Genomic DNA, 55,663 nt, shown 5'->3' with positions numbered 1-55,663 from the left:
TCTAGCTTGCCTTGAAGCTTGGTTCGTGAAATTTCATATATATATATATATATATATATATGTATGTATGTATGTATGTACGTACGTACGTACGTACGTGTGTGTGTGTGTAGGTACGTATGTATGCATGTATGTATGCATGTACGTATGTACGTACATGTATGTATGTATGTATGCATGTATGAATGTGTGTGTATGTGTGTGTGTGTGTGTGTGTGTGTGTGTGTGTGTGTGTGTGTGTGTGTGTGTGTGTGTGTAAACAAATAATTTTTCTTTTGAAAAAAGCCTATGCGCATGCATGCACATGCACATACATGTTGAGATGAGCTATAGGGATTTCTATATTTAGTACTTATAAGTATTTTATGTGTTTTTGGATTGTACTGATATAAATGTATAGAGTTATTTGATGAATGGTACAATTTGTAGATTGTGGCATCTTCGACTCATTAGTATATGTACAAGAGATTGCAAAGAAATTCCTATACTTCCATACATAAATAAAAGTGATAAGTACATATGAGTATCAAGTACGGAGACTTTCCCATGGGACTAATGGGGCTGACTAAGGTATAGGTCACACCAAAGATAGCCATAGAAAAAGGATCTGGGTGTATGGGGTAATGAGGTTGCAAATAGAGGCCACCTAAAATATGGATAGATGGCATACTAATGTTGGTACTGGTCTTAAAGAAAGTTGACCATCTTGTGGCTTTATAAGGAAGGGGTGATGGCCCTTCCTTCATCTGCTATGACTCCTTCTAAAGCAATGCTTTACCTCCTTGCCTAGCAACCACCTCTGGCCACCTCATTGAAAGACACGTAGGTTGACATTTGCAAATGTTGTATGCAATAGTGTTTGAGATTCAACACTCCTATGCTCTTGCTCCTTGAGGCATCTTTTGGCAATATGTCGTCTTACTTGCCATAAAAATAGTTTCCTTGTGGTTTGCATAAGCTTGCAATCATTAACAGTTGTTGAAGTGTTCTTTTCTTGTCTGTTACATGCTTGGGCATGGAGATACTCAACAACCTGTCTCCCTTGACATTACCAAGATGGTAGCCACCTATGTGGGAAATATTCTATACAATCACCAGTTTTGCAAGCACTAGTTTGATGCATTGCACTTGCTGGATGAGTCTCCTTCCTTGACAAGATATGGATGGAATGTTGATTCCTTGGTTTGCTTTTATGCTAAAGGTAGCTTCTTTTGTAGCTCAAAACATGGTGTGTTTTGTAGTCATAACACACTACTGCCACCCAAGAAGGTTCTTGACATCTGGAATTACACAAGACCTTACTAAAAATGCAATTGTGCATCTGTTGGCACTTCCTATTCTAATAAAGTAATATAGTTTTATCATGTTGTATGGTACATCCTTAACCATGCTAATAGCTTTATTTAGGGCAATACATTAGCAGTTAAGATATATTTGTTTTTGCAATGGGGCTCTTCCTTTTTAAACTATTCCATCATGCAGGCTATGACCTTTCATGCTATAGGGAGATGTTCATAGGGGGTCTATGGTTAACAGTTCAAGATCTTAAGGTTGACTTATTTCCTAGCCTTAGTGGTGGGCAAGGGGTAAACTTTATGATAGAAGCGATCAACCCCTTGAAATGCTAGACCCATAGAGGAAAGAGCACATAAGAGTCCCCTAAGAGTCCTAGGCCTAGTAATGCCCCCACCACATGTGGTGGTAGATGAAATAACACTCCCAAGAACCCCTACTAGCCGGGGATGGTGGATTCACAAGCAATCAATACTTACAAAGACATTGTCAATGGGTCTTCCCCCTCCCACTTATTGGTTCAAAGGGACGTAAGATATGAAGACACATGTGGATCCTGGCATGGGGACTCACAAAATACTTGACATGATACAAACAAGTCTTTGCTTGTTACTGTCATAGGGGACGATGATCACATCAGAATGTGATTTTTAATCTTTCAACTTCGTAGAACCATCACTTGTTAGGATCATGGGTAGTTTTTCATTAAGAAAAGCTTCAAAGGATCTACCAAGGTAGTGGGTGAATACCATATACATGAATCTTTGAAATGTTGCCAAAGATTTCATGAGGACGAATGACGTGACTTTGAAAGAAAAAGTGCCATAGGAAGTTGTAAATGTCATCTTCATTAAGAATCCTTATTTAATAGAGGATAACATAGCCATCATAGAATGTCTACACATTGAATTTCTCAAGAATGGTGTTTTGGAATGGGTAAGAGGAAATGGTCCCTCTTGGTGGTAACATTGAACCTCTTAGAGTGGATGTAGATCTTCCACTTCTGTTCCTTGGATGATCATCTACAGGGGGCACCTACTCTGAGTTGTGCATATAAGCTATCTTCAACGAAGTTCTTCACCTCAGCGTGCTAAACCATTTATGTTGGACCAAGCCATCAATAGCATTATATACTAGCTTGGCTTCCACCTTGACATCCATGCTTGATTACAATCACTCTGATAGCTAGTGGCAAATAAACTTGGAAATTCTTTGCTCAATCCTTGAAATTCAAGTTTTTTATTATAGAGATATTTTTAGAGAGCATAGTCTTTAATAATTTAGGAGTAGCATGTATCATCTCCTTTTAGCCTACTCTTTGTGATACCTCCCCGATGTATATTCCTTTTCCAATACTTCCCCCTCATTTGTATCTTTGAAACTTTCTAAAAAGGAGGAGTTGGCCATTGCAATCCTTTTGGCTACATGGGGATCTTTTCTTTTAAGGCTATGAAGGAGATGTGCTTTGTCCTCCAAACTTTTTCTAAGATATGGGTGACCTAACTTACACTAGGTAGCACCTTCTTGTGTCTTGAATTTGGTGACTATAAACTTTTATTATAAATCTTAGACATAAAGCTAATCATTTTGACAATCTATGGGCCAATAGATCTCGTCTTGCATTGTTTCATAGACCAAAGAAGAACTGCATGTTGACTCTAGCTGCCTTCTCCACTACAAACTTGTATAGTGTCTCTATTATGGCCCTCTACCTCTTGAATAGCTCCTACATCTCATATTTGCCTCTATGTTTCCTTTGCTACTCAAGTCAGTCCACCTTTTAGAAGGGCATTAAGGAATCGTAGGTGTGTGTGTGTGTGTGTGTGTGTGTGCGTGTCTCTCTCTCTCTCTCTCTCTCTCTCTCTCTTTTCTCTTATGGAATTACATGATAATCTTAAACACTATAAATGGGGTTTAGAAAAAACATATATGGGGCCATTTATGGTCATCCACTTTTCGGGCCACTTGTAAATCTTATGCCAAGTCTGAGTTTGTAGATTGAAGTGTTAAAGAATTATCATGAAGGGAGTTGTATGACTCTATACTTGTACATTTGATAATTTTAACTAAAGACCACATAAGGATAAGTTATATCACCAAGGATGAAATGGAATAGGCTACCCTACTAGGATATTCTTGCGATAGGAAACGCTCGCGGAACCTGCAAATCCTTGAAAAACACAGCAACACTCTTCGAAAATACGCACAAACTCTCAAAACTCACAAATGGAAGAGACAAAACAAGCGTGCTGGGTACCATCTCCCCCCATAGGAGTGGCTTTCCTTCCACCTCCTATGTATTTATGTATATTTCCCAAAAAGCTTCCGAGCAAAAATCATGCAAAAGCCTCTGTGCTTTCCTCCATGCACCCTTTTACAAAAAGCCCATCCACCTTCTAGAATAGCTTGCTTTTTCTAAAAATAAAGCTTTTTCTAACTTTAGTTTATACACTTAGCCAAGCCACTAATATTCTAAAATTCAAATATATACATAAGCTTTTGTAATATAAAAAATTAGGCATAAGACTTATTCATCCCCGCATCACTGGAGTTGCACCTACGCGCCCAAAATATGGCGGATCATGCTCGCCAGATTCCATCGCCCGATCAATTACTCTTCCCGTGGATTTATACGATAAATAGTAATGAAATATTTCAAGCATAAGATAACCTTCGAATTAATCACCACAATCAATCAACCTTTCAGTATTATAGCAATGCGAAATCAATAATAAATCACAGATGAATGGTGCACACATGCAACACATACCATCTGATGCTACACATGAATAAAATCGTATGGATGGTGCTTACATGCTACACATACTGTCATCGCGTAAGTGGTGCACACAATCCTACACACTCATACAGCCGCAGTCGTATATCCAACCATGTAGGAGCACACATGCATCACTACGAAACAGCGAGCACACATGCATCAGCTGTGCGATAAAAATGTTAGATTTCACTAAACTAAATACTGAAGGATTAAATTAATGGGATAATTCCAATTATGCTTGAAATCGCAATTGCCCTCAATTGCGGGACAAAAAAGTAGCTAATAAATCAGGGTACCGGCGAAAATATCGCTCGGGCATCCACTTAGCATCCTCAATGGGGTGGTTCTTAAATGTAAGAAGATAAATAGGATACGAGTTTCCATGTCTTGTTTGAGTGATTTGTTGATCAATGATCTGGTCTGGCTCTAAGAACTGGGTCTCTCCTTGAAGCAACGGTGCATCATCTAAACTAGGTCGAACTGGTGGGTCTCCATGGAAAGGTTTCAGGAGGTGCACATGGAAAGAATTATGAATTTTCCAATCGGGTGGTAATTTGAGCTGATAGGCATTGTCATTAATGTGCTCCAAAACTTTAAAGGGACCATAGGATTTAGGAGCAAACTTAACTACAGGATGTGTCTCAATACTCTTAAGTTTGCGCTTCTCAATACGTAACATGACTAAGTCACCTTCAGCAAATACAACTTTCTTTCTACCCTTGTTTGCACGGGCAGTATACACAGCTTGAGCATACTCGATATTCTTTTTGACAGTAGTCAAAATGCTAGAGAAATCTTCAGTAAATCGATCGGCAACCTCTACTTGATGCTTAAGGCGGGTCAATGGAGTAGGAATGGCCTTTCCATAATGGAGATTTGCTTGTAGCAGAGTGCTTAGTGTTGTTGTAGGCAAATTGTAATATGTGTATAAATTTGTCCCATTTTCCTGGCTGACCAGACATGTAAGCACGTAACATGTCACAAATAGTATTTTGTGTGACCTTGGTTTGGCCATTAGACTCGGGATGAAAAGCAGTGGAAAAATCTAACTTCGTACCAAGATTGTCAAAGAGTGCGGTCCAGAAGTTACTACAAAATTTACTATCCCGGTCTGACACGATTACTTTTGGAAGGCCATGGTGTATAAAGATGTGCTTCGTGAACAAATGAGCAGCCTGAACTGTTGTCAAGGTCTTCTTACAAGGAATAAAGTAAGCTTGCTTGCTAAATCTATCAATGATAGTCCAAATCATATCAAAACCTGAGCTAGTTGTAGGAAATCCAGTAATAAAGTCCATAGAAATCTGCTCCCATGGGCCAATAGGAAGTGGTAAAGGCATAAGTAAACCTTGATATTTGCCCTTGTAGCTCTTGACTTTTTGACAAATAAGACATTGTACAACAAAAGTTGCAACATCAACTTTAAGCTTAGGCTAGAAAAAATCTTGAATTACAATCTGATACGTAGCAACAACACCTCTATGTCCCATGTAGGGTGGCTAATGTACCTCTTCTAGCACCAAGTGTCGAAATGGTGCAGTGACACACAAGCGCTTTTCGTAGAATAGATAGTCATTATGAATGGAATACGAGGCCATAGGGGTGCTATTAGCTTGCTTAATCTTATGCCAAATTTTTGAAAAGTCTTGATCAGTAGGATAGTCCGCCTTCATAGGCTCGAAAGGGTCTCCCTTGATGACTGAGATATTATTTATGCTAGGTCGATGGCTCAGTGCATCGACAACTACATTGTCTTTGCCTAGTTGATATTGGATCATCGGTTTAAAGCTATCAATAAAGGCTGCCCATTTAATGTGCCAATCCGAGATCACCAGCTGAGTAAGGAGATGTCTAAGACTCTGGTGATCAATCTTAATGAGTAACTCGGAACCCATAAGATAGTGTTTCCAGAGTTTAAGGGCATGCACCACAGCGGCAAATTCTTTATCATACGTGGAATACTTTAGCTCTACTGGTTTGAATTTACGTGACTCGAATGCAATTGGATGGTTATCTTGCATGAGCACAGCCTCAAAACCCTGTCCACTAGCATCAGTAACCATGACAAAGAAGGGTCTTGTAAAGTTCGGCATGGTCGAAATTGGTGTGTGCATCATTGCACCCTTAAGTCATTGAAAAGCTAAAGTGTGCTGCTCACCCCAAGCGAAAGCATGAGTCTTACTTCAATCAATGGATGTGCCTTGTGTGCAAAATTTCTAACAAATGTGTGATAGAAACTACACAGACCTAGAAAAGATCGTAACTCATGGAAATCTTTAGGCTGTGGCCAGTTTATTATCACTTCTACCTTCTTGGGATCTACTCGAATGCCTTCAACTGAAACAATGTGTCAAAGATATTCAATTTCAGGCTGGAAAAAATAACTTTTCTCCGGGTTGGCATACAGTTGGTTTTCACGTAAGAGAGAGAAAACAAGATCCAAGTGTTTCTCATGTTCCTCTCGACTCTTGCTATAAATCATGATATCATCAAAGAAAACTACCACAAAGTCTTGAGAGGGTAGGAAGATACGATTCATCATCCGACTAAATGTGGCAGGTGCATTGGTCAATCCAAAAGGCATAATAAGAAATTCATAGTGACCAGTTTGGGTTCTAAAAGCAGTCTTGAAAATATCGGGCTCGATCATTCTCACATGATGATATCCTGACTTAAGATCGATCTTGCCAAAGATTATGGATCCTTTCAACTTGTCGAGTAGATCATCAACTCTCGGAATGGGGTATCTGTTTTTCACAATGATTTTATTTAAGGCATGATAATCGATGCACATTCAAAAAGTTCCATTTTTCTTCTTGATAAGAAGAACAGGTTCCCCAAATGGTGAGCTACTAGGTCGAATTAGGCCTCTAGCCAAAAGATCTTCTATTTGGGATTGAATCTCTTGCTGCTCAGTAGGATTGTGTCTATATGGTGATTTACACAGTGGTGCGCTACCTGGAATAAGGTCAATCTTATGATCCTCAGGTCTAGATTGAGGTATTCCAGGGGGTAAGTCTTCCATAAAGCAGTCATCATAGGTAGCTAGAAAAGGATCCAAAGGCTCTTGCTTAGTTTTCTTAGTCTCAGGACTCTAGCTTCAATCGTATTGACCATAACCAGATATGTCCTCACGTTTGCGCAAAGCTCTTTTAGCTTGGGTATGTGACAATATAGGCCAAGAGGGAAGATTCTTGTCGCATTCTAGAGTCATAGTCTCAGTGCCTTGAGTCAGAGTAATGGTGCATTCAAGATAATCAGGTTTGGCATTATGATCGACGTGCCAGGGCATCCCTAGAATGAGATCTTGCTCATGCAAAGGAGCAACTAAGAAATCACGGCACTCAACTAATGGCCCTAAAGTCACCTCAAGATCCTTAACCATTTGCAAACAGTTATAATTCGATCCTTGAAAAGATAATTTGACTTTATAATTTGTTTTGATGGTTGCGAGCCCTAACTTTTCAATTAAATGTTGCGAAATGAAATCATGGGTGCTTCCATCATCAAATAAGACACGATGTTCTTTTTCGTGCAATAGTGCAGTCATATGTAACAAAGAAGTACGAAAATAAGATGCACTTTTACTTGAATAACACTCACCTGAAGGGGTGTAGTCGGCATCTTCAGTGTCGTTGTCCTCATCCTTGCCCTCTTGCTTGAAAGATTTATCATGGGATCCATCATCAATGTAGTTGATCCATGTAGAGTTCTTGCGCTGACTATTACCGTTGGTACGTCCATTGGTTCTCCCTCCATTGCCTCCGTTGTTGTTGGTAGCATTCTTTGCTTGGGTACCTGTCTTGTGTGTAGCAAGTGGATTATTTGGACATTCATAAGAGTAGTGTCCCTTCGCTTTCCATTCGTAACATGTGACAAGTTCTTTGGTTCTTCGATTAATACGTGACTTCTAGCAGGTTTCCAATTAGACTTACCATTATATCTACCAACTTTACAACTTACACCCTCCTACTTGAAGTATGAAGTATGCTTCTTTGCTCGAGGGGTGCGAGTAGCAAAGCTTCTTCCCTACTTTCTTTCTAACTCTAATGCCAAATCCATAGCATCAGAAGCTGTAGATGGTCGAAGCATACGTACATCAGCACGAATAGTAGGGTGTAAACCCTCAACAAAGGTATGACATTGCTCCTTTCAGAACACTTTCTCAATAGTTTACAATTGAAGTAGAGAGCAAAGATATTTCTCGGTGTATGTGTCCACACTCTCATTATCCAACTGCCTCAATCTTCGCCATTGCCTGCAAGTATCCTCTTCAAACTGTGTAGGTAGGAAGCGCTTCTTGATTTTATCTTTGAATGCTTCCCATGTCTTTGGAACATGAGTGCTTTCAGCAACCACACTCCACGATAATTGTGCACTGCTTGTCATGTGACTCGCAGCAAGTTTTACCTTCTCGATCTCTTCGTACCGTTCTCCCAAAAAGTATTGATTGAAAGAACTAATCCACGCAAGTAAAGCTTGTCCATCTCTTTTACCATCATATTTTGGAAAAGAAAAAGTTTTTCGATTAATCTTACCAAACTTCTTCTTATCACGAAGCTTGACTGCTTTCAAGATGGCCTTACCCACATTGTCATCATTGCTGGACTCATGCGAAGGAGTAGTGTCATGATGTCGTTGTAGTGAAGTCTTCACATGTCGCTTCTTCTTCCTTTGATGTCTCGTCTTGCTTCTTCCACGCTCACTATCACTAGTGTTTGATGATTTGCTGCTTTCACTTTTTTCATCATCTTTGTCCTTCATACGCTTCTTTGTGACTTCAGTCATCTCTTTTAACACTCGATTTGTGCGTTCTTAGGATCGCGAGATAGACTCGGGAGATAGGAGCAGTCCAAGGATCATGAGGAGTGGCAGTACTATATAGATCACCCCTTACTGCTAGGATGACCTTCATCAAGAGGTGAGACACACATGCAAGGTTTTTGTGGGTTGGCATACAATGCCCTTCTCAAGAGGACGTTTTCATTATAGTATGTTACTCTTGAGACATCACACTTTGCTTGAGACCTGCAAGAAGAGGCTAAGACTTCTCCATACGCAACCACCTACCCACACATCAAGGATTTCTCAAGCCGCAGGGAAGTTCTCCTTATTGGGGACTTCAGTGCGAGGATAGGTACATGCTAGGCTGAGACTTCTCCACACGCAATCATCTTCCCCAACATCAAGCTGTGGGGAAGTTCTTCTTATTGGGAAATTTAACATGAGGACATGTACATCCTATGAATCAATTCTGGATTTGCGTGAGCATTCTATCTTAGATGTTGATTTAGATAAGGTTGGGAGGTCCCAAATCTCCATAGACAGACGATCCCCATCCATATCCAATGCACTATTGGACACGCATAGGATACATGATCTTATCATTTATAATGGCTTGGATCACTAGCCCTCCTTAGGTTGTTTCACTTGTTTCCCAACATAGTTGACTATCTCATGGGACTCCTTGCTCCACTTCACGTATCATAGATTTCTTCATCCCACCACCCCCAAGAGCGGACCACACCTATGTCTGTTTTAGTATATCTACCCCATGCTTACAATGCACATCACGACACCACTCACATAGACTAATTATCACGGAATACATTTTGATCACAACCTAAAACCCGAGTACTCTACCCCTCCACTCTACTCACATACATCAACCACACATCGCTTCTAAAGGATCGAGCCACCCTGATCACGTGCTCTCTCCATGAGGCTGCCCCTGCATATTTTTACACACACTACCTGTTCCATGTACCCACTTCCCCTTGGCTCAGTATCATGTAACAACTCATAGTATGATGAGTATAAGGCTTTACCCTCACAACTCAAATTTGAGGCTAGGCATCATCTTTCAAGCGAGGCAGATACGATATGCAAGTATCATCATCTGCTGCATTGAAAGAAGTAGGCTTTTAGTAGAAGTTCCTTGTATGGCAAGCCCCATCTCCTCTCATGGACACCATACTCTAGCACTCCTATGCACGCACACTATATGATGTCTCTAACCGGCCAGCACCTAACTCTCACATGCACCACGCCTCACATCATGCATACTTTTCACAACCAATGGTGTCAAACCTCTATCAAACATGTAGCCCTGAAGCTTCACAACAACCACACAAAAGACCGTGAGGGGCGATTTATTGCATAGGGAATAAATACTTTTGGCCCCAATCTTAGCAAATATTTTTAACAAAGAAGTTTGCACTAGTTTTCCTCACATTTAGACCCTCAATACCATCCCTCCTATTCGCAACATAAGGGATTCCATGATTGGAATTGTCGTGTCCAAGATCTATGCACTAGTGCTCAGCACTGAGGTACTCAAAGGGAGACAAAGGGTTTATCGTTGCTTTATGGACTTTTGCAAAGCTTTTGATACAATGTTGGGAGCTTGGCTCATCAGACATCTGCAAGAGTTGGGTTATGATTAGGAGACTCATCCTAGGTAGCCATGCATATATGGGTTACCAATGGATGTGGTTGCATCGTATACCTCTGGCTCGATCTTCACGATGTGACTAGCATTGCAAGCCCAACTAAGCAGGGGATACTCTGCACTGGCTAAGCTCAAGCAACAGTGCTTTCACTACCATTTCCAAGCTCCCATGACCAAGACTCTTCTATTTCACTCTTTGGTATGCCCATTGAGTATGTATGATAGCCCATATTGGGGGCCAAATCTATCAAAGACAGATGAGAGACTTCATGTTCTCATGCTTTCAGGGATGATCACCACTAAGCCTTTAGTCACACATCAGTAGCTTGAAACATCCTCGCTATAGATCGATGCAACGTTCTAGGTGATCACATATCTCTATCACGTTAGGGAGTCTAGATACTATACTATGGGGTGACACAGGCAACCGTGGTGGCCCTATCCACATCCATGGCTTTGGGAGCTAAGGGTAACTAGTGGTCACTGGTGCTGGTATGCATGTACATCAAGGTGGTTTGAGAGCCTAGGGCTCTAGATTACCCCCTTCAAGTATAACATTGAGGCTCCCTCTATTGCATTCACATATCACGAGGTGAACCACATTATCTGAGAGGATCCCTTACGACTACATACATTCATGAGATTCATGTGTAGCTGAACTTTAATAGAGATCATTGCTTGCGGATTTTAGCAAAGGGCTTCATTGATCCACCGGGATACACATGATCCATCTTGCCCACTCCTTGAGCATATTGATTAGGTAGTTTTGTGTTTCATCACACTGACTTTGCATTGAGAGTGGACGAGTGGAGGGCATACTTAGAGACGTCGCACCTCCACTTTATGTGACCATCAAGAGCTTGAGTCATAGGAGTATTTTGCTTTTAGATTCCAACTATACTATGAGTCAGAGGAGCATTTCACTTTCAGATGCCAAGTATATGATAGATCAGACATCACTATCAATGTCTCTTCAGGGAGGGTTTGGGCCCCAATCTAGCATCTTGTCCCACCTAAATGAGAGATGCATGGCTACCTTCTTCCATGAGGCCATCCAACATAGGGAGCATTTGCTCAAGACACATAGGCGAGATCAGGGTGTATAGCCAGATTCCACTCAAAGCATGATCACCGAGTTCTTTGGGGTAGACAACATTGACTAGAAGGGCTTAGGAAGTCAACGGATCCAAGGACTTAAGCAAGAGACATGGCAGACTCGCCAACAGGTTGAAGCGCAGATGAGACTTGAGGACCTTCCCTCATTGGTTATTACATTGAGGATATGGTCGATGGCAATGACAGTGACACTTGTTTGTTGTACGGCCATAGCTAGGGGACCATAGTAGACCACACATAGCGATAGCCATTAACGCTCCAATCGGCTTTATGCCACTGCAGCCTCATACATTGCCAATTTCCCCCTGAGGACATGGTCGATGGTAGTGACAGTGACACGTGTTCATTGTACAGCCATAGGTAGGAGACCATTGTTGACCATACGTAATGATAGCCATTAACGCTCCATCATAGGCTTTATGCCACTGCAGCCTCATACATCGCCAATTGCCCCCTTAGGCTTAACATCTCCACCAATTTTTGAATTACCGTCATAGTGTTGCCAACTCCCATCCTCTCTATGACTCCAGGGGCCTCTCTTTATGTATCGGTATCATTATGGATTATGGCTCTTTTTTTAAATCATCATGGTGTTGATGACCACTCAGAGGCTCCACCCTTCAGCATGGTGTATCAAGTTCTTTCATTGCCATAGACCGTTTGGTCTTTCAAAGACTTCTAATAAACTTGCTCTCTCTCTCTCTCTCTCTCTCTCTCTCTCTCTCTCTCTCTCTCTCTCTCTCTCTCTCTCTCTCTCTCTCTCTCTCTTGCTCTCTCTCTCCCTCCCTCCCCCCTCTCTCTCTCTCTCTCTCTCTACACACACACATGCATGCACACATGCATAGATGCGTGCACACCCACACACACACACACACATTTTTGTGGTGAACACACACACACACACACACATACATTCATATCTCGTGCAGTTTTCGCTCACAAGCAATCAATGGGCTTATACTATTCACCGAAGCTCTTATAGCCAATTGTTTACCTATCTATAAGAGCATCAATGTCATCACATTAGTCCTTTGAAAGTTTCTAAAGTTTTGGTCAATTTTCATATAGTATTTATATAAATTTACCTCTACATTGCCTTCCATGTCTGAGGTAAAGGATTATGATAGATCACAGGCTTGCTTTAAATGCATAATATGCAAATTTGGAGATGTTTGATAAGCTCTAGACAATAGTAATTAGAAACTTCAATTAGTACGATGCTTTCTCTATTTATAATGACTCTAGAATAGTAGCATTAAAGTCCTTTTTATAGTGATAAATCTTTTGGACGAGATACATATTGATTGATTACTTCTAATTATGGCATTTCTATCATTTCTTTTAAGGTAATACATGTGTGTCTTGTTTTCCAATTGAAACGCACATCATACGTTTTCTTTAAACTTTCCAAAATAGTTTACCTTTTGTAAATGTCCAAAAGATCTTCTTGATGATGGATCTCCATATTTTCATCATGTTCCTCATACTTTGATACATATATTTCATATTGAATTTAGCCCGACTTTGTTCCTTTTAAATCTCCATATAGGTGGGTTACCTAACTTTTCCAATCTCTTTATTTTCCTTTTACTTTAATCTAGACCTCGATAACATCAAAGAGAAGTGGGGGATAACAAAACTTCCATAATTGACATAGAAGAATGGATGGAGGAAAAGGCCACAAAGGTTATAAACAGTGTAAGCATTTTCATGAACTTGCTTAAGAGCTTTGAGGTCCATGTCTAAGAGATTGAACCTTAACATGGAGACTATTTTGCAATCCATCCTCGTGCAAATTCAAGTACACCATGTCACCTTCAGCAACTTTGAGGCTACCTCTGCTTGTCAGCTTCGTGTTTGTATTGTGGTTGAGTTTGCTCCAAAGTATGGTGGACTAGCTGTTGGAGATCCTAGGGGTGTTTGGAGAAAGTTTCTACCCTAGAAATATCTCTGGATGCCTTGGAAGAAGAGGCTTTGAATTTAGAAGCTTGCAAAGCAAAATCCATGGGGAGAGTAGAAACCATGGCATAGTTCAAAGGGGCTCTTCATTGTGGAAGAATGAGGACTCTTTTATGAGCATATTGCTTGGAGACAAGATAGGAGTCCCAACTCTTGAGATTATGTTGATAATAGAGTCTAGTAAAATGAACCAATACCCTTCAATTTGGCCATCGATATGTGCTCTTAAATTCGTAATTTACCAAAACCATAGAAACCAAGAACAAGGAAACAAGTGGGGGAGAGAAGAGAAAGAGAGAGCGACACTACATGGGGTCCAATCTGCCCCATCTAGATGGTGGCTCTTGCTTCCCATCTAGAGTGTTTATAATTGTAATTCCAAAAAATCAAAGAGCCAATAATAGTACATCCAAAAGCATCCCTTGTCCACAATTAGAGGGATTTCTCAATAGAGCTCCATGAGCTTAAAATATCACAATGCTTAATATCCTCATCCACAATTAATAAAATAAATTAGCCCACGGCTTAATATTCATTTCTTTACAATATGGCCCATGGACTTTGGCAACCATTTGACACTTGATCAATCCAAATCACCTTCACCATCTCCGTCCCTCGTTATCCAATTCATCATCTACACTCAAGCTACCAATTGTGTTACTTGTTACAATCAATTGATGAATCATTACACCAACTAATCCCAATACAATTGTATGCTTGATATACAAATCACACAATCATAATATTGTTATCTACAAGTAAGCTAGGATTGCACACCATCTACTCAACCAAGCTATGAGGATACAAGCCCTCTAAGTATGTGTATTTCGTATTTCATACTTACCACATGATATACATCTTCTCATCCTTATCAGCATGCTTATTGAATCATTAAAAAAATTTCTTAGCTCACCTAGATTAGATCCTATATAAGCTATCATATTTTTTCGCCTTTTCATGACATTATAATATGACCTATCACTCTTCTTCATATTCAATTATTCCCTTCTGTTGCCATATCATTCTTCTTGTCTCTATATGGGTACTTATATGAGAGTAAGAAAAATGAAAATATGGGAATAGATACGTATCTCCTTTTTCCTTCCAAATCTTTGCTTGCTTGGTTGATCCCCAATCAACTTTCTTTTTCTTCCCATTCAATCGTCAGTCTGATAACTTTGTGGTTCAAAAGAGATTCCTCGTAGAGCCTCTCTTTCATAGTGATCTCACCATATGCAACTTAAGAAAAGAAATTAAGTAAAAAGAGGATGCGTCAATTTTACGAGCAAAAACCTATGAGCAGGTTTATCCGAGTGTGTTTTTCAAGAGATTTAAAAAATCATATTTCTTTAGGAAACATGGTTTTTACATGTTTATTTTCACTAGAACTAGATTCCTTTATCATAAAAATATACAGACTAGTCACTCATTCATTTTTACATAACATAAATTTTCTTATTCAAAGACATCCCTTTGTACCCCTGTTATTACCTTAAAAAAGTGTTGAAAAATAATTCCTTTAAGAAACATCCCTCATAATCACTCTCAATGTAATAATATTATACATATGTAATTACTTATTAAACACATTTATATCATATGGCAATATCTTTCTAGTGTTTTTTTAGCATAAATAACAAGATATTTATGGACATGTTTCTAAAGAAGTTTAAATTACTATAAATAAGTATTAAATTGGGCTTATATATCACTCATAAAATACACTTAATATTTAATACTATATATGCAAGATTTTCCAAAATATAACCCCTTAGATGTGCTCAAATGGGGTTTTCCAATCAATTTGAGTGGTCAAATGACTATATTTGGATATTGGATGTGAAAGTTATGTCACTTTTAAAAGTGTTGTCCAAGGTAGTTTCGCCAGCGAAACTACCTCGGAAGACCTACTTTAAAGGGGTTTTGCTGGCGAAACTATCTTGATGGCTTGCTTCAATGAGTTTTCCTTGGAGAAACCCTTTCATGAAAATAGGTTGAGAGAGTTTTTCAATGTCACCCCCTATTAAGTTAAAGTTGTAAGAAGGATCATAAGGGCATTTTCATAGAGAAGTCTACTCTACATGTGGGTTTCTTCAAAAGCCATCCCATTATGTTCTCACCATCCCCAAAGATTCACGTTAAGATTTTTGTATACAATAGGCATTGCTATAATACTTTGCGTATTTCTAAGTAAAACTATGTTTTCTTCCGATCCATTTTTGCCATATTTTTGTATAGTTAGAAGGTTTTTTTTCCTTTCGCTCAGACGCTTGGAAGATTTCGCTCAGAAAATGCTCGTCCCCATAAAAAGAAAGAAGAAGGATAAAAGATATATGTAGAGATGCCTTGGTTGTCTCGTCACAACGCTTGCATGCTTGATTGTGTCTACTAAGCTGACAAGATAAATGGTCGATTGTTGTCGAAGCAATAACATGCATATAGTGCATCTATTTGTCCTTGTTTCATCTCTAGCTCTTGATTCTTGATTTAGTCCTATTGCTTTCTTCCAAATTAAATAGCCATGGTCTTTTACTTAGGAGAGCAGCATCTCAGTTGCAATTTTTTATACAACTCCCATCTTGAAATCACATGATGCTACTATTACTTCAAATATCATTCGTTCTATAAGAATATGAATCTATTCTGTCCTCATGCCCTAAGATTAAGTCATCTCTGGTTGTAGCTGTTCATCTTCCTATCCAATGATTGCTTCTACCAATTTGTTGACAATAGGTAGTGAAAATAAACAACCATAAATTTCTTACCTCAAGTCAGAATATAGTGATTCAGCCACTCAAAAGAACCGGCACATACCCTTTGAACAAGCCACTGCGGGCTGTTTTCATCAATCGCAATTGTGATGTTGATTTTCAAAGCATCTTTGATAGCTTTTGCATACGAACTCAAAACCTATTGATCAAGTAATTGAAACAATTAGGAATAACATTATGACTGTGGAAAATCATGTCGTTTGCTCCCACTGTCGGGCTAGAACATAGCCAGGCTTTGATAGGAAAATTAAAATTAAACATGCTCACAAATTCATGATTTACCAAAACCATAGAAACCAAAAACAAGGAAACAAGTGGGGGAGAGAAGAGAAAGAGAGAGCGACACTACATGGGGTCCAATGTGCCCCGCCTAGATGGTGGCTCTTGCTTCCCATCTAAAGTATTTATAATTGTAATTCCAAAAAAGGAAAGAGACAATAATAGTACATCCAAACGCATCCCTTGTACACAATTAGAGGGATTGCTCAACATAGCTCCACGAGCTTAAAATATCACAAGGCTTAAGATACCCTCATCCACAATTAATAAAATAAATTAGCCCACGGCTTAATATTCATTTCTTTACAATATGGTGCAAGAATTTGGCAACCATTTGATACTTCGATCAATCCAAATCACCTTCACCATCTCCCCGTCCCTTGTTATCCAACTCATCATATGTACTCACGCTACCAATTGTGTTGGTTGTTATAATTAATTGATGAATCATCACACCAACTAGTCCCAATACAATTGTACGCTTGACATACAAACATCAAAATAGACAGCTTGCGATCAATTGCAATAACATCAGTAACACTAGCGGCATTAGTATTAACATGAAGCCACCCACAATACTAGCCATCTCCGACAAAACATAGGTAGTTAGGCATCCCCAACTAAACCCCACAAAGTAACCACTATGACCCCCGCCATGTTTGGTGGGCTCCTATGGAATACTTTGCCATAGTCACACTTGACTAAAATAAAATAATTTCCATAGCAAGAAATATCAAAAATACAATTTTGTAAACATAGTAGGAGGATGCCAGGTTGCAAAATGCTTGAGTTGTGTAATCATGGACTACCACAAAATGGTCCAAAACATGGAGAGGAACTTGGAATCTCTATTGGATAAAATAGAAGAGGGCAACCCAAAATGCACCCACACATGTTGGAAGAAAAGTGATTGCATCACATTGCTTGGTGGTTTTCATGAAGATAGCCATTTTGAAGAATCTATCTACTAAATAAATACAATCATCTCCATTTCTAGTGGTGGGAATCCTAGAGGGGAAATTCATAGAAGTATATTTCCCAAGGATTTGAGGGAATTGGGAGAGGAGAGTACAACCCATGATTAACTTTGAGATTCTTTTAAAAAAAAGGAACCACATGCTTTGATGAACTGCTCCACCCATGTGTAAGATGTGGCCAATAAAAGTGCCTTTGCAAATGCATTACTATCTTCATTACTACAAAGAGCCCATTAGTGAGCAAGGAGTGATGCTACTTGACGGGATGGAGTCTCCAAGACCCTTGGGATGGCCAATAAAAGTGCCTATGCATCCAAAGGAGACCAGCAACTCCAACCACCCCGCCCAAGAGTACTAGCATCAATTTGCTGAGTATTGAAAAGGGCAACTCCTAAGTTTGGACTTCATTCCACACCACACACTTCAGCTTGTGTGTGTACTTATACAAAAATTAGGATTAGGGTCCCCATCCCCAATCCACAAGCCACATCCCATTGGCTTGCTAATCACCCACTCACCCATGCACTCTCTTGCTTATATGAGGAAGAGATTTCAACACCAAGTCCACACACTGATTATGTCCCTCTTCTAGGAAGCCCAAATTCACGTTGCTCTCCCAAATTTACAAAGTAGACAATATTTTATCTTCTCAAACCTAGGTGATGTATTGAATGTCAATCAAATATATATTCTCAATAATAACAAATCAAAGAGTTCATAAACAAAACCTCTTCTATCATGTCCTATTCAAATATTTCTTGCTTTTATGGCGATGGGATTAAATGATCTCCTTGGTCAAATGATTTGCAAGGCATGCTCCTCTTTGTGCTCGTCTATATGCTCTTCTAAGTCTTGTCCTAATTATTCAATGGTAGAGGGTCTTGGTTGCTCTTAAGCTTTTTTAGAGTACCTCAATTCTCTAATTGCCTGGTTATAGAGAGGGTAGTTAACCAATTTTGAGAGTCTAGACTAACATAGGAAGATTTCTCAATGAAGCATGCCAATTGGAGTGTATGATGTTAGCTAAATGTTTTTAAAGATGATGAAAATTTATCATAACCATTAAGGCCCTATATTTGTGAAAAGGTTGTTTATCTTGAGGTGCTCAAAGATGGGGAGGTTCTCCAGTGTGAATTGACATCCTTCATACTTAATCTTCTTATTTCTTTCATGTGTATCTTAAAGTTAATGGTGTCTTATTTGGCTTTGTTCGATGCATAGCAAGGTGAACACTGTTAAGCATGGATTTTCAAAAAATAGAATACCAACAAGTTCGTCCTTGAGGCTAGATGATACTAATTATCCAAATTGGTAACATAAGAAGTTGTCATAGTCATAGCAAGTTTTTTTCCTATAAAAGTGGTATAACAGTGTGCATGCTTTGCTTCTTTTTCTTGAATGGTGTGACATGGTTTTCGCTTTTAAACTTTCATTTTGGCACAAAAGCAGACATGCTCAAGAAGAACTTGCTTGTTCATTTTGACAAAGAAGCTCTATAATTTGCTAGATTCAAAATGGTTATGACATGAGACAAACATCTTCAATAGTTATAAGGATTTGCTAACGCATAAGCATTCCATACACGGGGGTTCTTTTGTATTTACTAGGTGGACTTGTAAATCTGATTTTGATTGATAATTTGCTACTACATTCTAAACATGCTCTCAAGGGGTTTTTAAACCCCATCCTTTTGAGGAATAGAGGTCTAATGGCTAATTTCATGTCATATTTAAAGGCTTTTTGAGATGCTTGCATAACATGTAAATCATTTTATGCATGTCTGAGAAGTAGAGACTAGGAGGAAATCATATTTTAGAGGATTTCAATACTTTTTATCCATGGCTACATTAATCACATTTTGTTAGAGTCTTCTCGAAAGAAAGCTAACACAAAGGAGATTTGTAACTAACACTGTTGAGAGCCCATATGTGAGTTTTTCAAGTGCCTTACTATATCAAGGAATTTACATCTTGACTCAACTCTACCAACCAGAAATTCCTTCTCTTGTACAGGTCAAGAAATGCCTCACATTGTATTTTTCATATTGTAATAGGTGTAGCTTCTCCAATGAATTAAGGAAAATATATTTGAACATGCCAAAATAAAGCATTCAATGTCCTTTTGCACCACAACCACCTCACTCAGCTTGTCTTGTAGCAATTTGAAATTTTGAGGATGCTCAATATTGGGGCAACCTCTCCCCTTGTAAATCTTGTATCTTTTTAGGAATACTCCATTCTTATCTAAAACCAATAGTTTGGTTGCTATACCCTCAAGTACATGTATTGTTTGTGGCATAACCCATAATGGTTCTTCATGATGGGATACATGCCATTCAGGCCTCCACAGTAACAACCTATTATGCATTGCCCTGCCCTGCCCTATGCATCATGATAATTCTCAACATCGCTAGTGAATCATTCTCAACATCAGTAGGGTATGCTTCTAGATCAGCCTATACATCTTTATCAACATTAGCATTGTGTGCTTTTGCATTAGCCTGTTCATCCTTATAAACATAAACATTATCTACATGAGCCATCGCATCCTTCTAAAAAACATCCTTGAATGCTTTTGCATCAGCCTTTTCATCCTCCTCAACATGAGCATTGTATGCTAATGCATCAATCTATGCATCCTTTTGAACATCAGCCTTGTATGATGGTGCATCATTCTAAAAACTAGTGTGTGCGTCCTTCTCATTGTATGTTGATGCATCAGCATGTGCATCCTTCTCATTATATCCTGATGCATCAGCATGTGCATCCTTCTCAACATCAACATGGAAAGCATCATACATATCACATAATGTCCTTTTGAATTTTGCATCCTTATCTCCACTAAGAATTGGGTCTGCCTTCTCATCTTGTCCTACTTGAACATTACTAGCATGTCCCGCTCTTCCCTCATCAACTTGCTCTGCGTGTTTTTCATCAGCTTGCCTTGCATGTCCCTTAGCAACCTGCCCTACCTATGCCTTGTTACCCTATCCTGAACTTTCAACATAATCAACCTTCTTGTGCCTTATCAACATGCAAGGACTTTTTCTCATGAGGTCGCCCTTCATTGTTGTATGTGTCCACAAGATTCCTATCCTATTTAACAGTATGCTTTCTTGTTTTCTTTTCTCTTTATATAGCATGATCTTATCCTATGTGTGAATCATCATTCAAATCATTTGCGTTGTGCACAGTATTTGCAAGCTCATTGCATTTTTTGTGTAGCACACAAGTAGCCTTAAATATCATTGAAACAAGTGAACAAGACAGACATGGAGAGGATGGATCACATGGTTAATCATGATTCACCAAGCACGACACATCAAAGGCATGAGAGAAGATGTATTTATTATATTGCAAAAAAGTCTTACAAGCTACATTATTGGGATGTTCATCTAACTTGCAAACAACTACTCGCCTACAATGTATTACAATGTCATGGAAGTTTATTATATTTCAATCACATACCATTGCCCTGAGCTCTACATTTCAAGGGTCTTTTTGTGTAAAGTGAGATAATGTAATGTCATCATCAGCAGCATCTTGTGGTCCAATGGGAACCTCCACGAAATCCTTGACATCTATTGCCTACTCTCTTGAGCTAGCCAACTCTTCATCACCTCCATCAATTTGTAACGATTCCATCTCCTTCATTCTTCTAGTCAATCACTTACCCTTTCTATCTCTACTCAAGCTTCACAGGTTTTGTAACGCCTGCTTTTTTCTTTTTTATTTCATCAAGCTTGCAAGTCCATTTGGAGACAAGATGCAATTGATACCATGATCATCGCAGTATGATGAACAATAAGTGAAATTTCAAATGTTAAAAGTTCATACCTTCAACCATAAAGGATGGAATGTCATCATCAATGACAACCAGTCTAGTAAAGTGAGTCTCCCCAGACCCCTCGACATCCAATGCCTACCCTCCTAAGCAAGCCAACTCCTCATCACTTCCATCAACCTATAAAGATTCCTTCTCCTTCATTCTTCTAGTCAATACCTTTCCTATCTCCACTCTGGATTTAGGATATTGCAATGCCTACTTTCTTCTTTTTAATTTCTCCGATCCTACAAGTCCATTTGGAGACCATATGCAATTGATACCATAATCCTCAAAGTAGGATAAACAATGTGCAAACCGTGTTTGGACTCTACAATGTAGAGTGGTCATGAGTACTACATACAAAAGTGGAGTCCAAATCATTGGTCCTTCCTCTATTAAGTGTTTTTACATCTCCAATCACAGATCCTCCTTCACTTGCATTACAAAATAAATAGTGAAAGTACTATCATTAAAGAATGGAAAAAAAGAACAGTTAAGGATATCATAGTAATACACACTAGTAATAGGCATGTGCTCATCATTGGGAGAACATAACAAAACTCCCATAATTTAACAACCAACTCGCCATGATAAAGAACCACGTATAATTTAGAACATACCAGATCCATAGGAAGTTAAAATGCCAAGAATTGATTTGGCCCTTTCAAAAATGGGCTCCCTACATGCATTATGTACACATAGTGGTACATGTAATTGCATTGTAATCCAAACACCTCTAATAATTGAGTACCAAAAGGGAAGCCACATCCCGAGCAATGGTTGTAGTCAGTGGCGGTGGTTTTGAAAAGCATACCACCCACACCCTCAACAACCAATGGATGTGGATGAATGACCACGGGGGACCTGAACTCAATCCTAGATTCAACTGCAAGCAAAACTCCCTATGGGTCTGTGCCTCCTCAAACATCCTCTTTATTTCTAAAATTGAAACCTATAATTTTATATATAAAAAATAGAACTTTTCAAAACCTCTGAACATATAGAAGATATCGGATTTGTATCACAAGTTATGTATTCAACCAACCTTGTGCAATGTTACTTAAGTGTCTGATAGCAAAAATAGTGAGTAGCATATAAGAAGAATATGATATGTGTTATGTACTACACATTGTGTTGCATAGCACATGCTATATAGTAGATATAAATTGCAAATTATGCTGAATAGCTTATATAGAACCTGCAAAAATAGTGAGTTGTGTAGCATACAAAAAGCACATGATATGTGTTATGTACTACAGGTTGTGCACAAGTCTTGTGCTACATAGCACACAATATGAGCTATATATCTCATATACTATTCTTGAAATATTAGATTAACTACTATAAAGCAAAGATGATGTATATAGCATGAGCTATATAGCTCATTTAGTAGGCTTGCTATATAGAATAGGTAATGTACATAGCACACGGTATGAGCTATATAGCACATACAAGATGCTTGAAAGAATAGATCCAGTGCTATATAGCAGGGATAATGTACATAGCACATAGAGCATGAGATATATAGCTCATTCAGTGGGCTTGAAAGAATAGATCGGGTGCTACATAGTAGAGATAATGTACATAGCATATAGTATGAGCTATATAGCTCATGTTGTATGCTTGAAAGACTAGAGAAAGTAATATATAATAGAAATTTAATGTATAGCACATAGTATGAGCTATATAGCTCAATAAGTATGCATGAAAGACTAGATTAAGTGGTATATATCACAAATATTTTATGTAGCAAATAGTATCAGCTATATATATATAGCACATAATATCACAAAGATCGGGACATACTTGCAAAATCATGATCTAGAGGGAGAAACACTAGATTTAGTCAAAGAAAGATGCTCACTATGAGACCAATGGAAAAGGGATGACAACACTCTAACTTGAACTCTATTTTTATTTATGCATCTTACACTTTGACATATATGTTTTACAATAAAATTATCCCAATTTTGTCTCTCCCATAATGTCTTTTTGAAATATAGTATTGCTCTTTTACTCTTTTTTTACTATGGAAATCAATAACAAGTAGGTAGGACATATGACACTGGTCTTCCCATCATAAACTTACTCTTTATTGTTTGTGTTGAATGGTAATACTCTGGAGGGTGGAAGCATGGTAAGGTGGAATGCTTTTTCCACTATATAGCAAGAAAATATAGCAAAATACGTAGTAGACGAAGGAAAAACAAACATGGTTTATATAAAGAGTTCATTACATGATTATGTACCAAGTAATTGAAAGACGGACATGATGTTTTTGGCAAGGCCTCGATTCTCATTCCAAAATTATGTTCCCTCGTTGTAAGCAATGGTGTACTCAACCATTCATTTCCCCTATCCTCCAAGTTGAAGAACCTTCACTCACCCTCCATGCCATGATCCAGCTGAACCTGAGTTTCACTTTTCCTTTCCCCATAGCTCCGGCCTGCTGAGGATTCAAATACACAACAACAGTGTGACAGAAAACACTACCACCAACTTTCTTTGAGAGTGTGGATCGGAAGAGTCTTTCAAAAGGTGCTAGCCTTATAGACTAGGAGTCTGCATTTGTTGAAAATCAGAGTTAATAAAGTCACATAAAATGTTGAAACAACCTTCACATAAAATGACAATTTCTATTACTAGATAAAAGCTGGCAACAACCAAGAGGACTTTGGACAAACTTCTCAGCACTACTGTGCTTGTTGTATTGATTACAACTCAAGACAAAAAGTCACAAAGACTTTACAAGAAACCAACATGTAGAGGTGACACATAGTCGGCTCTCTATGTTGAGAAATTGTACACAGCCGAGATATAAACACTACTATCTTCTAGACTTGCTCCAAAAATTTGGGTCACCACCATGCAGAGAGAATTGAAGCCAAGAGCTATGACACACGCAGCTTGAGAATGCCTCTCACTCAATAGAGCAAGTTACATCACCGACTATAAAATCCTCGAGTAGAAACTACCTTGAGCTGCTGCCAACTTTGCCATCCAATCACTGACATGTACCAGCATCATGGAGAGATCCAGAGGCTTGCAGTTAGCTCCACAATCCAAGGAAGAGCCAAGAATTGCTCCGACTCTCATGGAGATCCATTAACCAACCTGAGAGAGAGGAGGCGACCCTTCGCAATGTGGCAAATCACCTCTACCCTACGAAGATTACCACTAACCAAGCTAACAATCCATGCTCACAAACCATGCTAATAGTATTTGCACGTCCCAATCCAATTTCTAGGTAGAAGAAAATAAAGGCGTATCATGTATGTGATGAATTTGCCAAGAAGCTTGTGCGGCATCACTAGGAAGTCTATCAAGAGGGGCCGCCAAATTACGTTTTGCAAAGGATAAATTGCTTTGGAGAACTACAAGTCAACGCAAATGGATGAGGGCATGCATCCTTCTATCATTGCATGGACTCCATTTACGGAGAGTGCGATGGACCATGCTGAGACCCCCGAGGGCATCTAGGTGCATAAGCGCAAGAGATGGCAACACACTATGAGATCTTTGCATGGTGTGTTCGCTTCACCCTCCGTGTGAACCTCTCATTTTCACAATACCGATGAAAAATATGTCTTACATGAGCCCAAAATTCTAGAAAAAACAAGTAGATGGCATTGCTCCAATGACGAGTGTAGCCGAGTTTAGGTTGGGCTATCTAAAGTCTGCACTTGATGACAAATGCCAGTTTCTTAAGGACGCTAACCGGGGGTCGTATAGAGCAGAGGCAAGCACACAGAAATGAACAGGCTAGAGGTTGAACAAATGTTCCAAAGATTGCATACCTAAGATGATGTATAGGAATTACAGAAAAGGGTTGATGATGCCAAGGTGAGTCTCTCAAATGATGTCATCTTATTTCGATTTTTTTGTAGCTAGACATAATACATGTGTTACTTAGCTATCTTCCACTTACTATACAACATGTTTATTTGCTATATAGCACAATAATTTGCTCAACATAGCATGGCGAATGTGCAATGTGGTGTTATTTGTGCCATGAAGCATGTGATATGAGCTATAAACTTGTGCTATGCAACTCAATCTGCGGTAAATAGCACACAATTTACTCCATATAGCATAGTCAATGCACTTAAGAGGTCCATCACATTCTATGGTATGTATGGTAGCATACCACCTATGCCGATGGGACTGCATCTAACTTGGAATGTACTTTGTAACAAGCTGGTGCTATGAGATATCCCTTGAAGTATTCTTTCGTGTACAAGGATTGCTTTATGACTCCAACTTACTCATGAGCTTTTCCGTCACTTTCTCACTTTCTTGTTGCTCCATCCTCCTCTACTTGTCATGTCTAGACATTGTTTCCAAAATACCCTTAGAGCATTGGTATCCCTTTTAGATAATCAATTTCATTGCCAACTTCCCTTGTGGGTGTTTGATTGGGACAGTTTGAATCTCCAAAATCATATAGAGCTAATCGTATTGATGATGTTGCAAGTATTGTCTAAAGTGGCGATAGTCACATGGCAAACGATGAGGTGATCGACGAGAGGAATAGTGTGACATCCAAAGGGATTAAGAAAGGTATGGATAAACATTGGGGTAGGGGGGGGCCGGGGGGGGGGCGATGGTTGAGCTTCTTGATAGTTTTGCAAGGTAGGATTATCATGGTAAATTTGGGATTGTTAGGGGAGTTGGAAATGGTGGGTCTTGTGGATATTGGTGTTACAGATAAAATCTAGACTGCCTTCATTTATTTCTTTGTCCTTGAGGTTTTTTCCAAACCATGCTTTACTTCATTTTCCTCTTGACATAAATTGTAGGCTCTTAACCTCGTCACTAGATGCTTTTCCAATTTGTACCACCTTCCCTTGAATGATTTTAATCTTTCTTAGTTAAGACTAGATTATCACATTAGTACACTTGCATATGTACTGGTAGGGTTTAACAAGGTTGGTATGACTCTAAGTATGATTATGTTAAAACAAAGATATAACAAGAGTTTATGTACAATTCAAAGCATGGATAAATTTAAAATCATTCAACCCCTTGTTCACTTAAGGCACCAATTTCTTAACAACAATGTTAAAATATTATCACTTATTCTCTCATGTTTAAGTGTCAAGATTTGTGTCTCACAATTATGGTTAATTAGTCATCATCAAAGAATTGATCCCAGTTACACCATATAACCTCGAGTCGTATGATGTAAGCTCAAGCATAAAACCAAATTATCATATGGGTTTACTTGAAATGAATGTATTCTTAGAGTATTTGATGGAGATCTCACTTGCATTGGGGTTCAAGCCCTATTAGGTACTTAACACTCACCCTTAGCATTTTAGAACATTGCACTCTCTTAAAATTTACAAAATATGGACAAAGTGCAATTCACATCTTCAACTTGAAGCAAAGAAATAGTAAAGAGCAACTTTAAATTTAAAAAAAAGTAAAATTATATTAAAAAACCACCAATATTGAAATCTTCCAAGCTTGATTTTATCATAAATTATACTCATCAAGTGTGAGGTTCCGAGAGATACTCTAGAAGGTGTGAATATGTTTAGAAAGACGAAAATCCATCTTGAATTCCAATAATAAGAAAAAAAATATTATAAGACATTATTTAGAAAGATCTGTTTCATTTTTCATATGCTTTGTTAAGTAGGCCATGGATTCTGAATTTCATATCGGATTTTTAAGCTTGTAGTATAGCTGGAAATATATAGGTGGATGAAATTGTGAATTCGGTAATTACAAAGAGAGGGCAGAATGTTTTGGAATTGCAGCATGTTTTCATTTCCCAGCATACAATGGCTTTTCGTTTTGGGTGATCAACTGTAGCTCAACAATTGTTAAAAAAGTTGACCATACCACCATGCTCCCAAGCAAGGCCTCGAAATAATTGAGTGCTACCTCGACGCAACTGGAGCTCTAGATATCAAGTTTTTTGCATGCAAATGGAATCGCATAACTTTTCAGAAAAATAAGCTGGAGTGAATACCCTAATCCATTGAGTCAAATTAATCATATAATAAGTACTAATTTCCACGTGAACGATCAGACAAAACCCCGTGTTGATGGAAATGCATTCCACTATAGAGTCCGCTTGTCATTGTATGTCTACGGTCAATTTTTGCAACCTCAATCCAATTGGCTCCCTTGAAAAATTTGAATAACTCTGCAAGTTTTTAACAAAAATTAAGCTGGAACAATGCTCCCACAGAAGTCGCTGCATCGTAACAAAACTTCGATCCAACTATATGATCACTCTGATTGCAGCATAACCACAGCTCTGTCTTCACCAAAAATTGTGTTCCTTCCCTTTGCATGGAGTGGCATATTGGATACAAGAGAGAAATCTAGCTGCTTCAAAATCGTGACATCTGAACATGTGGTGGATCGGGAGCTGTATATCTGCATCAATGAAAACATAAAGTGACTGTTTTCTTAAGAGGAAAGAACCTTCTTCACTGCAAACATAAAAGCTACCTACCTCTACACTGCAGGCCATATGTAATGAGCTGATGATTGTATCACCTTAACACATCGCTGTAACCCAGATGGCCAGCTTATAGCTAATCCATAGAAATATTGAAAGCATGAAGTTGTTAAAGAGCGTTGACAAAGATGTTCTGGACTTGGTTTCATTAAACTGCCAAGCTCAGCTATCATACATGCAAACCTCAAACAGGACTTCGTTCCTGGTCTGGCTGATGATACCTTACATACATCCAAAACCAAAAAGCTTCCAGAGAGGATTTGTAGATGCAACAGTTTCAAAATATCTTCATTATTTATAAAATAGACCTGAGCATATCCAGGCAAGTAGTTTGTACACATAGACAAACTACGAATCAGGCACTAATATACTTGAGCATCTCTTGGCGTGAAAAGCAGAGTAAGAAAATAGAGCATTGTGCCACTGCAGAAGATACTGCATACTAGTTAGTTTTAAAAAAGGAACTAAATGATTGGAAAAACAGAGTACAGATGAACTATACATGCATAATAAGAGCTAAGATCTCCCGATGGACTTTACATTTCAAAGTACAGTAATGACGTCGCAAACTATAATTGAGACAACTGCAATTGCGCCCTTATCCAGACAAAATACTGCATTATTTGTAGTTTCCAGTTGGGCCTGCACTATTTGGGAAAGGCGAATTCCCAAATCAATCATAACACTAAAGGTTCCAATTGGGCAAGCATAAATTCTCAAATCATGTGTATCTCACCATACTATGTTAAGTTTTGCCGGCTGTCAGAGTCCACGTTGAGTAACCCATGCCTCTAAACCTTCTTAAGAAATCAGAATGTCTTAATTACCTCCAACGTTCATTACAAACGAGGATTTGACAACCATAAATTCACTTTTTGGCCAAAGGTTTTGAGTGACAGCTTTTCACCACATCAACCTGCCATATGCAAACTCCAAGGAGCTGCTTTTAGACAATAGCTGCAAGGATATCATATGATCTGACAATTTCATCTGCTGGATGGAGTTTTGTGCATCACTTTTTTTTCAGGTGCTCGTATATGACGGCATCCCCATGCATGAAACTAGACTCCTTATATCCCAAAACACAGAACTCTACTATGGCCAAAGGTGCTCGCCCTCAAGATAACCCCAAGTTTAGAAAAAACTCGGGTAATCAAGGTCAGCGACAGTCTCAAGATCGCCACAGGTCTCAGAAATCGTATGCTAGATTCCAACAGAAGCACCCCTCCAAGGATCACGCCTCTTCTTCTTCACAAAGTCATTACCGTCATCCCTAACATAAAGGTGCGGCCACTGACAAGAAGAATAACTCTAGCACAAAAGGACTTTGTACCATCTGTACAAGCGACCATAGATGGTTCGATTGTCCCAAGCGACCAAAGCAAAATTCAAATATGGAACCTAGCACTTCCCAAACAGAAGATGCTACCCCAGCACAAGACAAGAAAGGCAAAGCTGTTCGAATGGCAAATACCATCCACATGAGCCTTGCCAGCAACCCCGAACCTTCCCTGGTCACTCAAGTACTTTGTGTTCAAGGATTGATTCGTGGAACAACGGTCACTATCCTCATCGACAGTGGCTGCTCTCATAACTTCCTAGCTAGTTCTATGGTCGACAAACTTCGGTTGACCACCAGTCCTAGTCTCATGGACTATTAGATTGAACTCGCAAATGGAACTACCTTCTTGCGCAACACCAGGATCAAAAACTTCTCTTTTCGCATCCAACATTATGCGGACAAGTTGAACTTCGACATCATGCCTCTTTCTCGGTACGATGTCATACTTGGACAACAGTGGCTCTACGACTATGATCCATCAATCAGTTTTCGCAGCCATACTATCCAGTTTGTCCACCAGGAAAAACTTGTTGAGCTAATTGGTTCGAGGGACTCTCCTTCAATCCCAGTTGCCTCTGCCCTACAAGTAAAGAAGTGGGTTCGTAAACATCAAGTAAAGACTTCACTTCTGTTGGTTACGGCAGTGGAGGAGACACCAACAAAGGATCCTCCTAAATACCTCAACCAACCTTTTTTCCAGCCCTACTTGGATATTTTTCCACAGGAATTGCCAAAGCAGTTACCACCTCGACGACCAGTAGACCACCCAATCGAACTTATTCCTAGCAGTAATCCACCGTCGAAACCTCCTTATCGGGTTTCTTACACTCAAAATGAAGAAATCCAAAGACAGGTGACCGAACTACTCGACAAAGGTCACATTCGGCCCAGTTGCAGCCCTTTCGGATCTCCTGTACTACTTGTGGAAAAAAAGAATAAGTCAATGCGCCTCTGCATCGACTACCGAGCCCTCAACAAGCTCACTATCAAAAACAAGTATCCATTGCCTCGCATCGATGACCTCTTCGATCAACTTCTACACGCAACACAATTCTCAAATATTGATCTTCGTTCAGGTTATCATCAAATTCGCATACGAGAAGGCGATGAGTACAAGATAGCTTTTCGAACAAAGTATGGACACTATGAATGTTTGGTCATGCCTTTTGGGTTAAACAATCCCCGGCCACATTCATGACACTAATGAACGACATCTTCAGGCCTTTCCTCGATAAGTTCGTCATCGTTTACCTCGATGAGGTCCTCGTTTTCAGCAGATCCCTACATGAGCACAAACAACATCTTCACAACGTTTTTGAAGTTCTCCGCGCAAATTCTCTCTACATCAACATTGAGAAGAGTGAGTTCTTCAAGACCCAACTCGAATATTTGGGACATGTTATTTCAGCTAAAGGCATCTCTGTGGATCCCAAGAAGATCGAGGTAATCCGAAATTGGCCTACTCCTAAGAATGTTCATGATGTCCGCTCTTTTCTCGGATTGGCAAACTTCTACCATACAAAGGTCTATCAGTTTTCCGAAATCGCAGCTCCTATGTCCGAATTATTGAAACGCACAGCAATTTTTCAGTGGCTTCCCGAAACAGAGTATAGTTTCCAACAACTCAAGCAAGCACTCACTACCACACCAGTTATGGCTATTGCTGACCCAAACCTTCCATTTGAGGTCATGACCGACGCTTCCGACATCGCTGCAGGAGCAGTCTTGATGCAAGAAGGTAGAGTTATTGCTTTTGACAGCCATAAACATTCCGATATCCAAACCCGATACCCGGTTTATGATAAGGAGTTTCTTGCCATTGTACATGCTTATCGCTCTTGGAAACATTATCTCATGGGAGCCGACTCGGTGGTCAAGACAGACCATCACTCTCTAAAGTATATCTTTACTCAGCCAGTCATGAACGCTCGACAAGCACGCTGGGTTGAGTTTCTGGCCAACTTTCACATGACCATTGAGTACATTCCAGGACTACGCAATGTAGTTGCAGATGCTCTCAGCAGGTTAACTCTAGCATCAGCTATGGTAATCTCTACATTATTTGTGGATGTTCCGAATTCATTCAAAGGGAAGTATTTCAATGATAAAGACTTCGGCACAGTAGTACAAGTTCTTTCAAAAGATCAACCTTCGACTTTCGAACAGAAGATTTGCTCATCCTATTCTTATGGATGACCTTTTGTATTATCAAGATCGCGTCTATGTACCACATGACAAGGATGTTCTACGTCTTTTGTTAAAAGAGCATCATGTAGTTCCTTATGCTACCCATTCAGGGATCAACAAGACTTATAGGTTACTCAGTGCAACATACTACTGGCCTCAGATGAAAAGCGACGTCATCAAAATGGTTACATCTTGCTTATCTTGTCAACAAATGAAAGCAAGCCAACGACTTCCAGCAGGACTTCTTCAGCCTCTTCCAGTTCCAACTGAAAGGTGGGAAAGTATTTCCATGGATTTCATTACAACACTACCACGATCCTCCAGAGGTAACACTCAGATTATGGTAATTGTTGATCGACTGTCCAAAATGGCACACTTTGTTGCTTGCAAAAGCAATGCACAGGCTCCGAACATAGCCAAACTCTTCATACAACACATCTTCCGACACCATGGATTGCCCAAGAATATCATATCCGACAGAGATCCTAAGTTTACCAGTCACTTTTGGATTTCACTGAATCTTTGGGTACAACTCTACTGTTCAGTTCAGCCTACATCAGATGGCCAGACTAAAAGAGTCAACCAAGTTCTGGAAGAAATGCTTCGACATTATATTCAGTCACGCCTAGCAGCTTGGGAAGAGTATCTACCACTCCTTGAGTTTGCTTATAATAACTCTTTCCATAGTGCCATCAGCATGACTCCATTTCAAGCAGCTTATGGAAACACTCCGATCGTACCAACGAATTTTGTACTTCAACATCGAGTGGCCCTAGCTGATCAACTGGTTCAAGAAATGCAAGACATTCTACTCCAAGTCAGGGATCATATGCGAAAAGCACAAGAGCGGTATCAACGGTCTGCCAACAAACATAGACGTCACCTGGAATTTGACACTGGTGACATGGTGCTATTATTTGTAGCCCCACATCGCTATAAGACGGTTAAGTCTGTGTTTCCTAAGTTGCGACCAAGATACTATGGACCTTTCCGGATCATTAAGAAAAATTCACCTTTAAGTTACAAATTGGAATTACCACCATCATGGGGTAAAATCCATCCGACATTTCATATTTCTTGGCTAAAGACGTACATTCCAGGCGATGAAGCAATTCCACCTGCAGGTGATTATGTCCCAGAAATCGAAGACGATTATGTTCTCCTTATTCCTGAGCGTATTCTAGGCCATCGACAGCGAGAGACTCGACATCGACTTATCACGGAATTCCTTGTTCTTTGGCGCGATCTGGACGACTCCGACACTACTTGGCAATCTAATGAAGACTTACAGCAGTACCCTGACATTTTACAGCAGTATTTTCAGAATTTACCGTGATATTTTCTACCTCAATTCATTATCTCCACCACGGTCTTATTTTGAGTAGGAGGGGATGTCACAATATGTGACGTATTCCTTTCTCTATATCTAGACTTATGGATGGTTTGATGAATGGACACTTGTGGAAGGGTATGCCCTTTCGACGGGACACTTCCTATGAGGCACAACCCTTCACAAGAGACATTCTATGGAAGAGACACTCCTATTGTAATGTACCCTCTCATCAAGGGTCACACCCTTCACAAGGGGTACACACCTCTTCATGCACATACACTTTGGAGTACACACCTTTTCATGTGTGACTCTTCACTCTCTATATAAGAGAGGCCCAATTGTATGGATGACACACTACAGACACTCAAGCAATACAAATATTCCTTGTTCTCTGCTATTTCAGTCTCCTTTCCGTTCCTTAGCACATTTCTATAGTAAATCTAGGATTTCTTACATTACTGACATGTCGTGCTTACAGCCCAACAGAGGGACTTGAGGTTAGCATACCACGTGTGACATGACCTTTCATCTTTTCCATTCCCATTCTCATTCCAGTCTTTATTCTCAAATTTTTGGGTAGCCTCTCAAGGTACTAGCATGATGCATGTTTCAAAATCGCCTGCAAATGCTTTAAGTACAAGAGGATACACAGTATCACAGGATATCAAGCCTCAATGATAATGATAAAAATGTTTTGGGCGTAAGTAGAAAGGGAGGCTAGATATTGAGCCTGAAAGGCACCCCAGAACCTCAGAACCAGGCAGCTCCATGGCAAGGCTGACTACTCTGGTAAGGGCTTCTTCCATGATTGCAGCCTGAGAGGTAAGGCCCAAAAGCAGTAGAAGGCTGTGTCAGGAAGAGTGATGGCAGAAAATTTGGCAGAGCCACTTTGTGAAAAACCTTAGTAAAAAGCACAATCAGCGAACATCTACTGAGATGGAAGTAGGAAAGCCAGTATGCTTGGAATTAAAATAGGTATCACAGACATCAAAGGTAGAATTTGGAGATGGCAGGGGCACTTGGCTATGCATTGTTTGGAATCGCAATATTTTGTTCAGAAGTGAGCAAAAGCGTGGTCCTCCATCAGTTTTAACATAAACGTTTGGCCACCCAACGAAATGTCTTAGGATCCTTCAAAGTCTGCTGAAAATAGCGGGGTAAAGTAAAGCCGATTTAGGTCTGCTTTTTAACATTGCCATGTGAGTTGCAGATATCCACATTTGTTTCCAGATCCTCCGAGGAGAACGGCAGATGCCTTGTCTATGGATGGACAAAATAACTTGGATTTTTCTGTAAAAATTAAAAAATTTCCCATCTTAGGGTGAGATGGGAAGTCAGGAAGAGAGAACTCACAGAGTGTGAATTCCCAAATTCAAGTCTTGGCTGGCGCATTTGTCCTTGATAGGCCATGTGCAGTTATCTCCAACATTAACCTTTGAATCCAGATGTGAAGTTCTAGTGCTTGAGCCAGAACTTCTTGATGTTCCACTCAGCATACCAACCTTCTTGATATTTAGTCATTGAGTACGCAGGACAATGTTCTATGACGACAAACAACTCTCGGTTGTTATATTGCCTGAATAAGATTTCGTTTCTTCCTTGGGCTTGCCTTCCCTTTTCATCTTCTGATCTGCTTTCTTTCTCCAACAGTCCTTTGGAAAATAACCAACCTTTTCATAATAGATTTCTTCTTCTTGTCTCCACCATCTTCAGACTTCTTGCCCTTGGACTGTTCTTTGGGCCTAATCTTGTTGGGATTGCCTTGTGCTTGCCTTTCAAAAGAAAGGCCTCGTCGTTATTGCTTTCATACAGCTTCTCCCAGACTCCTTTCTACAGCAAAAAGGCCCAACATCTTCAAATGTAAGAGACCCGGTCCTCTCTCCAGCCGTCACAGCATTCCAAAACCTTTGAAACTCCTCAAAAGCCTTCCAAGAACCAGCATTGCTAGCTGGCTCGAGCCCATCCTTTTGGTCCCCCTTCTCCATTCTGATAGTGAATAATTGATTATGCGTTTCATGGATGTCCTTCGCCATGCCTCGCAAGACTTATCTGCATCTGGATGTGAGGAATGACTGCATCCACCACCGTAGGCCCAATAATCATGGACAACACTTCAGCAACTTTGTCTTCCCATTCTTTGACATCTTCTGGCTCTACAGCCTCTTTCATCTTCCCTGAAGTGTCCTTGACATCCTCGAGCTTGAATTCTGTTCCTGTCATCACCTTCCAGAGTTTCCTAGCCACAAAATTGCTCTGGAGCTTGACCTCGTGTGAAAGGCTATCAATTCTGAAATCACAGAAGAGAGAATAGGATGCACTGTAGGAACCAAACAAGCACGTGCACTGGCATTGAACCGGGTCGACTTCGAATGATGGATGCCTTCCTTCACGTGACCATGAGCTCTGATTCCATATTTAAAACTCGGATATTGGAAACCTCACCAACAGCGGACCGATCTAGAGAACTCTCTTCCCTCCATTCAGATGTACACACACACACACACACACACACAAGGGAGCATCAAACATGCAGAGAGTGCTGGGCTGAACTACTGCAAAATCCTGATCAAGGTTGAGGCCTCACTCTTTCTCCTCCTAGGGATCAAGAAACAGAAGGGTACTTATAGAAGGAGGCTAGCTTGCCCCCTCCACTGCTGGCAGACCCATCAGTCTGTGAGGCCCACCAGACAGCCTACTGACCCGATGAGCTACCCCTGCTGCCCACCTGGGGTCCACTCTGGGTCAGGGATTAACCAACCTGACTGCCGACCTGCAGTCAGCCTTTATGCCGACTGGTTCACTCGCCCTGGACCTGATCTGGTCTGGGGTTACAGGCCTATAAGTAGCTTAATTTTAGCCATTTGAGCTAGACTAAGGCACAACCAATACGCCCTAGGTGCCTAAGCATATGTCTCCAGTTTGTAAGGGTTGACTCAGTTCGCCAGGAGGCGAGTTCACATTAAAACCCGAAAAACGAAGTCAAATCTTTGTATCAAAAAGAGCATCTTCTAGACTGTAGGGTCATCACTCACGTAAAGTTCAGCCCGAACGCTGACACGATAGAAACAACTCCCAAAATCTTCAAAAGAACCGACAGAACAGTAGCACCCGTTGCATCTACGATGATCTAACGTCCAAATCAACAGAGTACTGTAATGTCGGCCACACGATTTGGCAATGCCCCCTAACACAGAGTCACAGACTCGAGATCCCGAACAAAACCAGTACGGAAGAGCTAGACGTCTCACACGCAGGCAAAAGATCTTAGATCCTTACAGGTTTTGACGAAAGCCGCGAGTGCGCTCGATGTTGTCGTGCCTCTTTTTCAGAACAATGGCGACGACGCCCAGGGCGGCCACACCGAGAAGCACGCCGATGGCGACGCCGGCTTTCTGTCCAACGGTTAGTTTGTGGCGGTCAGAGGGGGGGGAGGAGAGGGAAGGAGCAGGTGAGAAGGAGGGAGGCGAGGGGGGGGAATCGTCGGGCAAGGGAGGGGGGGGGGGGGAGGAAGATTGATCGGGGGAGGGGGAAGGGGAGGAGGGGAGGGGAGAAGGCGAGAATGGAGGAGCGGAGGGGGAAGGGACTGAGTGGGAAGGGAGTGAGGAGGGAGGGGGGAGGGGGGAGAGAGAAGGGGCTGAGGGATGGGGAGCGAGGTGGGAGGAAGGAGCTGGGGTGGCGGTGGGAGGAGGGACGGAAGCAAGAGAAGGAAGAGGGGAGAAGGACGGGGAAGGGGAAGAGGAAGGGGAAGGCTGCGCCACAGCCATGGAGAAGAGCTGCAGGAGCAGAAACAGAAGGTGCGCCATAGCCACCATAGCCATGGCTGCTTAGCAGTAGAAAGAGTGAACTGTCGAGTGAACTGTGATCTGTGAAGTGATAGTGGTGAAGAAGACGATGACGTGTTAGATCCTAACGTACGGCCGGTCGTCAGATTCTGTCAATCTAACCCCTGCGAATCCACTATTCGCCACGTCTTCCTTCTCTCGAATATCCCTCTCCACGTCGGCCCCCGCCCCTGCCCGGATTTCAAACCGTTTATTTACGCTGGCTAAATCTCGGCCCACGTAGCCCGCCACGACCCCACCTACCCCCCCGCCTTCGCCTCGGGGGCTCCACCCGGCTCCTCCTTTGTTCGCCACGTGTCCCTCCACTTTCCCGCACGTCGCCCATTGTTCGTGACATGCCCGACACCAATCATCAATCAATCCGCCCTTCCAAGAAACTTCATATTGACTCTCGCGAGTCCCCAGAATTTTCTTTTCTATTTTCATTTTTGGAGCCTTGGAGGGGACCTCAGCAGGGAGGGGAACTAATTCATGAATTTTCGATTTTCCACTATAGGGGGGACATACTAGAAATGTTGGGTAAATGCAACTTTGTCATAGGACTAGGCTTTTCATGCCAAAAGAAATTTGTCATTTTCAATTTTATGAAGCAATGTCCCATTCTAAACCAACCCACACATTAGATCCACCTGTGTTGGGGGATTGTGCCTCTCTCGAGTCTCTAGTCACTTCTGTGTCTGCGTGTGTGTGGTGCTCTCCATCTCTATCTCTGTGCAGGAATTGCTTTTTTCCATGGCGGCTGCAAGCCATAATCCGTTGATTGGAAAACCTGACTGATAATGTTGTGTGTCTCTGTGTGTGTGCCTGTGTCTCCATATCTGTGTGTGTGAAGGAACTGCCTTTCTCCACAGCAATACATACAGCTCATTTTGGATACTGCAACACTGACCATCTCTCTCTCTTTCTCTCTCTCTCTCTCTCCCTCTCACACAGACACACACACACTCTCTCTCTCTCTCTCTTTCTCTCTGTCTGTTCTATGCTCTGTCTGTCACTCTGTTTTCCTCCATCTGTGTTTGTGTATATGTGTGTGTTTTGGGTCTCTCTTCACCACCAAAAGAAAGTGTGTTTTGGGTCTCTCTCTTGAGCTCTCTTCTTCCCTTTTGCCTCTCATCACACCATTCCTGTGGTATCGTAATCCCAACTCTTCTCTTCCACCCTCGTGTCACCGGCAATTCAACTGCTACAAAGTGAAGCTGGGATTATAGCTACACATACAAGGGCAGTTCCTGTCATCATGCTTGGAGACAAGCACAGGGCAATGGCATGCAACGAAGGTTTCCAGTTGTTGCTCGATTGCTTTGCTATTGGATATGGGCATGAGATCAAGCCGGGTTGCAGTAGAAGCACCCTTGGATGGACAGTTCAAGAGTGCATACAACATGGGGATAAGGAAGCATTTTATGAGGAAGATGCTGGGCTTTCTGAAATTCTCAAGGTTTGTACAACTGACCACTGCCATACAGGAGAGGAGGCATCGTTTTATTTCGGTGAGAGGAAGCTCAAAATTGTTGAGTGTTTGGCATGTGAAGGTAAGAGTTAGGGTCTACCCCTATTGGCATTAACACTTAGCATGCTTTTACAAAGATAAACATGAGTATTAAATGCCCATATGTCATTCATCAAGACATTAGGTGCTTTACACATTGAATACTTCAAACTTCCAATTCCTCTATACATATTTACTAGGTAAGACACATATTTTGCATGGTTGGATACCTTTGTGGTATTACCATCTTGTTTACATAGCCTCTTATGTTAGGAATGTTGTTGTTTTTTTTTTAAAACTCACACACCCACTCACACACCCATTTGAGCCTATCTAGGGGCACTCGCCTTGGCTCTACCCTACAAGTAGGAGGGCTTGAACATGGATCAATGCCCAAGTAGGCAGGCCACCCTACCACTGGACGACTTCTGCATGTTAGGCATATTGTTGAAAACATAAGTATTGTTTGAAGTTGGCATGTAAATTATGGCTAGAGTTGCAAAACATGTAATAAGTCCCCTAGCCCAACCTTTGTAAAGTTTTATATCCTTCAAAAAAGAAAATTATCACAAGGATTCAAGGATGTACCTTCTATATATTAATAAGCATTAATAAGCATGTGAGTGTCCATTAATAATAGAGAGAGGAGAAAACAAAAAGAATGGAATCTAGTTGATTGGAGCATGGAGTTATCAATCTCAATGTCACTTATGGGTGCCACTGACCCAACAATATTCATGGTAATTTTAACAAGAGCATGTATGTATACTATAGTCGTTTTAACAATGTCATTGTCAGTTATGCATGCTAGTCACCCAAAACGAATTTGGGTGATGGAACCCATAACTTAGCATAACACTGACAATGATCGCCCCATGCTTACACCAATACATGTCATACCATTCACGTCAAATTATTGGATTCTTTTGCTTTTCTATTTTCTAAAGCAATGCCCCACACCATATCCATCAAAATATTAGCAAGCATGGGAAGGAAAGGAGCTAGGATGGAGATATTTTGATTGTCCCTACTACTTGGCTTACCTCTTTCCTTATAGTGGTGTTCAAAGTTCAAGGCAAGTCCTCCCATGGCATGGCATTCTGATCTCTCTTAATCTTAAGAGAGTAATGGGCTATCACTTTCCCAATAGGGATCCAAGATTACATACGTGCTCTTTTTAGAACTACATCATTGCAATTCTACTATCAAAAGCATGCATGTACCCTCGTGTCCAAGATGGAAAAGTTGTTCACGTCACTCTAGTATTGTGGCCTCTCATTGGAGTCTTATGCTCAAAGAAAAAAGACAATAAGTCAATTGCAGTAGCCACTTAAAGCCTTTGTAGCTCCTCTCATTTCCATTTGATAAAGAATTCAAAAAAATCAAGGGGATTCAAGGATTCATCCTATAAATACTAACAAGAGTGCTAGATACTTTATAAAAAAAGGAAAAGAAAAGAACGAGTTCAATTTAATGACCCCAATGGTAAAATATGAGTGCCACTTAGCTAAAATTTTTATAGTAGTTATAGCAAGGGTCTTTATGTACCTCCAAGTCTTACTAAAACTTTTATCTTATCACTTCTTTTACTAAGCTTGGCATATCCTCTCATTGGAGCACTGATCACAATGGCCGTTACATCAACAAAAGAAAATCAAGCCAAGCAAGTAAGTGGGAGGGAAAAGAGATCTTGCTTAAAGACACCTACAACTTAAACCGATTTAAGTTAAGGTTATTCCTACGTGACCAAAAAATAACCCCTTCACATGAAACTTGTGCTCGCCATGTCTACAATAAGGTCCAAAGAAGGAGAATGCTTCTAAATTATTAACACCATGTGAAACCTTTTTCTTTCCTTTTTTCAAATATTCCACCTTCTCCATACAATTGATGCCAATCTTTTCTCCACTCAAAAGCATGTGCATTTGTTAACAAACAAAAGTAACAAAATGTATACTCTTTATATTTACTTTATGCTCGAGGAAATAGCTTTAAAATGTGAAACAAATTGAAATCAAGAATGGGGCAAAGGCACAATGTTTTGTTTTCTTCAAATTATAAATACATTTTCATTTTCAAGAGGGACTAACTATCTCTACGATACTAGAGAAGCACAATCACATCCTACGCCTTTGATCCAAAAGCTTGACTATATATTGCAAGGCATTCCACAATTTCAACAAACAAAAATTAGTAATAAGTCTCATTCAATAAGGTATGAAAATGTGACCAAGTTAGGCCCCAATTGCATAATTGTGCCATTCTCAATGCAAATGTGCACACTGCTTGGTAGAGGATTTCAAAAAATGATGAGATTGATGTGTCACACAAGTCATATATGCTTGTAAAAATAGCAGTTTCTATGTGAAATTGGGCATCCTCCCAAGCAAAATTGGGAAGTTCTCTTTTCATGACATTCTAATAGATCCATGGATATCATTCTTTGGGACACTTTGTATGAGCTTGCAAAATTTTGAATAATTTTTCATGATCTCCTATTCACTAAAGACTTGAAGTTAGTTGCCAATCCAATAAGCAAAGAGAATCTAGTAGGGTCCAAATTGTTGTGTCTTAAGGTCCAATAAATCTTATTTTCAATTTTATTGGGATTATTAAAGATGGATTAAGCTTATATACTTTCTAGTTGATACTACAAATGTATAGCAATTGCATAAACTATTTTGAATGCAATTTATTGCATGTCACTTGCCTCGAGTTCAAATAAGTATGTGTTTTTTCCATGTGATTTTGTTTTTGAAGACATGATTATTTTATCAAAAACTACTAATTTTACAAAATAAATTTTTTTAAAAATCCTTTCCAACCACAGACAATCGATGGTACACAAGTTTGGTCTATATTCACAAGTGCTTGAGATTGCTTCTTTCAAAGGATGTGGAAATTTGCCACTAGAAACTTATGGAAAATGGTCACATCATATGCCAAGATGGATGGACGGAGGAATTAAACAAGCATGTTAAATTTAAAGTACATAAAAATTAACACTTATTTGGACACATCATTGACACTTTTGCTTACAAAAAAGTCTCCTCTTGCATGCTTAGAAGTTGTACCACGCCATCACACATGGCTCATGCAACTAAGATGAAACTTCATTTTTCCATATTAATAGTGTTGAGGTACATATGGTAAGCAACATTTACTTGTCCTTTAGGTTTTGTACATCCTCAAGAGTTTGAAAAATAAAGGTGCCACATACGTCCCTCTAGTAATCATATGTATTTGTGGAGTTCTACATTTAGACACCAATCATAAGTGTAAGAAAACATGTGCCTTCTAAAAAAAAATTGCCCTCATAATAATTCCTTGTCATGGGCACTTGTAAACACTAAATTATAGCTTGATTACATTTTGATACTATAATATGAGTTGACATCCTATAATCACTACATGACACACATAGTGTTCAAGATGAATGATTCTATTTCAAAGGTCATCTTATATTAGGATATGAAGTAAAGCGTCTTATTTTGTATTTTTTGGGGGCTTGGTCTTGGACTTCTATCAATTTCCATGTACTAGATGGGAAACATTGTTTTTTAAAAATTTGATCACGACCTTCTCCCTTCTACATATTGTTTTTATTCGAGATCACTGCCTCACATATGAGCTCCTAGATGAGTAGGACAAAGAGTCAAGTGATGATTTGTATTTCCCATTCATGGTGATGAGTCAAAAGCTATGAAACTATTCATGGCAATGAGTCACACGCCATCAACTACTACTCATAATTCTTACCGCTAGTTAGGGATGAATTTCTTTTATCTTCATAGGAAATTGCAGTACCAATTAGGCAAAACCACTGTACCGCTTCAAGATCAACGGGGAAGGGAGCTTGCTATATGTATAGAAACACTTGTTGAGTTGCAAAGTAATGAGAGTCTTGCAAACCCTCAAGCATTGGAAAACATATTCTAGGACTAAGGTTGTGGAGAGAACTCATGGAGTCACTCATATAGTGTGTTACAAGTCAGAATTTTTGGGATATTTAAGCACTCAATTGCACAAAAAAATCTGGGACTTTGTTGAGCGAAGTCACTTCGGCAGTAAGTAGTAAATCAAGACAAATGAGGTTAGATTATGAGTGGTGTGGTGTGAACCTAACCTTGAGATAAATGAGGCTAGATAAATGAGTATTGTGGTGTGAACCTAACCTTGGGACACTTTTCCCCTCCAATTAGGAGGTTTTCCCCCCGAGCATCCTATGTAGAGGATATATATCCTTGTTTTGATGTTTCTGTTTGTAACACACATTCTATGATACATATTTTTTCTTTGTGTATGCACCATTGTTTTCAACATTTAGTGTCAAAGTATAAGATCTTGGCCATCCTGCTTCAAAGTCTATACTTTTTTTCTTGGCTCTTGTGCTTAACATCACTTAGTTAGGAGAAGGCTATCCAGTTCATAGTGTTGGACTCATTTCCACTTAGGCCACCTCCAACCTTAGCTTGTTTTTGTAGTGTGGCAATTTTGTGAGCAAATTTGCAGCCCCCTCTAAGGCCATTTTGTCTCTCCATGTTCTACTTCACTTTTGAATGAGTCTTCCTAGTTGAAATGAACCAATTCATTGGAGGTGGTGTTGCTATCTCTTTGCAAGATGTTGCTTTGATTTTTAGGTTTGGCCACCAATTTTGTTAGAGCAACCACTTCTCTAAGATGCTTTGCCATTTTGTTATTTATAAAAAGGCCTTCTTATATATGAAGGACACTATTTGTAGATGCCTTTGTTTTTCACCTAGTTCATCACATTTTGAAGACACAACTTCTATTTTGAGTCTATGAAATCAGACTACCACTATTTTAGAAATAGACCTGCCATTTAGGCATCTGATACGGATTTGTTGGCTACCTATTCACATGTCTTCTATAGTTCAAAGTTAATGTTTAACACATATAGCTCCACTATGTCCTCACATGAGTATTTATTTGATTGTTTTCTCTATTTCATTGATCTCCTTTAGCATGACCTAGCTCTTGAAGGACTGTGCCCTAGATTCTACACACACTCACCTAAATTTTGCACAAGTCCCTGCCCAGATTGGCTTGATTTTGTTTCTAGATTTTATTGGATTCTACATCCGGATTTTGTCCTAGTTTAGCATGGATCCATCTTGCTTCTTAGATCTGCCACACTCCCTAGATACCTTAGATCTTTCGACACCCAAATTATTCTGCATGCAAATCCTCTTGCACTTGGATCATCCTACCCTAGATTCTGCATCGGATACTTTTTCTTCAATTCAGCTTTCCTTGGTAGCATTTCTATCTTCAATAGCAAGTAGATTGCAATTTACAAAGGCCTCATTTTTACATAGGCACTTTGAGAACTCTTGCATCATGTCTACATCTAGCATTAGACAACTCAAACTATGGTACTTTGCAAATATCATATGGAGACTATAGTTGTCCTACAAGACAAATGGGAGCATGCACATGGGTCTAGACCCAAACTATGTGCCGATCCTATAGAGAAAATGATCCTAGATCCTATTTGGTTTTCTTAGATTCTATCATATTATTGGATCCTATTATTGGATCCTATTTGGCTCTTTGGATTCGTATTTGATCTCAAATTTTGGTAGGTCAAACTCTTGATTTCTATTCTTCTTCTTGGATTTTTGGCCATTTGGACACGTGTCTCTTTTTCTCACACTCTTTCATTGGCTTGGTCTATTTCAATAAAAAATTTTGTGCAAAAGAGAGTTCAAATGAATGACAACATGTTTGCTGGAGCCTTGTCCCAAGAGGACAAGCTTGATGGAACCAATTACTCCTTATGAAGTTCATGGTAAAAAACTTGCTAGTTGCCACCTCATGCATCAACCACACTTGTTAAACTAAATAGAATTAGTGGTTAGATCAACATAAGTAGCACTTGCATCCTACTAGAGTTGAACGAAGATGATGGGATTCCAATGATGATCAAGATTTTTCTCTTGATTTCTTTATCAATCAAGAGCTCCACTATTCTCACACCAGGTCTTGTAGGACCTCTTTATTTGTCTGGCATGTCTTGTAGACAATGCATCAAGCTAAGAATGAAGAAAGGGTCTCATTTCTCAAGAAGGAGATTGAGGATCTAAATATATATGAAGGTGACAAGATGCTCGAGCGTCCAATAAAGATGTACAATTTAAAGAGCAACTCCTCAATATTGAAGAGATTATTTCTAGGATGCTTGAGTCCTACTTGAGTTTCCACACTTCTCTCACTTTGCCTTTAAGGGGCAACACTCAACCTCTAGAGTTTAAGGATCTTGTGGGTTTGTTGTAAGAATAAGCCTTCCTCTTCCTATACTAGTAGCAGTGATTAAGCCCTTGTTATCAAGAATAGGAATAAAGGAAACCCTAAGCATGGTGAGTAGTATGAGGCAACTTTAGTTAGCCATCTCATAAGGCAAAGGATATTGTATCCAATGCAAAGAATAAGGGAAGATGCCATTATTGTTATAAGAAGCTAGGTCTTCATATCAATGAATGTAGGAAAATATTGAGAAATAAAAGAAGAATGCCTATCATAGTTTCTAATACTTCAAATATACTAACAAAGATAATGCTCCAACAAACTATGGGGCAGAGGCTAATGTAGCTATGATTCAAATCTTGAGGATAGTTTGCTTACTGTGAATGGCACTTAAATGTAGTTGGTATATTGATAGTGGTGCATCAAGACACATAAATTTTAAGAAACACTTGTTTATTGATTTGCAGCCTGCTGCTCATGATGGCAACATTGTATTAGTCTTCCAAATTTCATTTATGTTCTAGTGATAAAGGAGAATCTATTTTATGTATCCTCTTATCGTAGAAGAGGATATGCTATCATTTTTTACAATGATTAATGCATTGTTAGAGATAGAGAAAAAGACTATCAAATAGTCACTACATGCACTTTACATCACGCTTTGTATCAATTAGATACACATGACAATAGTAAGCAAAACACTCATGTGGCCACAACAATATCCATAATGAAAGATGGAGAATTATGGAATGCCAAATTTGACCATGTACGCTATGGTAACTTGTAGCTTGTACAAAAACATAATATAGGTTTGAATGTTTCTTCCCTTAAAAGGCATAATCTCATGTACGTATGTATAATTCAGTCTCTAGATCAAACATTTACCACATACTGATTTGATACATTTGATGAATAGCATTCAATCAAACTAGGCTCAATTGGCTATAGTTGCTGCATCAATGATTGAATGCATTTAACAAATAAGGTTCAAAAAAAGTGCACGTTCATCAAGCCTCTACCAAATAGAGGTCACACGGATGCTTAGGATTTCCAAAATCTATGTTGGAAGCATTCATGACAATGTATCAAGAGGCATTGATTTCCTTCATGAGTCATGGGCAAGTCTCCTTGACCACCATATGTAGTATGCAACACTAGTCAAGGATCAACAAAACCATCACATAGCTTCAAGGTCACAAGGAAGGGATCTCATGCTATGCACATTGAGTTGCAAAGCAGTGAGAATCTTGCAAAGCAATGAGAATCTTGCAAACACTCAAGAATTGGAAGCCTAGTCTAGGACTCAAATCGTGGAGAGAGCTTGAGGAGTAACTCACAATGCATTGCAAGCCAAAACTCTAGGAGGACAAGCACTTGATCACCCCACAAATTCAAGGACTCTATTGAGAAAAAACACTAAATGACTTGAGTAGCAAAACAAACTCAGGTTCCAAGAGCTATGAGCGAGTTGAAGCACAACTAAGGAAAATTGAAACAATTGTGGCTATAGATGACCAAATACAAGGGTCCCACTAAACCAGCATGCAATGAGTGAGTTATAGAAGTTACAATTTACAAGGAAAGGTGGAGTAGATGTGAGATAAAGACAACTAAATGCAAGGGTTGCACTAAATCCCTCATTCAAGGTATGTACGATCCACACCATCTCTTTATTGTATCATAACCAAAGTAATACTATAACAATTCGACATTGATTGAATAAGACTAAAGCTCCTCCAAAGTTATGTCTAATCAAGAAACCATTTTTGGTATGATCAGGATTTGTGAATTCATGTTCATCGTGTCATTCTTTTGGTTTATTTAGTAACCAGTGAGTTGTCCCTGAACTGATAACAAGTTTCCATTGTGCATGGTTGAGGGAGGCTGGTTGGTATCAGTGCATATCCTATTCCTCCAACAAGTTCTACCTAGATTCCAATGGCCACTTAAAGTTTAAATCTCACTCAGTTTAACTTGAAGACGTTGGTGGAGGTAAGTTCATTGCAAGTCACATTTGGTTCACATTAACATGAAAGTACCAATGATTTTCTTCCATTCCATATGGTATGTTTCCTTGATGTGAAACTCTCTTTCTAAATTTTTCTTTTTACAATGTTTCTCTTATCGACTCTATAGTTAAAAGTGTCAAATGCCTTATATCAATGCATTACCATAATGCTCCACATCCTCTAAATTTTTGCCCTAAGAAAATCATGTTTTAAACATTCTTGACACTAAGTACTTGAGACAAAATATATGAAAAACTATATGAAGAGGGATATTATGGGCATAAGGAAAGAGGGGTACATTACATACAAAGCAGAATGTGTGATCATGGAGTGGCATGCATGGTTCTAGCACTTTCTCTTTGGGTCTTAGGCAAAAGCCATCAATTGTTCATGTCACCCCTTTGCTATGTTGTACAAATATCGTTTCCCATGTTCAATTTGTTGAATCACCCATCCATTCTAATATATTTCCTTTGGCCCTTTGATATTTTAGATCACATAAATTCCAAGTGACAGGAAAAATAAAGGTTGGCACAAATATGCTTGCCACCTTGAACCTACTTTCCCCAATGTATAATAATTGCATTGTTGGACTATGCACACCTACCCTCCTCTAATGCTCGCAATGTCTTGCCACCTTTTTTGTCGCATTTCAGCACTCTCATGTCTTTTAATATTGTATTCATTGATGTAGCACACACCACCAATAGGGGTATATAGTTCGAAGGTCTGACACATTACATATTCACCTTGCTCTTAGGATTCACATTTGATATCGGGCCAAGCATGCACATGGAAGGGTTGAAAAAACCATATATGATGAATTTCTTCTCTCTTGCTCTAACACGAACTCTCATTTTACATGTCCACTAGACTTCCCCTTATCTCTTGTGAGCTGAGATGGGAGCTTGATACTAGTGTTTACAAAGCCTCCTTGTGAAATTTGGTGACCCTTCCCTAAGTTTGAGGAGATACATATTTTCATCCTACATCTATATTTCCATGTAATGATGTAAGCAACCATTAAAGCATAGGACTAGGTCTCCCTTATTGAAGCTACCAAGATATCCACAAATGTTCTTTTAGTAACACCCGTCTTTTATTTTATTCCTTCACTTACAATTGGAATAGATTCATCCTCTGTGTTACATCTACCTTGAAGGAGGTGGGCTTCAAGTACTTTGTTCACTTTCTTGTTGCAAGGGATAGTAAAAGAATAATCCCAATGGAAAAATGGCCTCTATCCCCTAAAGACACTCAAAAGAAGTATGTCTAATAGAGATTTTGCGGTTCAAGAGGAGTGCTTGATCTTCATGCAATCCATGAGTTTATGAATTACCACATATATCTCTTGGGCTATTCAAACCAACCAATCTTCTTGTGTACTAGATCATGCGGGACTATGTTACATCTTGTATTCCTTATGCAAAAAGATAAAACAATTCAAACCACTAGAAGGACACTGAGACATAGGAAAATACTCTTAGTTGTAATCATCTACAACCTAGTGAGTGCATGGAAGGTTAGAGAGCCCCACTGTTCCTTATCATGCAAAAGTTTTGGCTCCGTGTTGGTTGGTGAGGCTATGTGGAAGAAGAGTATAGTCCTTCCTATAGGACACTCTTTCTAAGAGGATTGTCTCCTTCCAAGAGGATATTATGCTCATGATGATACTCCTTCCATGACTTTTCGATTGTATAGATTCCACAGCCTTGAGACTTGAGCCACCTTCTTTATGGATTCAAGATCTATTTACAAGCAATAGTTTGAGTTTGGGATCAAAAAACACTAAATATAAGAGGTGCTTCCTTTTGCCAGCCTCTTAGGAGTGCGCATATCATGTGGATTGTGAAGAATACTTGGGGGCCACACCACACAAGATGTTTCTCATGCTAAGAAACCACTACAAGTATCTTTGAGGCATGCATTCAAGACATTATAGTTGACAAATCTAGATCCATAATACTAAACATCAATCCACATGCATGGGAAGAATCAACTCAAACTAAAAATATGGAGAAAGCGACATTTTGTGTCAACAAAAGGATGGAATCGATAGATCAACCAAAGGATGAGATGATGAAATCAAGGAGATCATTCACGTTTTCACTTTTGCATTTATGCATCTTCAACGTGTGTCATTTTTTCTTGCAAATTGTGTGAAAATGAAAATCATGAATTAAAAAATGCCGATAAATTGGATGGGTTTATGAATTGTAAAGAACACACCATTACATATAAAGGCCTTACTATCTATAGTAAAAGCCTTATTACCAATGGTACTTTCCAACCAATTAGATACTACTCATCTTGTTACTGGTAGAAAAGGGTGCATTACCATTGATATTATACAAGCTACTAGCAAAATTGTACACTATTAGTGTACAAACTACTAGCAATATTGTATGCCTATTTTCTTGCATGCTCTTTTAGCACAAAATGACTTTAAGAGTAGATAGCATCCATCATTCTACAAAATTTTAGTTTATTTCTCTTATGCCTTGTGTGCTAGGGTAAGGTGAAGCACAATTAAAGTCATGCAAATAGGGGGAGGATAGGAGTGCTACTATTGTGAAAATAGTTGATTGGTCCAATATAGTGCATATTGGGGCAGGGTTTGACCATAACTACAAGTCAATGAATAAGATCGTGAGAATTGAGTGATGTTTAAGGTTCTTGTGATGTATCTTTTTCCTTTTCAAAACTTACATCATTGTTTCTTTTGCTTAGTCTAGTGCAACGTGTGCACTATTGTATTGCATACATTTGGCTAATTCTTAACAAGAACTTGAGAGTCTGGATTATTGTCCATGTGTGCATTGTATGTGTGAAGTTGAAAGCATAAGATGAGCGCAAGAAAAAATTGGGAGGTGCATCTCATATAAGGAGTCACTTTCTTAGCAATACAACAGAAAGTATAGAACGTGGCCATGCTCTGGGAGCTATTATACATTCTCAACAATTGAGAGAGAAACTAGGGGCAAGTGGTAATAGGCAAAAAAACCATTTTAAAAACTTATGAGTGATAGACACATTGGAAATGTCCCATCTCCCATTATACCAATGTCTCAATGTCCCACCTCCAATGATAACTCCATAACTCTAGAATGGAAACTTATGAGTGATAGTTCCAATGTCAAATCTCCCATCATACCAATATTCCAATGCCCCACCTACTTATATCTAATCCTAATGTCCCACCTCCCATCATGGCTCTAAAATCTTTGTGCATACAAGCTCAAAAGAGTAGTTAGATTACTAGACATTGAGTTAGTAGAGCCCAAATAAGAAACACCCTTATCCGCATCACATGGAACCAAAGTGATACCAATGAGTAAAGAGTAGTTGGATCTAAGTTTGGATGATACCAGTTCACTCTTGATACATCTTTTTTTATTTTGCATGTAGGCTGAGTATGATGGATAATGAAGACATGTGAGATGCATGGAATTGCTCTGCCAAGTATGGGGTGGGATTAAGGTGGGCTTCAAGCCTCGAGTTTCTCATAGCTTGTAGACAACTATAGGGAATAAAACATATGATAAAGACAAAGCTCACATCAACCATAGTATATTTCATGAGATTACTACTCTAGAGAAGACTTATCATATATGGCATTGAGAGATAGGAAAGGCTTCAACATAAAGAAACCAAAAAGAGCAAAGTAACTAAAATGGGATAAACTAATTAGTTGGTTGGATATGAAACCAGCGAGTTCCTTATGATAGAGAAAATCATGTAGAGTGTATGGGAGAATATGCCTCATTATTGTGGACAATAGAAGCATTGATGACTTGAATCCTAAAGGGTCTTGTGAGCTAAATATAAAAGAATTCCTCACCCACATCCTTTTAAACTTGCCTAGATTAAAATATGGTCACGAGCTTTATCCACCACATGATTATGCATTGTTCCCATAGTTTTAGAAGGATTCAAGGATGATGAGTTATATAATATGTTCCCCATGATTTCTTGTGATATTTTCTTGAAAGACTCTTACTATATTCTTAAAATGATGTGCATCATGCAAAGTGACTATGATGTGGAGAAGGATGGTGAAATATCCTTATGGACTGTGACATTCAAAAAGTGAAGGTTGCTAGTCAAAATTGGGCATTGCGTGCTACAAAACTATGCAAAAAGGTTGTTAATGAGGACAACCAATTTTGCTTCTAGATGCTGAGAAACGAAGAAGATGAAAAGGCTAATTCATTTGATGATTACCTCAAATGTAAAAAAATGTTTGGGTAATATGGGGTTCACTGCAAAGAAGCCACCTCATAGAGTTATCTAAAACAGACAATATGTAGCTTGTGAGCACTAATGTAATCCCAAAGTGGCCTCCATTTACTATATTGCAGAGGCCCTGAAAATTATACGTAAAAGATTTGATCACTATGTACACATTCACAAATAAGTAAATGCAGCAAAACAGCATGGCTATTCCTAGATGGCTATGTTAGGATGTGGAGGGACAACATGTTCCTTCACTCATTATTAGAAATAAGGCCAGGGGAAGAGATAATATTATCAAAAGGTATAGCTTGCATAAGTGGTAAACGCAATGGATTAGCATGGACCACAACTGACCAAACCCTACCAACCCCAAATGCATCCACCGCCAACCACAAGTGAATAACTAGCACTCTTTGTGGGCCATGAAGGTTTGTTTACCAAATTTCACATCTTCTATGTTGGCCATGCTTCCTTTTCAAGGGTTGCTATGCTGATTCATCATGATTTATAGTGACATATGGTATATAATGGCCCACATGTTTGTTAACTCATTGTCAGATGTTTCATAAATGGGGACACATGAGTTTGCTACAATGTATGCCTCTAATGCCATGTTTCGGAATAAAATGTGGCATCATCTGGCTGATTATCCCTAGAGGGCTGGTGCTTTCATATGTGGAGATTTTGATAATTCTCCTACCACCAAGGATGGTACTACTCATCAATCTTACATGATACACAAAGAAAGGGATGGCTGGACACTTATGTCTAACAAAATGCATGCTTGTGATTTATGGCAACATCTTATGCCTCCTATTATTTTGTACACTTTCCATCATACTGCTTTCACTTCATAGTGGGCTTGATTGGATTGATGGTACATGGGCCATCTGATACAATTTGATTATTTTACTTGTGAGATGGAGTTGGATTATACTTTGTGCCTATTTGATCACTTTCTAGTACATATGACCTTGCATTTTGGTATTCTAGTCTATGATGTGCAACCACATTGTAAAAGTCTTTTATTGGTTAATAATTCTTATCTAAAGTATGGTCAAGGATCTCATTCATACATTGGTATTGCAATGTAGACTGGGCATGGGACCATCTTTCATTGGGCATGTAGGCTTTGATCGAAGATCATGGGAAATGCTATCTAGGCAACCTGCATCACAAAGTGGTAGATGCCAAGGATTTCATTCAACATATTACTTCTATGGTGCTGTGACATGAAGTTGGGGATAATGAAACTTCACCCACCTCTTAGCTTCCTGCTCTTCCCAATCTTAATAATAGAACCCTTAACACTTGCAAAGAGATATTTTCATGCAAAGAAAACCACAACATATCTTTCTCCTTGCTTCCCTTAGAGGAGAATGAATATGGTAACATCCCAAGTGATGTTGTAGTCCAGCATCAGGAGAAGAAAAAGATCTACAGAGGTCATTATCTCACCAAGTCGGTCGGCACCAAAGAGAAGAGCGATGCATTGTTGGAAGAAGACCTTTCGGCTCAACATGACATGAACTGATATATATCTAGGGTCTTGAAGGGGCTGATTTGGTTGGATGAGTAAATTCCAGGGAAACATGGCACCTCCTTCACAGAAGCCTCTAGAAATGGCTCAAAATCATTCTACAAACAGCTAGAAAACATAGAGGTCTATAACTTCCACCAAAAAATTGATATAAAAAATTAAAGTACATACAGGGATGTGCCTTGAAGGAGCTTCGTATTGATATAAGTTTTGTTGAAAACAGATAAACGGGTGAAGAGATATGGATAGTTTACTGAAAGGGGGTAAAAACTATCATGAAAACAAACTATCAAACACAAAGACTCATAACTTTTTACAGTAATATCTGATTCAAGTTCTAATCATATAGAAACATGCGCCTTGAAAAGAGCTTCACGCTGATATAAGTTTTGTTGAAAACAAATAACCGGTTGAAGAGATATGGATAGTTTACTGAAAGGGGGTAGAAATTATCATGAAAATAGACTGTCAAACACAGAGACTCATAACTTTTTACAATAGTATCTGATTCATGCTCTAATTACACAGAGCATGCGTCTTGAAGAGAGCTTCGCGTTGATATAAGTTTTATCAAAATCGGACTATCGAACAGAAAGTTATGAGCAAAACATTAATAGGGGGTCAAACTGTCATCAAAACTACCCTCCACCCATGCTAATTTCACCTGAGTAAACTACTCTCTCAAGGCTCCACAATTATCAACGATCCAATACCCCTAGAATTTGCCTAAAAGAGAGGAAGAAGCTTGCATGGTGGCTTGGGAAATGAATGGACCATGTGTGCACAGTGAGTGGCCGAACAAGAACTACTTTAGAGACTTGAATAGAGAGAGAAAAGAACATAGGAATGGAGACTCAAGGAAAATGATAAGAAGTGACTTTCATTGCCATGAGATTAAGACTCCACTCAAATACACTCAATATACCAGAAAGAAAAGTGAGGAGGAAAGGCTTTATACATACAAGAGAGAGCGGAACTCCAAGACTACTCATAGAGAGAGAATAAACTAGAGAGAGATGGACTCAAGAGCCTACATAAGAGAATATCTACAAGAGGGAGAGAAGGCTCATCGAAGAGGCTTGAGGAGACTAGAGCTACAGAAACATGAGGCCTAATGGTAGGAGAGATTGATGAATAAGGGAGAGGAGGGCTCCTTTTATAGAGATTTTGTCACCCTCCTTCACCCATTTACAATTGTTGCCTGTAGATTCCTTTCCCCATCAATCACATAAGCCCGTATGTCACCATCCATGTCCTTTTTGGCTACTCTTGCCATGTGTCCCATCAAAAGATGCTCAAGACTCTTAAAATATTGAGAAAGTCAAGAGTCTCCCCATAGGGAACCCATAGGGACCCTCTCTTTTCCATGTGTCTACATCCTCCTTATTCCACATAGAAATTCTAGAAGGATTCCTCTTGATCCACACTCCTCCAGATGCCTTTCACATGCTTGGCATGTGATCTCTCTTATATTATTAGAGCACATGGACATGAGCCCACCTCTTTATATGACTCACTCTTCCTATTTTCTAAAAACCCCATAATATCCCATACACAAATAACTCTCACCCCATACCAAGGTATTTATAATTCATACCTATGGTATTTATAATGATCCATTCCACTCATCCTCTCAACCCCATACAATATCTTAGAAAATAGAAATAAGTGAGGGCTGCTAGGCTATCACTTGATACTCAAACTCTTATCAAACATAGAAGAAAACAATACCAATGCCAAATAAAAAATATCAATTTTTGGCGTCACATCTTTCCCCCCCCAGCAGATCCTCTCTAGTGACAGAGAGGGTCTATTGGCCCTCAAGGTGGTCAAGCATAGAAGAATTTAAGGCGATACTCATTGGTGCGTCTGGGTATCACCATGCCATCAACATCCTCAAGTTGATAGGTTCCATTCGTGAACTTCTTTTTGACTTGATGTGGTCCCTCCCATCGGCCGATAAAATTTTTGTCTAGCCGCTTGTCCAAATGGCTATCAAATCTCATGACCAAATCTCCTGCAATAACTTTCTTCTTGCGTAATTTGGTGTCAAAATGGGCTTTGTGCCTTTTTTGAGAAGCTTCGAAGTTTTGTAAGGCCTGTAATCTGCATTCATCCAAGACTTCTAGCTGTACCAAGCATTGAGCATAAGCATCCTCCTGTCCTTCTTTTCTTGCAACAACAATGCAAGGACTATGTATCTCCAATTCAATGGGCAAAATGGCTTCTATTCCATACACTAGTTGGAATGGTGTAAACCCAATAGCTAGCTTGTGTGTGGTTCTGTAAGCCCATAAAACTTTTGCCAAGTGCCTACCCCAATGCCTTTTCTTGGTGTCTACAAGCTTTCCCATTGAATTGCACAACAATCCATTTGTTTTCTCAGCCAAGCCATTACATTGGGGATAGTATGGCGTGGACATGCTATGATTTATCTTTAGCTTATGCACCACATCTTCAATTAGTTCATTTCTAAAAGAGGTTCCTTCATCAGTGAGAATTTCCAAAGGACAACCAAAGCGTGAAGAAATTTGATCAAAGAGAAATTTTGCAACTGTGCTTGCCTTGCTATTGACTGTGGCCTTGGCCTCTGCCCACCAAGTCGCATAATCTATGGCCACCAATAAATAATGCTTGCCCTGAGATGAGCGAGGGAGTGGTCCCACAAAGTCTAACCCCCACCTCTCAAATGGCACATATGTTGGAATAGGCTTCAAGGGCCCAGGAATCAACTGTCGTCTTTCAACTTTTGGCATACTTTACAACTTCGACACCATTCATATACATCCTTATGGAGGCGTGGCCAAAAGTAACCTGCATTAAGAATTCTCCTAGCTGTGCTTGCTAAAGCAAAATGACCAGAGCATTCATGACACATTTCTAGGATCCTCCTAGTCTCCATGGGATGGACCACCCTATAGAGCACCTTATCTTTTCCCAATTTATAAAGAATGTCATCAACAATAGTATAGGGACAAGCCTTCCTTACTAATTTCTTCTTCTGTTGTGGAGTTAACCCTTGAGGAAACATGCCTTCTTCCACATATTGCTGGACGCCTTGCAGTTCTGGCCATCCAGTGTCTACCAAAGAAACCACCCCTCGGTCTTGTACTACAATGGCTTGAGTAGTTAACTCATCTGCCCTTTGATTTTCTATTCTGTATATATGAACAATCAAATTAACTACATAGTGCCATAGCCTTTTGATTAAGCTCCTTCAAATGAGGACTTCTTGTCTTGTAATGCCCTTGCATTTGCTTTATAATAAGCTGAGAATCTCCTCTTACTTCCAATTCTTTAATTGACTTTGAAGATAACCCTCCAAACCAAGGATCAAAGCATTATACTCAGCTACATTGTTAGTTTGATACCTGGAAGCTCTTGTCCTCTTGCCCATACTTCCTGACCTTCAAAATTCATTAAGACCATCCCCCCGACTCCTTGTTGGCATGAAGGACTAAAAGCCCCATCAAAATACATAACAAAAGCT

At 39.5% G+C, this 55,663-nt stretch overlaps 1 protein-coding gene across 1 annotated transcript; it reads right to left on the bottom strand.

Moving 5' to 3' along the window:
* Positions 1-27,150: 27,150 nt before the first annotated feature.
* Positions 27,151-36,629, bottom strand: LOC147885305 (uncharacterized). Its single transcript, XM_087396903.1, has 2 exons — positions 36,067-36,629; positions 27,151-27,843 (listed from the first exon to the last, which is right to left on the bottom strand). The coding sequence occupies exons 1-2, from the start codon at positions 36,606-36,608 to the stop codon at positions 27,798-27,800; spliced, it is 588 nt and encodes a 195-aa protein (XP_087253029.1). The 5' UTR covers positions 36,609-36,629; the 3' UTR covers positions 27,151-27,797.
* Between the last annotated feature and the right edge of the window lie 19,034 nt (positions 36,630-55,663).

The sequence above is a fragment of the Dipteris shenzhenensis genome, chromosome 25, assembly GCF_047967505.1.
Source record: "Dipteris shenzhenensis isolate YYH24624 ecotype China chromosome 25, Dip_SZ_1.0, whole genome shotgun sequence".
NCBI classification, from domain to species: domain Eukaryota; kingdom Viridiplantae; phylum Streptophyta; class Polypodiopsida; order Gleicheniales; family Dipteridaceae; genus Dipteris; species Dipteris shenzhenensis.
This window is presented reverse-complemented; position numbering and strand designations above follow the sequence as displayed.

Excerpts from the sequence above, each read along its gene's own strand:
- LOC147885305 (XM_087396903.1), bottom strand. The coding sequence starts at position 36,608 with ATGGCTATGGTGGCTATGGCGCACCTTCTGTTTCTGCTCCTGCAGCTC. Across the intron at positions 27,844-36,066 it reads CGCGGCTTTCGTCAAAACCT|ATATACAGCTCCCGATCCAC; the intron begins GTAAGGATCTAA and ends TCATTGATGCAG.